General features: G+C 40.4%; 1 protein-coding gene across 1 annotated transcript; it reads left to right on the top strand.

Moving 5' to 3' along the window:
• Positions 1–12,938: 12,938 nt before the first annotated feature.
• On the top strand, positions 12,939–51,431 carry LOC120518894. Its single transcript, XM_039741906.1, has 6 exons — positions 12,939–12,986; positions 18,916–18,951; positions 27,080–27,352; positions 28,544–28,666; positions 41,931–42,203; positions 51,190–51,431. The coding sequence occupies exons 1-6, from the start codon at positions 12,956–12,958 to the stop codon at positions 51,339–51,341; spliced, it is 888 nt and encodes a 295-aa protein (XP_039597840.1). The 5' UTR covers positions 12,939–12,955; the 3' UTR covers positions 51,342–51,431.
• The last annotated feature ends 20,658 nt before the right edge of the window (positions 51,432–72,089 follow it).

The raw sequence follows: 72,089 nt of genomic DNA, 5'->3' as shown, positions 1-72,089 counted from the left end.
GAGCCAATTCTGCACCCATCTAAATACATCACCCTGAACTCCCACTATTTTTACTTTGATGCCCAACCTCTCATGTGGCACCTTATCAAATGCTTTCTGAAAGTCAAGATAAATAATATCATATGCTCCACTTTGATCATATCCTTTTTTTGCTTCCTCATAGAATTCCAGCATGTGAATAAAACACGACCTCCCTCTTCTGAACCCATACTGACTGTTCAGAAAAGCTTGTGTACTTGCCATGTGCTGCTCAATCATATCCTTAATAATTCCGTTAATTTTCCTGAAATACACATTATGCCGGGTCGGGCGCTATATAGCGTCTTCTTACAGTGTATATGCCCCGTAAGTTGGGTATGCAATGGATGAGAAAGAAGATTTTTGGAGTGAGCTGGATGAAGTGATGAACAGTGTACCAAAGAATCAAAAAATGACAAATCAAGCAATTCAGACATGTTTAAAGTGTACATTGCAGACTTTCATTTAAGGGGTTTACATACATTTCGGTCACACACTTTTTCTACATGATTCCCTCATTTCAGGGCAGCATAATGTTTGGGACACAGCAATAGCAGATTTTTAGTTCTTTGTCATATATCTCTAGTATGCAATGACTGCTTGAAATCTGAGATTCAGAGACATCAGCAGGTGCTGAGGATCTTCTCTGGTGATGCTCTGCCAAGCCCCTAATGCAGCGATCTTCAGCTCCTGCTTGTTTCAGGGGGCTTGTCCCCTTAGGTTTTTTCTTTAGCATATAAAAGGCCTGCTCAATTGGATTTAAATCGGGTGACTGCCTTGTCCATTCAAGAATTTTCCATTTTTTAGCTTTGATAAACTCCTGTGTTATCTCAGCAGTATGTTAGGATGATTATCTTGGTGGAGGATGAAGTGCAATCCACTGAGTTTGGAGGCTTTTACTGTAAATTGAGTAAATCAGATATTTCTGTGCACCTCAGAATTCATTGTGCCATTTCCATCAGTAATTCCATCGTCAGTGAAGAGAAGTGTGCCAGGACCTGTGGCAGACATACATGTTCAAGCCGTAACACCCCAAACCCATCATTTTTAACAGGTGAGGTGGTTTGTTTTGGATCTTGGGCAGTTCCATGTCATCTCCACACTTTGTACTTGCCATCACTCTGATGCGGGTTCGTCCTTGTCTCATCTGTCCACAAGACCATTTCCCAGAATTCTGCAGGTTCTTTGAAGTCCTTTTTCACAATCTGTAATCTGGCCATCCTGTTTTGGTGGTTTGTATTTTGCAGTGTGGCCTCTGTATTTCTGATCATGAAGTCTTCAGCCTCCTGAAGTCTGTCTCTGATCTTTCAGACAGGCATTTGAAGCTTTTCCTTTACCTTAGTGAGGATTCTTCTGTCATCAGCAGTGGAGGTCTTCTTTGGCCTATCAGTCCCTTTGTGATTACTGAACTCACTAGTGTGTTCTTCCTTCTTAATTACATTCGAAACGGTTGATTTAGGTCAGTGATGGCGAACCATTTAGAAACCAAGTGTCCAAACTGCAATCCAAAACCCACTTATTTATCGCAAAGTGCCAACATGGCAATTTAACCTGAATACCACCTAAAACTGAACACCAGCATAACCAAGGAGCTGGTGGTGGATTTTAGGAGGCCCTGGCCCCTCATGGACATTGTGATCATCAGAGGTGAGTGTGTGCAGAGGGTACAGACCTATAAATACCTGGGAGTGCAGCTGGATGATAAATTGGACTGAACTGCCAATACTGATGCTCTGTCTGTCTATCTATCTACTGAGCTTTTAGTTTAGAAAAGCAACTCATACATTAACATCTTTTGTCTTAAAAGAAAAACATAATAACAGAGCTTTCATTGATACAAACAACTTTTTGTTGAAAGGTAAAAGTTTGCATTCGGTATGCTTTTGAACAATTAATGTGCTTTTTGCTGTTGTATACATGCTGATAATTTGTCTAACCTTGGCTCATACTTTGTAAGTTTGAGAGCAACACATGCAGCACTCAGGTCATCTGTTAGTCTGTTTCTGGTGTCAGATTTGATTTAATTCAAAGCTGAAAACAGCTGCGCACAAGCATAAGATGTTCCAAGCAAAGTAAGGAAAGCAATCTCAAGTGCCTTCATTGACTTAAGATTATTTGGCAGAGAATTCCACACTTTAAGGATTTCATTTTCATAACTAACTGTGTTGTGCTGTCCTTTGTCATCCCTTCGATCCTCTCAAGTGTTTAATCCAGGTCTTCCCTATTAAGCTCCGCCACCAAAGCTTCCATTATATATTATGGGGTCGTGGATCAGGTGTGGCGATTAGCAACTCCCGGCAATAATTACAGATGCGGACGACTCCTCACCTGTGAGCTTAAGCGAGGACTGCCCACATCACAAAGCTCTCGGAAACCGCTCCGGCCACTCTACCATAACCCCCTTTAAGCCGCGAGTGCAGCAATTATCTGTTAAAACTGGCCTTTTCAATTTTGAGCTGTGGACCCGCTATACCACATCCCCTCCAACCCCACCACGGGAATCACAGACTCAAAAGGCTGCAGTCCGTGCCGCACCTCAAGCAGCATGTGTGCCACCCGCCTTACCCCAGACAGGAGAGGAAGGAAGCGCTCCCATTGGGCTGCTGGGCAGAGGGGCGGGTGATGTGAAAAGTCCTCCGGCGTGAAGAGGGGGAGCGGTGAGGGGAGCAGCCCGGCCCCGCATTCCTCTGGCTTTATAGTAACGAACTCTGTGCTCGGGTGACGGCGCGCATGCCCACTGAGAGGGCTCTGAGTGACCCCTTTGGCACGCGTGCCATAGGTTTGCCACCACTGATTTAGGTCATCCTAAGGTTTTCCTGATGTCTCCAATGGTTTGATTCTTGTTTGTCAGCCTCATAATGGCTTCTTTGACTTTGATTGGCACAGTTCTTATTGAACAACGGTAACTACAAACTCCAAAAGGTAGAAGCAAGCTGAAGTATCTTATGAAGCAAAGAAAATCACCTGAGAAATCACAAACACCTTTGTGTTTGATGGGGGGAGCCATGTAGAAAAAATGTGTGACGAAATGTGCATAAATGCCCTTAAATTAAAGTCAGCAATGTGCACTTGAATCACCTCTGAATTGTTTGATTTGTCATTTTAAACTGTGGAGCTGAGCTGTAAATCAAGGAAAAATGAGTTCTTGTCCTAAACATTCTGGAGGGCACTGTAGCTATGATCATGTAAAGTGTCAGTAAAACAGAGCCCTATAATGACAGTAAAATCAGCTCTAATTTCCTCAGAAGACAGAGAAACTCTCAGTTAACCAACATCCTTCAGTCTGCTGCCACGTTCCTCTATGTCCCTCACTTTATTTCTTTCTCCTTATCTCTCCTTTTCATTTAACGGGAGTAACAGAAGGTGGTGCCTGGTGTCACATCAATGAGCCCACAGGCACCTCAGGGGCTCGCTTCTGCTTTTGAAAATGGCCTCTTATGAACTGCATTGAAGAGCAGCACGTGATGAACTGCCATCTCTTCCTGCATTGCTTGCTCACTCTCTCTGGCTTAGTATGGACACTGAGATGTTCAAAGAAAGTTTAAAAAATGAATATGAGTTTGTGATTTTATACTTTTTAAAATATTTGTTATGCTTTTAACTTTACAGTTAATAATAATTTTGAATTTCTCAACCTTGTGCACCATGAAATATGCTTATACTGTATACAGTATATATAACAAAAATCATTTAAACTATTGTCTTTCAAAGCACATATTAATTCAAGTGATGTATTTTATTTTTATGATTATGAGTTATTTTTATGTTTTCATTCAATGGATTGGCAAATTGAGCTTGTTGTGGAGAGTTACTTTTGAATATTTCAAAAATAAAATTTCTCTTGTTCATAATGCTTCTGACCCTACTCTTTATTCCTTTGTACTATTAATCACCCCTCATCACTTCATGATTACTTTTGTGGGCACTTTAACAAAACATCTAAAGAATTTTATGGATTTGTAATTTTATTTTGATACTGTGATTTTTACTCTTGTTTCCTTTACAAGATGTATTTTAATGTTATTTCATGGAAGGTTACTATAAAAAATAAAAATAGACTTTCATTGGCTATTTTTAACAAAACCTTGTGTCAACTGGCCCCCTGTACTAGGGAATCCATTCCCAGATGGGTTTATCCATTCCAGGAAATTTGGGAATCCCACATGTCATTCCTGGGAATCCCGGGCTCCCAGAAATGACACAGTGCATGGGCATCTCACATGTGAACGGTTTTAGAATGGGCAACAGTTATTTTTAATAAAACTACTGCAATATGTTGACACCAATAAAAGACTAACCTTAACTACAGGTAGCTCATGCGATCATATAAGTACATATATCTAGTTAGTTGCAGCAATAAGAGTGTAGAAAGCACAACGTATTGAGCATGCGGTCGTCCAGGCAAGAGCGTACCTTCGTGCAGAGTACGCCAGCCGCTGAGAAAGCACGCTCTGCCTCCACTGAAGTAGGTGGCACAGTCTCACAAAACATGCTGCTAAACTCCGTCATTTTTAAACTCGACAAACTCGGACATTCGTACGAGGCTTTCAACACAATCAACTGATGTTCCAACTGCCGACTGGACCCGAGCTCTGCTCCAGTTGGACACTTGACACCAGCCTGTACTGTCAACAGCACGTGCCACAGACATCAATGAAGTCTGCCCCGTCCCGGCATTTGTGAGCTGCAGAGTGCAGACTCCTCCCAGTCCACTGTGCTCAGTCTTAGTGGGAGCCGGGAGACTGACTGCTTAATCAGCAGCACACTACACTGTGGGCCAAAAAACCATGCCACTTAATTATTTTCAACTATAACTCTGTTATTTCTTGATCGATTTTTACACTTTTACACGCTATATATGTGAGCTTAGCCATTCCCATTCACCCGGGAATTACAGCAGTTTCATTCCCAGGAATGCAGGAATGAAAAATGTCCGGGAATCCGGGAATGGATTCCCTACCCTGTACAAGGATTGCTTTTGCTTTGTGCCCATCAGGATTATTATTATATATTTAATCTTTTAACCACCATATACAATTTCTTCTACTGTGGAAGCTCAGTTCACGACCATAATTCATTCCAAAACTCTGGTCGTAAACCGATTTGGTCGTGAACCAAAGCAATTTCCACCATAGGATTGTATGTAAATACAATTAATCCGTTCCAGACTGTACAAACTGTATGTATATATATATATATTTTTTGTTTTTAAGCACAGATATAGTTAATTATACCATAAAATGCACAGCGTAATAGTAAACTAAATGTAAAAACATTGAATAACACTGAGAAAACCTTGAACAACAGAGAAAACTAACACTATAATAGTTAATGCTATAGTGCTAGGAACCGCTTGCTAAAAACACTTTTTTTTTAATGAGTTTTAAGCACAGGGGAAAAAAATGAACATTTGAAAAATCCGTAATTTAAATAACCACCAAGAAAAGTAACATTGCAACAATGCACGCTACGAACCGATCGCTGGAAACAGAAGTGAAAACAAAAACAAACCTTTTCTACCTTATACATCCAGCCCTCCCTCTCTTTCTCTCTCTCTATTTCGTGTGTGCGTGTTTTTCGCGAGCCTGGAGCACCTGTGAGTGTGTGCCTCTCTCTAGCGTAGCGCGGCCTGTGCCTGTGTGAGCCTGTCTCGCACACCTGTGTGTGTGTGTGCCTCTCTCTGGCGCGCCTGTGTGTGTGTGCCTCTCTCTCGCTGGCCTGTGTGTGTGTGTGTCTCTCTCGCATGCCTGTGTGTGTGTTTCACACTCTCTCTCTCTTGCTCGGTCACTTGCTGCACAGGAAATGCACAGGGAGAGACTGAACATGTACAAACCGAAAGAGAAACTGGCTTGTTCGTATACCGAGTGTGTGGTTGTGAACCAAGGCAAAAGTTTGGTGAACCTTTTGGTCGTAAACTGATTTGTACATGTAGCAAGGCTCCACTGTATTAGGAATTTGTCAGTTCTTGCACACCCCAACTTACTCTCCAGTTTTTTGTCTTTTTTGGGGGTCAAAGTGCAGGGTCAGCTATTTGTATAGTGCCCTCTGGAACAATTGTAGGTCACTGACGGGATTCGAACCAGCAACCTTCAGGTTACCAGCCCAGATCCTTTAGCCAAAGAGCCACCACATTCCCTGTCACCCTGCTGTGGATAAGTGAATGTGAAAATGAATGTAAAGAATGAATACATGGAAGCAGTGCTTTTGGCATTTTACCAAAAGTCATTTTTAAATAAAATATACAGGACTATTCAAAATGAAAGAGCAGATTTCAAACAATTATTTAAAAAAAACTGTAGAAGACAGAAACAAATTCTACACATCACTGGAGAGAACAAAGTTTGGTCCTGTGGTCCTTCAGGTTGCATGCACTCAACATGAGCACCATGTGTAGCTCGACAAACATCAGAATGGTAGACCATTTCTTGCCACACACGAGTCAACTGGTCCCTAGTTACTGAATGCACAGCTTTCTCAATTCAATGTCACAAATCTTGAAGATTAGCGGGCATAGGTGGAACAAACACTCTTTCTTTAATGTACCCCCTGTGGACTATGGCCAGGCATTCATCCCGGCCAATACCCCCAGGCCTCCAGAGGCCCTGCCCTGGTAACAATAAAAATGTGTTGACACTGGGAGAATGTGCAAACTCCACACAGGCAGTGACTGGGTGTGCTCCTAATTTCTAAACATGCAACTGTTTAATATTAATTATGATAATACAACAATAATGGTTAATTAGGGTAACAGTAACAGTTAGAATGGAGTCCCATCCAGGTCTGTTTCCTACATTGTGCCTTGTGTTATTAGAATGGACTTCTGGCAATTTCCTGAGATGGTGTAATGAACTGAATGGTTCAGTGCATGAATGGATGGATTGTGGAAAACTCACAGAACTATTGATTTTTATTTTTCTGACATGTTTACTCAAAGTAACTAACTATATAGATATTAAGGTGACGCGAAATGTGTTTAATAATTTAATATTATAATGCCTTCTTTTCAGAAGTATACTGTAATACTATAAAAGAAAGAAGCACTGAATAGCTGTCAAAAACAAGGCTTATGGTGAATAATGCAATTATAAGAAAATGTCAGTTACCAGTTTTCTCATGGAAAAGCTTTCATGACATTAACCCCTTTTATCAAATGTGCAGATTCTTTTTTAACTGGACCCACAGTGTAATGTCAAACGTCTGTCACTTCTTTTGTTTGCCTTTTCATGCACTCACCAGTCTTTGGAGATACGCAGTTCACAATTGCAATGCGCCCGCACCCAGCACTGCAGCCTACAAAATTCTACCAGTCATTCTTTCAAACTTCACCCGGGAATGGTGGTCACTGTAGCCTTCCTGTCATAGATGTCTCTCCTCATTCCTGATTGACCTAACTGAAAAAGAAATTTGACTCCAATTCCCCAACAGAAAAACTGTACAAACTGCACACATCACTTCACCTGCATACAGGTATGCATCTTGTCAAGTTGTACACAAACGTTAATCATCTCTGTGTATCTGACTAATGTACTGGACCATCCCATCTAAATTACTTCTCAAGCTTTTTACAAGAGAGAAGCTTTTTCTTTAGAATTTAGTCTACATCCAGTGTTTTGGTAATTACATACATTTTAGTTCTTAACCTATAAGTCTTTTCTGTTTAGCTACTTTACAGTTTCATCTCCATAAACAGCCATTTCTGAAAGGTTCACAGAAAAATAGATTTTGATCTATGAAGATATGGATTTTGTTTATGTGCTTCTTTTAGACATCATGTTTGCCCACCTTTACATGTCTTTAATGTTTATTGTGGTCTCCTTGTATTCCCCTTTTCATTCCCTGGTGACTACATCATACTTTAATGACAGCTGTAATGAAGTGTTGCTGGGCACTGGTGCTGTTGCTTTGCGTGTTGCATGTGCACAATTTTAAATAATAATGGGTGGAGTGGGCTGGCATTCAGTACCGATGGATTCTATCTCTTTACATCTCTCTCTGGGGGAGAGGGGTCACTTTCCTTATAATATCCATAACAAAAGGATTCGATCTCTTTACATCTGTCTCTTTAGGGCTCACTGTTCTTATAAGGTCCATATCAATGGATTCTCTTTAGATCTGTCTTAAAGGGGGCTCTCTGTCCTTATAAGGTTTGTATCAATGAATTCCGCCTCTTTATATCCATCTTTTAGGTGGCTTACTGTCCTTATAAGATCCACTTACTTTAGCCACATTTTTTTGTAATTCATATGTGGCTTGCTGTGATCATGGGCTGCCCTGAAGATGGCGTTGAAGCTGCCCACTTCGTGATAGAATGCCAGCTTAAAGCCAATGGTGACTCATCCCCAGGCTGATCCCATCGTCAGTGCTATTACAGTATTTTAACCCTTTGAACTCAGCCCTCTCCGTGTTTTGGGATTGTAATTCTAGCTCCTTAGCAATTTTCAACAATTTTGAAAACCAAAAATCTTGATTTATCAAAGTAAAATGTAATTATATGATGATAAGATACAATGCTATAACAACAGATGATTATTATAGATCAAGCTGAAATTTGACAAGTCTGTAAAGTCCAGATCTGTTTTTTTAATTAAAGGCTGCACCACAGCATTTTCTTTAAAAATTAGGGTTAGGGTTAGGGTTAGGGTTACCAACAGCAATGTGCCTGAATAATGCCTCAAGCTAACTATAAATGCAATATCAGAAGTTTTCTTTCTTTTTAATTTTCTTCTTTGTTCAGACCATAGTGTGTATGTATGTATGTATGAAAACCTGTTCGTCTGGGCAGCACTCCCAACTTCTACAAATCTTCACTTAAAGTGGCATCATGATAGGAAAAAACTTGACATAACTTTCAGAAGGTTGTTCGGTGAAACTGAACTGTGTCGGTAGTGTTTATCATTTTGTGCTTAGTGTTTTGTTATAATTCATTCGTATCTGTAATATTAATCTTTTTTGTCATTTATTACCATAAATATAGGTGACATTTTGTAAAACGTTACCTTTCAGTAAAGAGCTGCTTAAGTTTGTCTGGGGGACACCATGTGTCTTTATCTCAGCAGCCAGCCTCACACATGTGATTTGATTGTACAATGTTAATTCTATCTCGCATTTCTCTCAACTATTTGCATCTTATTTAGTTCAATAAACTTACAATATACAGTAATCTTGGGCCCAAAGTGCATTAGTGGATTTCCACTTTTTTTGGAGGTTAGGGGTGCAGGTTGGACTGGTTTTGGAAAACAAAGGAACTATAGAAGAAAGTGCAGAGCCGACTCTTTATTCTTAGGAGGCTCCACTCCCTTTAATGCAAGGGGTAACTGTACAGTACAATCGAGTACATTATCTTATATAATTAATATATGTACAAATAAATGCAGAGTAAAATGAACAAGAAATTGAAATGAGTGAACAACCTGAATAATATTTAATTAGAAACTTAATACAAATGAACAGAGCTGTTGTGGCGTCTGTGTGTGTTTGTCTGTTCATTTCTTTCTCTTCATCATTCAAAATGTGCTCTGGTAGTGCAGTCCAGCTGTCATCTATATTCACTTATAAATTTCTTTGAGTTTGTGAGCACATGGGCATGTGCAAGTGTGCGCCTCTAGGTCTGTGTACATGTACTGTATATTTAAATGAATTATGTATCTCAAAAACTAGTCAGGCAAAAATGGTGCATTTCTATTGGCCTGGTCTTATGACTGAATGGGGCAGACTGCAAAAATCCTGGTTGAATGAAACAAATACTACAGTATTTATCAGTAGATGAAACCGTTTTTGCAATATATGGTGATACGCACTGGACCAAAATGGACCAAAAGCAATAAGACTGGAGCCTGTAACAAGACAAACACGATGAAAAATGCTTGAACAAGTGTGCTGGGCGGCCGTGGACCATACCCAGCCTGGATGCCCTGATCATGGAAGGACATTTTCTCCCTCAGATGACAGAGGGCAAGATTCCAGCGGGGCCACGGGTCATGAGCATAGAAGTTCAGCTCTGCTGGGGCCTGTGGCCACGACAAGGGGGTGACTGGATGTTTGCAGGGACCTTTTAGGCAGCACTTCCTCCACACCCGGAAGTGCTGCTGGAAGAAGGTAAGAGTCCTTCCTGGTGCCCTATAAAAGGAGCCAGTAACGACCACTCAATGGCCAGAGTCAGAAGGAAGTAGACAAAGTTTGTGAGGAGGAGTGGAGGTGGAAGGGATGGCTAACAGAAGGAATTGTATTGTGCTTTAGTGTTGTACTGTGCTGTTGGAAGCAAGAGAAAAGTACTCCCCAGCTGTAAAATAAAGCTGTGCTGCGTGGCAATTTGTGTCTTGCCTGTTTGTGTTGGGGTTAGGGTGTTTGTACGTGTCCTTGGGCATCACACAAGGCAGGTTAATTTTTTCTGAAGTTATCTTTGTACATAGGTTTCCATACACACACTGTGGCAGGCGGCTGGCGTCCATGCCCAGCCAGGACGCCCCTGCACACTATATTCAGGGGGAGCAGCCCTGGACAGTGCAATACCTCCCCCTGGACACTAGATGGCTGCCCCAATGGGCTGGTGTAGTGCCTCGGTTTCCCACAGGGCTCCCTGGGAATTGGAGTTGGGTGCAGCCCTGTTGGGTCCCGCAGGTACCGTCAGGGGGTGCTATTTTTGGAACTCCTGAGCCCATATGGGCGACAGATTCGTCACACCCGGAAGTGCCGTCGGAACTCAGTGATCAAACACCTGGAGCACTTCCGGGTGAACTATAAAAGGAGCTAGCGACCACCATTCAGGGGCCAGAGTCGGGTGGAGGAGGACAATGTTGATAGGGTGGAGTGGTGGTGCCAAGGAGGAGAAAGTACTTGTGCTTTACTGGTGGTTATTTGTGCTTGGGACTGTGTTGTGGCTGGAGAGATTACGGGGAAGACGTGCCCTCCAGCTGAAGATAAATTAAAGTCTGGTTATTTTAAACGTGCCTCCCGTGTCCAATCTATCAGGAGCTATATAGCGTCTTCTTACAACACACATACAGACCCTGTGCTAAAACCAGCTTTTCTTAATATTTTGAACATCGTAGAATGGAATCTGAACTTAACTCGACAGCACGATTTTGACCGCATCACCAACCTTCTTGGAAGAAAAAACAAGTCCAGGATTTTTTTGTACTTTCCATCTCGCTTTCCATTTGGTTTTGTTTTGTCGTTGTTTCTCTTGTTGGGCTTTCCAATCAGCAGTCTGCCACACGCAAATCATTTTCTTTGTCCTCTAGAACTCTGAGCCTTGATTGTTTTCTGATAAGTCATTACTGCTTAAAAAATCAATTAGCCTAATCTCATGAAAAGCATGATTCTTTTTGTTATTTTGATGAAATTTGGCATCTATGTTTGTTAATCTGTAATGAGAGTGCTAGTGGTATGTTTCTCAGACTGTGGGGAAAGATATCTTACAAGGTGAAGATGAGAGTGCATCAAGAGGAGTGTGACTGGGTGACCATCAGAAAAAAAATAATCTTGACCTAAAACATTTTAGTATCTTTCTTTAAATTTACAGATGAGTTGACTGCCTGACTGACTTGAATTAGAAATCAGCTTTTTTGACAGTGTTGTGAGCAGCTGGGGGGCGGTACCCAGCCGGGACGCCTGGAAGGACCAAAGGAGGGATTACGCCTCCTCCGGACCACAAGGGGGAGACCGTCCTGGTGGCTATGGGGACCACGGGAAAGAAGCATGGAAGCTCAACCCTATAGGGGCCCGTGGTCACCGCCAGGGGGCGCCCAGATGCCTGGAGAGCCCTGGTCCTCAGCACTTCTGCCACACCCTGAAGTGCTGGGGGGACGAAGACCAGGGACACCCGGAGTGCTTTCGGGTGCACAGCCGGCACTTCCGCCACACCAGGGAGTGCCAGCAGAAGTTCATTGGGAGGCACCTGGATATAAAAGGGGCCAACTCCATCCATTCGATGGCTGGAGTCGGGAAGAAGAGGACGGAGCTCGGAGGAGAGGAGTGGAGGCAGTCAGAAGAGAGAGAGGCATTAGAAAGGCCTGGACTTGAAGAGTGTTCTGGTACGGAGTACCGGGTTGTGTGCACTTGTAAATAGTAAATTATGAATAAATGTGTGTTGGTGGTTGCGCCCTGCGGTGAGTTAGCACCTTGCCCAGGATTGGTTACTGCCTTGTGCCCTGTGTTGGCTGGGATTGGCTCCAGCAGTCCCCCGTGACCCTGTGTTCGGATTCAGCGGGTTGGTAAATGGATGGATGGATGGTGGTTGAACCTACAGTGTCCGCCTGTCTCTGTCCAGGGCAGCTGTCACAACAGATAAACAAGGAAACAAAAGACAAGATTGAGATATCTAAAAATGGACTCACGTCACTTCCTTCCGTCATTACAAGCAGCGCCACTTCTCATAATTCTGTAGAAATAGTTTAGATTGAAATAACCTGCAGCAGGAAACAGGAAACAGGAAACAGAACATATCTTGTGAATTTTAAATGGCTGTTATTCGTGTGCTTCAGGTGCACAGATGCAACACCTGCTTACATTGCCTATGTCTTTGAGAGTGACTATTAGTTAAGACACAGTAGCACAAGGAAAGTCGATCAGAGGGCACCCTCTGGCACATTCATACTGGTTGGCCCATTATAAAGTCACCCATCAACCTAAAACACCCACAAGGACATGGGAGGACACAAGAGGCTGCAGGGAACACATCATCTGTGAACTGAGCAGGATTCGATTTGTATTTTTTACAGCTTGCAGACAGCAGCACTACCCACTGCGCCATCCTGAGGTGTATTTCAAAACATTAATAACAGGAAGCGTGAAATGAGGAGGTGTCACTGAGAAATCTTTACACATTCCAAGCCGACCAGTGAGATCATTTCCGGAAAATGTAAAAACTGCAGACAGCCGCTGACTTTGTTCAAATTTGTATCTTTGGTGTTCACTTCTGACTGAGGACAAGTGCAGCATGAGGATCTCTGAATTCTGCCTCCTGGTTTGTAAGTATGGGTCACAGTATTTTAAATTTGGATTAACTTTGTATTCCTTATTAAAATAGAGTTTATAGTAAAAATAAAGCTTAAAGGAAGTTCAAAGCAAGTGAGGGATGGGGTATTAGACCAAGTTGCTGTAAGAGACATGGAGGAAAATGTATGGAACACACCAGTAAAGATTTCAGTGAAGCAGCAGAACGTGTTCCCAACTGGTAATGAAGTTCTAGAACAACATGGCACCATTTTAATGAAGCACTGCAGAGAAGATTCGCTGTGAGAAACATGTAGTAATGCAGACAACACGGGCAACATACAGATAAGGAAAAGAGAAATAAACTGAAGAAAATGCCAGGGAGTGAGTGAGCTGTCAAACATGCACAGGACGTGGCATACTGGGTACTGCTGCTATGCTGGAGCTCTAAAGACCATGTGGAAATAATGATCCAAAAAGAAGGAAACTCTGCAAAATAAAAGTTTTCGGGACCGTCTCTGTATATTGTCCTGTAGACAAAATGATGCAAAATGAAGTTCGAAGTTGATCAAAATTACATTCAAATTACAATTGACAAAGTTGTTTTCACAAAATGGAGTTTATATAGACAGATGGATTATGGGAACAGGAAATGGTTGGCAAGAAGTGATGTCAAATTCAGGAGTCGGAAATGGGGAGGAACCGGAAGTGATGTCCAAGGGGAGAGACGGAAGTGATGCCAAATGGAGTTACCAGAAGTGATGTCATGGCGGCCATTTTGAAACCCGGAAATAGTGGGTATTATTTTCCTTCGGTTTTCCTATTGGGAGTAGAGGTTCAGGTAAGTACCACATGACAATCCTTCATCTCGCGATATTTTACTCACCTTTGAGCTTTTTGACTGCCTCCTAATCGCTCGTGTGTGACAAAGAACAATAGCAACATTTGTTTCTATGGCACATTTTCATGCAGATGATGAAGCTCAAAGTGATTTACAACATGTCAAAGACATAGTTACATGCAAAGAAAAACACATTAAATTTAGATTAGAATAATAATCTATTTAATAAAAGCCCTGTACGGTGTCCGTGTCCGGGTCCACGTTCCTTTTGGCTGTATAGCCGCCCCGTAGAAAAGCCCCAGTCCGTCCCCTCTCACAATTCCTGCTTACCCCCCTCCATTCTGTCCCCTTTGCTTTATTTTTCCTGTTCCCGAAAATCTTTTCAAAACAAAAGTAAAGAAATAGACAGAGCGTCACATTAACGTCTTCTCCCCTCTGCCTATTAAATAATCAATAACCGCGTCTGAGTCGGATGGTTCCCCTGGTCACCAATTCGTGTGTTTCACTATGCCCACTATGCCTTTCCCTCTTCAGCTACCCATGCGCACTTGTACGGAGGAGACCTTACGGAACAATGCCCGAAACGAAACGCAACTAAACCTGCTGCTGCAAGAGAGGACACATCACAGCGTGATCACGAAGCAAAGAGGCAAAGGCGTGACAGTTGCTCGCAAGAAACGGACACTCAGCATTCACACAGATTAGCTCAACGACGCGTCTCTGCCGCACAACGAAAGGCAACTGAAATCCCTACAGAAAGAGAAGACAGATTACGCCGTGATCGCGAAAGAAAAACGCAAAAGCGTGCCAATGAGATACCCGACGAGAGGTCCTTACGATTGAGTCCTTCAACTGTGGTCATCCAACGTGCAGCATAGCGTGTGCCAAGTTGCTAGTGAATAAATAATATACAAAAATTAACAAATAATGCACACTTACATAAGAAACAAATATAAATAATCGAAACAGAGTCCTTAAATATGTAACTTTTTTTAAGTTTCTAAATGACAGGCCAATGATAAGGTCATGTGGCCAGGGTGGGCAGAAAAAAAAAAACAAAACAAAACTACAAGCTGGAGAAAAAACAAAATGTACTTAAGTCATTCTTTATTATTTTTTTAGGCTGAATCTTAGAGCAGTGCTTTCCAAACTCAGTCCTGGGAACCTCCCGTGGCTGCAGGTTTTTGTTCCAACAACAACATTTAGTTAGTTTGTCTTTATTTTTCTCTTTTTCTATTCTGCATTCAGAAAAAACACAACAGAATGTTTTTTACATTAGAAATATTTTTAATTTTTTTCTATAATTTTAAATGCTAAACTCTTTTTGTTTTGGTTTTCCTACGTTTTTTCCTGCGCCCTTCATTGTATCCTAATAGTGACAACTGAAAACAAGCCAAGCAGACTCTTTGGTGAACAACATTAAATGATGAAAGACTGCAACTGCTACAACAGACCCACTAATTACTCAACTCAACTTAATTTTTATTAAAATGTATTAATATTCTTACCTTTGTAGTTTCTTCATTGACCCTAAAACACAGAAACGGTAACAACTCAATTAATTAGGTAAGGAACCCAATTAAAAAAAGAAGTTGTTTAGAACAAAAACCTGCAGCCCCATGAGGGTCCCAAGACTGAGTATGGGAAGTGCTGTCTTAGAAAATTCGATACAGTAGACCTTGTGATGAGTTGTTTTCTGCGCTTTTGTTCAGACAGCACAGGACTTTGATCAGGTGGTGGTGAAGGTGTAGAACACCACTATGCAGAAATCAGAAAAAAAAGAGATAAGTAAAGGTTAATAATGATTCGCTGAATGTAATGATAATTCTATGCATATCGAGTTTATTAAGAGTAGAGCTAAATTCAAGCTATGAAAAAGAAAAAATTAAAAAGTGGTAAAGGAATCCAGATTTTTAGTGCATAATAGCAAAAGGACACCTAACCACTTCTTTTATGCTTGGCTGTTCGAATAAATTTGAAGACTTGGAATGTAGTTGGACAGGCACTCCAAGATATAGGAATGTGTATTATTTTAAAGTTATTTCTAAAGGATACGGATAGCCAATGTAATGACACTAAAAGGGAAAAGATGTGCTCAGTTTTTCTTTTTCTAGTGAAGATTCTTGTTGCTGCATTCTGGACTAACTGCCAACCACATGATGATTTTCATAGGTATACCATTAAGAAACACAAAACTGACATTAGGTTAGAGAGTTCAGAGCGTCAGGGTCATCAGGTGCTCTACATAAATAAAGCTGTGTGTCATCTGCATAACTGTGGTAGTTCACTTTGTGTTTTGAGATAAGCCAGTGGCAATGCATTGTATCAGCGCGTGCTCCTAACCTCCTTCTCGCTCTCTCTATTGTGCCTACATGACCACACGGTAGTACCCGAACTATTCTGAAGTGATGTTTGCACTGATTTGTGTTTTGTGTATCTCACACCCTCATACACCTTTATCGTAAGAGCATCCCTTATCTACGATGGAGCGGTTAATCAGAAGGAAATATGAAGCTGGTTTTAAATTAAACATTGATGAAGTGGCAAAAGAAATAGGTAACTGTGCTGCTGCAACAAACTTCAATTCACCTGAGAAAGGTGCGATACTGGAGGAGGCAAGAAGATGTAAAAAAAAAAAAAATTAAGTGTCGCATTTTTGAATGGGGGTATAAATCGGGGTCTGATTTTATGATTGATTTTTCGGGTTTCAAGACCCAACTTTTACGTATGTACGGTACTTGCCTCTGTATGGGTGAGTGTGTACGGGCCGAGTCAAGGCTTGGTGTGTTCCTGGTGTCCCCTAAATAAAATCAACAAAACAACATTTTACAACAGTGTGAATCTGACAGCCTCACAGCCACTGCAGTATTTATAAGGCAACATACTAAGTGGTGATTTATAGGCCTCTGTAGAACAAATCTTCAAATCTGTCTCTTCTGTGACCATACATTCAGATAAAGAGCATCTCACATAAAGTCTAATATAAAAAAGATTTTTCCATCTGTACAGATGACTTTAAATCCATTGCAGTTAATCTTCTTCTTCTTGGGTCTCCAAAACTGTGGGGCTTTTCTTCATCCAAGTTTAAGGTCAAGTTCAAGTTTATAGTCACATGTACACAGAGTACTCAGAGCAAAGAAATTCTCACCTGCATGTCTTTTATGACAGTAATAAAATGTCAAAGACAAACAATAACTATAACATCCTAGGTTAAATACAATTTCAGACTGTATATAAGAGACACTTCAGGTCTGCTCAGGTAGTTGTCAGTACAAACAATTCTTGAGTAACCTTATGTCCAAATTATAAAAACTGTCCCAACCATAGTGCTGCAAGTGTTGATGGTTCAGAATGGAGGAGAGAAAAAAAAAAACTTTGTAGATTGGCAGAGATCTTTTGTAACACCATTAGCTTTTCTATGACAGTGTGTGTTTTATCCTGCACAAAACAAAGCTGTGTGACAGTAATATTAAGAGCCAACTTCATCATGCTCTTTGGTGGCCTGTGGCCCTGAGCTGAATGGGAGTGTTACTCAGCCTGAGAGACTCCACTGTACACCTGATGAGCTAAGATGGAGATAACCAAAGGCACTGGTGAGACCACTGAAGAGTAGTAAATGTCAGATTCGTTTTCCTAGTCTTATAAAGGAATGACGGGCTCTTTGTTTTGGCCTGACACAAATCAATGGCTCTCTGTTGCTTCTTCAGAGAAGCAGTGCTAGTGTCATTCTTGAGAAAGTGATAATGATGGACGTAGTGGCGAAGACACAAATTAAAACACAATTCTACTCTAAATTTGTAAAATATTTGCTGTGTTTTGCAATTTTCTGGAAGCAAAACATACACAAGTAGTCAAAAGTAATAAAAATGGAAAATTGTAAATGATGACATAGCCAATGTCTACTTCATTGTTGTAATAATAGGCTCTAACCTGAAGGTTGTTTTTGGACTGTGTGTTCAGTTGAGAAACTTAAAAACACAAATATAAAGTTTTTTTGTTTGAGTCTGATATTGAAGATCCAACTTTCTTCTATTAATCATAAATCAAGATGATTTGTTATTGTGAATGTAGCATAGAATTATTACAAAGCTCATAGAGTAAATGTGAATGGACTCAACCAGCACCCTTGGCAGGTTGTTCTAAAAATAATCCTTCATGCCCTTTTATAGAAATGAGTCCTGAGATGTCATAAGTCAGTTTTCTGGGTCTAAACCTCACACACTTTGTTACTTTCTTTTTACGAAGTCACTTCCTTGAATTCTTGTTTGACATTCATCCCCCTTTCAGACCCCCTTTTTTTAAAGACTGGTATTAACCCAACAAAAACGTATTCCTCTCTCATATGAAACTTATCAGGGTCGATAGGTAGATAGATAGATAGATCGATGTGAAAGGCACTATATAATAGATAGATAGATAGATAGATAGATAGATAGATAGATAGATAGATAGATAGATAGATAGATAGATAGATACTTTATTAATCCCAAGGGGAAGTTCACATATTTCAGCAGCAGCATACTGATAAAAAGAACAATATTAAATTAAAGAGAGATAAAAATGCATGTATGATAGACAATAACTTTGTATAATGTTAACGTTTACCCCCCTGGGTGGAATTGAAAAGTCACATGGGAGGAACGATCCCCTCAGTCTGTCAGTGGAGCAGGTGGGTGACTGCAGTCTGTTGCTGAAGCTGCTCCTCTGTCTGGAGATGATCCTGTTCAGTGGATGCAGTGGATTCTCCATGATTGACAGGAGCCTGCTCAGCACCCGTCGCTCTGCCACGGATGTCAAACTGTCCAGCTCTGTGCCTACAACAGATCCTGCCTTCCTCACCAATTTGTTCAGGTGTGAGGCGTCCCTCTTCTTTATGCTGCCTCCCCAGCACACCACTGCGTAGAAGAGGGCGCGTGCCACAACCGTCTGATAGAACATCTGCAGAAACTTATTGCACATGTTGAAGGAAATAGAGAAAAAAAGGTAGAAAGATAAAGTCATACACGGAGGTGCTGGAAAGGCTGCCACTCGCGGCGGTGCCTGAGTCATATACATGAAGCATCAATTTGATTTCTTATTTTATTTCTCTTTCACACTTCTTTTTCTGATTCTTATTTTTTCAGGCCTGACTGCAGTGAGATCCTTGGCCCAGAATGAAGGTAAGAGAGTTTTTCATTCTGTAAATAAACTTCCACACTCAGTCCAAGTCTCGCACTCACCACTCCTGCTCTGGTTGTTGCTTCCTGCAGTGTTTCTGAATCCAGATCATCTTCTCCTATCCTCAGTTCTGAATCCTTATATTTTTTTTCTCAAGTTGTATATAACGGTAACAGTACTCAGGACACCATCATCCCTCTGAATTCATAAAACTTTCTTATTTACTGTTCCACATCTGTTGAAAGCTCAGTTTCAGTTTCTGTAATTATTAATGTTGTTCTGTTTTTGCACTTTTTTCTGTTATTTTGCTCATAAAGGCCATTATTTGTGGAATTGTAAATTGATGACATTATTAGCACATACTCTAATTTTGTGTTGCTGCATCACACAATTATTCTTAACTCAGTCATAAATAACATCCTATCAGCTGGAAGACACAGTTCTCTCCCTGTTGTTTTATTTAAGAATACAAAAAAGGGGCATAAATAAGACTATTTTCAGTCTGAGGCACCCACTGGAAAGACTTAGTGAAGGGCTTGGTTTTTTTTTTTTTTTGATTTTGGTTGCTCCTTCTCACTGGCCTTGTTCTGAAATCTTTTTAATGTCCTGAGCACATTTTATCAAACAGCACCCCCTGTAGCATCTCTGGCAGCACTGTGGTCCAGTGACTCAACTGAAAGGATTTCCTGTTGTTTAAGTTTTTTATTTTTATTAGACCATCTCTTGTACTTCCCAGCATACTGACACTTGGACAGTGCAGCCCAGGTTAAAATAAAATATACTTACTTGTACTAAAAATATACTTTAATATCAGAAAGTATATTTTTAACACAATATTGTTTTTGTGTGTTAAAAATAAGTGCAAAGAAAATATAATACAAATGTACTAATTAAAAATACATTGAGAACTTCAGTGTACGTAATCTAAATATGCTAATTTGCACCAATTCTTAAACTGATATTAAGTGTACTCAGTCAAAGTGTACTACCCCTAAAATATATAAAAATGTGTCATTAGTGCATTACTTAATACTGTGCTATGCATGCTTAAATATAAGTTCAATTTTGGTGTACTTTCATACACTATTATTAAGTTCATATTAAGTGTATTTTACTGCACTTCTGGGATATAATATACAAAATGTATGCTATATTTGAGCTGTAAATACATTTGAAATGTATCACAAATTGTTTTCAATGTATTATCCTTGCATTTTGATTGAAATATAAATATATTTCCTATATATTATAAGTGTATTCACAAGTCTCTAAAATGTGGATTCAAATATACTTCAAGTTAATTTATGAAAATACAGAAACAATAAAAAAAGTGTACTTAAGCATATTTAAGCATATCTTAATGGTGTCTCAAAATGGCACATTCAAGTACAGTTAGTTGTGTTTAAGTATATATTTAGTTACACTAATGATATTACATTAGCACACTTAGTACAAAATAAATGCTTGAAAATAGCACACTTTTAACACAATAAGTGCACTTAAATTAAGTGTATTTTAGTGCACTGTTTTTGCCGGGGTCCTATGAGGTCAGCCAAAAATGGCCCAATTGGGATTTACATATCAGGACAGCACTGGCCCAACAGCAAGGGAGGCCAGATTTAATCAGGAGCCTGCAAAACATCCATCCCTTACTGGTCCATTCATTCTTTTTCAATAACCATTCATGCAGGGCTTTGTGGGGTAGCTGGAGCCCAGCAAGCAACGTGCACAGCTAGGAATAATCCTTGGACAGACTGCCAGGCCATTACAGGTTGAACATCACAAACCAGCAGCTAATTTGGTGTCACCAGTCCACCGAACCTTCATGTCTTTGGACTGTGGAAGGAAACCCACACAAACGTGGGGAGAACATGCAAGCTAATGTGGCTTTGAACTCTTTATTCTTACAAATTGCCTTTCCATCTACTAGTACCACTCCAGTTTTTATTCTTTTCCTTTAAAGAGAAAACATTACCAATAATAAATACAAAACTGTGCCATTTTAAACAATATAAAAACAATATATTTTTGAAGTCATTCAATTTGTTATTTATGCTCCTACAGTCAAAGTCTAAAACCTACCAACAATACTAATCTGCAGCGTTACTTACTCTGTGACAAAATTAAAAAGCAGAGACCTACAAGAGTCCTTATGACATTTGGCCAATGTTACCACAGAATCACTGGGCCAAGGAGGAAATTGTTACTAGATTTACCCTGACAGCGATTAACCCATTTTGGGCCAGTAATGGAGCCTGCTATATATATAAAATGTATTATTATTATTATTATTATTACTATATACAATATATATATATTTTTGTAAGAGCCAGCCCGACCACAGACAGACAGACACCGTATGTAAGTCCACCACACACGGTTTATTTACACTATATTCAAGTTCATAAAGTCCCATGCCTCGCACAGTGCTCCAGCACCAAACACCCTTTATCTCTCGGGCCTCTCAATGGTCCTCTTTGGGCCACCTTCTCTCCTCTCTCCAAAGTCTTGTCCTCTTCCTCCCAACTCTCACTCCTTGACTGTTGGAACACGGCCCCTTTAATGCTCACCCAGATATGTTCTAGGTGCCCCTTGATGAACCTCCACCGGCACTTCCTGGTGTGGCGGAAGTGCCACATGAGCACATGGAAGCACTCTGGGTGACCCTGAAATTCCTTCCGCCAGCACTTCCTGGTGTGGCAGAGGTGCTGGCTTCTAGGGCTCTAGGATCCAGCAGGTGCCCCCTGGCAGCGACCACAGGCCCCTATAGGGTTGAGCTTCCCAGCTCGGTTCCTGTAACCTCCATATCAACCAGGGTGGCTGTCCTCTCATGGCCTGGGGGAGGTATAATACCTCTACCTGTCCTTCCAGGCATCCTGGCTGGGTCTGACCCCCAGCCGCCTGCGACAATATATGTAATATATTATTATTATTACCATATTTTGTAAGAAGAATGCCCATAAGACATTGGAAAGGGTTGGGACAGCTACCTGTATAATTTTTTTCGTCCTTATCTAACCAGCAACTGGTTTGCCCTGCTCATCGTCATGACTGACCCAGCATTTACATTCTATACACCTCTGTGTATTTTAAGTTTGCCATCTTTTTTCACAGGTACTAGACGTTTAATGTTTTGGTGGCTGCCTGTCTTTTGCCCAAGTCTGGTTAAATGTAGTGATTCTTTTATTTAATTAATAATTTCTGGTTTTGATTCTTCCAGTCCTTAATTGGGAGTCTGTTTACTCCTCTAATTAAGACCCAGCGTCATTTTACAAACTTCTGGATCTGATACCTACATTCCCTAACACTGACATCTAGTTGTTCCCATCTTCAATTCTAATCCACAAAATGCATGGCATTTTCTTAATGGCCTCAATTTGCATTCCAGATATGAGTAAAATCTGTATCTGTATAGAACATGAAGAAAATAACGTAATCGACCCAGCTCTTCTGCCATGACTGAATAGCACAGCAGATTAAATTCAGAGTGAGGATGGACTGGGACATAAAAGAAAATGTCAGAAATGTGTGGAGGTCAAAACCAAAACAGCAAATCAACTAAATTGCCAAAGTTTGGAAAACTAACATAAATATTAATGTCAAAAAAATGTTATCAAACAAAAAAAAACTAGCTAGCACTGCAAAATTTATTTCAGATTTATTTACAAACAGAGAATTGGCAGCAATGCCTCACCTTTTTAAAAACTGGCTGCCTGATGATGTTACACATAGTCACTTCCAGCAGTTGTTACCAACAGCAAAAAACACAGAAAAGGCAATTAAAGGTGGCGACCCATAAACAAACATGAAACACAAAATGGCAGTGTGGTAAACATGTAAAATTTGAAAATCAATGAATAAATTACAAAACTAAAAAAATAAGACTTAACTGTATGTGTTGATTGTTTCCAAACCATACCATTATCACAGAACCCTCCTCAAAGGTGCACACTCCAAATGTGCTGATTGGATTTCCCAGGATGTTGAAGGTGGAGCTGTTGAAACCACTGTGGTGCACGCAAATCCCAGATGTGTACCCAGGAATGATCTTTGGGGTCACTGCCATGGCAATGGACCAAATAAAATACTTGAGACCTACAATGATGTTGTGGACTAAGCCCCGGACACAGACAGGCAGGCATGTTGTAAATCACCACCACACATTTATTTACAGACTACTATTTACAAGTTCTATTTTTCAGTGATGTTTCTTTTCCAGCTTGCATCTGTCATGATTAGGTTGTGTGCAAATTAAAAATCTTTTAACATCTTGAATGCTAATTTTAGGTCCTTTTTCATCACCTTTTTGAGAGCCATCGGCGGTGCCACTTCTGGTGTTGCTAGTGGTGTTGCTTCTAGGATCATCAGGTCAGGTCAAGTCAGGTTAGGAAGCATGCACTGGTACAGCACATTGCTACCCCCACCACATGACGAAACAGCTTGGGATCCTGGTTGGCAACCCCACAGACAGATGTGCAGTCCAGTCCCACCCTCCGGAAATGACCCTCAATCGGCCACAGCTAGGTGTTATGTGGGCGTCCCCTTGGTCTGGTCCAGCCACTTGGGTCCTTAACAATAAAAATCCTGCAATCCAGATTACCCTGTGGGAATTGCACCACATGACCATAATGCCGTAACTGATGCTCCCTCAAAATGCAGGTAATGTGCCTCATTCAGGAATCCATGATCAACCACTCATTCAACACAAAGTCAAACTAGCAGTACCAAAGGATTCTTTGAAGAGACACAGTACCAAAGGAGCCCAGTCTTCATCTCAGGTCACTGGATAGCATCCATGTCTCGCAACCATAGATCAAGACAGGAAGTACCTTTTGCATAGATATTGGGAGCGCTACATACCCCTTTCCAGCGACCTCATTACCCCCCATGCTCTCCCAGTCCATCTACTGACTTCATAAGAAGAGTCACCAGACACATGAATGTCACTGCCGAGGTAAGTAAACCTCTCAGCAAGGTTGACACACTGCTGATGGCTGTGCCCAAGAGGTCATTAAAGGCCAGATCTTGTTTTTTATGCAGGACACTTGCAAGCCCAGACACTCAGACTCCTTGCCTAGTCTCTTGAGAGCCCCAATCAGAGTCTCCATTGATACTGCAACGATCACAGTATTATCAAAAAAGTTAACATCAGTGAATATTTCTTCGCCAACAGATGCCCCACAGCCACTGGACCCCACGACCTTACTCAACACCCAGTCCATGCAAGTATTGAATGGAGTAGGAGAAGAACAGACCCCTGACGAACCCCAGAATCAACTGGGAAAAACACAGAGGTTCTGCCTCCACTCTGCACAGCACTCACAGTACCAGTGTACTGGCCAGCCGTGATATCCAGCAACTTTGAGGGATCCTGTGAAGTCTCAGGATGTCCCACAGGGCAGCTTGATCAACTGAGTCGAACGCTTTATGAAAATTGACAAAGGCTGCAAAGAAACTCTGCCAATATTTGTATTTGCGCTCCATGAGAACCCTCAGTGCTAGGATGCAGTTGATTGTAGACTTCTTAGGCGTTAAACCAAACTGCTCCGGTCACTGGTAAGTGAGCAAGTGATCACACATCCAGTTGAGGATGACCCTGGCAAGGACCTTACCTGGCACCTACAGCAGTGTTATCCCACTGTAGTTGCCACAATCCAGGTGATCTACCTTTTCTTTCCAGATAGGGACAACAAGTCCCGCTTTCCAGTCAGTTGGGATGATGCCAGTCTCCCAAATGGAAGTAAAGATTGCTTGCAATGCCAGGAAGACATCCTTACAATCAGCCAGGAGAAGATCACTCCAGATACCATAGATCCTTGCAGCCTTCCCAGCCCTCAGCTGGTTCACTACCTGTGTAATCCCAAATTCTAGGGTCATGACTGGGCGTAATTGGCATGGTGGGATAAAAGATTAGCTTGGGGTTCCTTTCATTAGCCGCTCTGCAGATACAAACATTCTAAAAAGAAAGAAATCTTTTTTTATAGTGCTCCTTGCATTTTGTGTTTGGTTTGACTTCTTGTGTTAGTGATAACATTAACCAGTGTGCCACCATTACAACCATGCATAAAACAATGAAATGACCTGCAAATAAATATACGTTAGAGCCTGAATGCACATTTCATCATAATCTCTTCACATTTTTCTTTCTTATTTTCTCCACTGTATCACCGTGAAATTTATGAGACTTACCAGGAACGTTTTTTAGGTTCATTTTCTCACACCCTTGAATATTACCACACACACACACACACACACACACACACACACACACACACACATACATACATACACATAGCAATCATATAAACACAAAGTCTTGGGTGGTACCATTTGTCAGTCACACTGCAATATTCTGTTTAAGATTCTCTACAAAGGGACTTGCTATCACCAGCTCGAACAAACACATAGGTGTCATCACAACACACATAAAAGGTCAACTCTTTTGGTGATATTCCACTTACTAACCAAACTATTTCTTGCTTTTACAGCAATTGTAATTATTGAGGATCAACCTCAATAACCATGACAACCGCTGTGAATGAGAGAGTAGCCATCTAACTCACACTTGGTACCCATTTATCATTTCAATCACTCTTGATAAAATACAAAGTATAAAAAATATAAAAATCACTGTGGTACTTATTAATGTATAACAATACCAAACAAAAGAAAATATCTCTTTATTATATAAAAAAATCCTGGGACAAGACATGACTTTTTCAGAGAGATCCTGGGACTAGACGAGACTTTGTGCCAAGAGATTTAATCATGCTTGGGGTCTGTAATAACAGATAAAGAATAAATGACAAAGTAGAACATCATAAAGAGGTTCAAAAACGTTGGTGTGAAACACATACAGAGCAGGTTTGAGATAATGAAAGTCTCAAAAAATTATAGTAAAGATCGCATTAGTGTAAACAAATGGAAATTATTGCTCGGTGAAATAATAGAACAGTGAAAAGAGATCAAATATATTGTTCAGATTTAAACTTTAAGTTGGAGACTTGTAGATCGTCTAATTCGTGTTGCATTCAGGGAAAAGTAGTGTTTCTTCCCAATGAAGAGGCATATCTGCGAGAATTAAAAGATTTGCTGTTTGGTGAAAGTGAAATCTACATACGCGAGTGGCAGAAATGTGAAGTTGCTGGCGCATAGCTCAGGCCTGGGGGTTGGAAAGTGAAGCGAGCAGGAGGTGAAGCCCCCAAGTAATAGAAAATAATAAAAGATAGCAAAGTCTGGATATAAACAGTCTTAGAAAAGCCTACTGAAACTTAAAAGTGTCAAGGGGTTCATATCCTGTTAGGATTTTGGTTTAGTGATCATTGTTGTCCATAGGTTACATTTTCTGACAAATCAGATGACCTCGCATCTTTTGATCTTTGATGTTGCCCTTTTGTTGTTGTTTGTTTCTTCTCCTTTTTTCCTCTGGACAAGCCATGTATATGTTAAAATGTATTTGTGGAGTTTCAGGACATGTGACATTACACACATTTGATTGGCTGTCTTGTCCCAATGCAGAATAACTAATCAAAGTGTTTGATCTTTTCAGCACCTCTTCACGCCTTCCTTTACTAAGCTGTAAACTAATTTGTCAAGTCTTTGTCATATGCCATCCATTCATTTGTTGGATAAAACGTTTCTATAGCATCTGTGCTTATTTTCCATTCCCAGGACATAAAATAATTGGAAAAGAAACTGACTGGAACAAATGCTTAAATTACTTGTACAATACAAAAGGAAGCTTGCAATGCCTGTAATAAAACCTCTGTAAATTCAGTTCATCCTGGTTTGTTTAAGCTAAATAAATAAAAGTTAATATAAACAGTTTGCAGCTGAAAAATTGAAGATTTTCCACTGCCGAGCATTTACTCGTTCTTTTTTGGTGACAGCTGTTTAAAATTTAAATTCCCTTAATTAGCCTATGGATTTCCATTTATTGGATTGTATAACTCATATTAAAATGATAGTTGGTAGGTAATATCATAGCAGTTGCTTGGAAATATAATATAAATATGTTAAAATGTAGTAATAATGCACATCATCATTCAGTTGTCAGAGTAAAAGCAGCAGGTGTGTTTATTTCGGTCAGCTCTGCTTCAGTCTGTAATTCTGATTTCTTTCTCCCTGCAGAAAAGCCAAAGGTGACACTAAAGATAAGTAAGGAGAAGAAACCAGTGTATGTTGGAGACACAGTGACCCTGGAGTGTAGCATTAATAGTGACAAGAGTGACTCTACAGGCTGGAAATATGTGTGGTACAAAAATGGGCAGGTGTCATCACGGGTCCAGCAGATTGAAGAAGTCACAGTGACTCAGGCTGGCAGGGCACAGTACCAGTGTGGTGTTCAAAGAGGCGATGATGACAGTAACACCTACAGTAAACGTGTCACACTGACTGTGTTGGGTGAGTTTGTGACTACAGAGAGATGAGCATTAAGCAGCAGTCACTCAGTGTGTAGTACAGAGGGGTCACCAGAGGGGCTCCCTTCTCACATGACTACTCTGTGGCTTTACAGCAGGGAAGTTTAAATTAATTTTTATTAAGCTTGATGGCTGATTTGAACAGAATACGACTGCAAAGTGACACACATCCTGCTTCTCTGTTTGCATTTTCTTTAAGCTCACTGGAGTCACGCAAAGAAATAAACAAGCAAAGCTGAAACCTCCACACATCTACGGAATTTATTAAGATGTTCTTGTTAATAAGAAGCTTAGAGTCACTTTTTTTTTGTTAATCATCTTTCCATTTATGAAGCTCACGTTTTGTGGATGCCATTTAGTTTTAATTGAGGTTTGCTTTGATGAGCAGGTCCAGTGTTCCTGCTCTCATGATTGAGAAGTCAGAAAAAATGGGAAGATTCTCCTACAATCCAAACAGAAAGATTTTAATTTAATATTTTCTTTATTATTCTAATGCTGTGTTTTTGTACAATTCTTGTTTTGAAAAATTTTCCATGCTGGATACAAAGTCATACTGAGCTAAAGTCACAGAACAGCAGGGTGACCTCAGCATTCATAGTAGTGATGATCACAACAGCACCTCAATGTCTGAGGATCACAGCGGAATAAATCCACTTGGGTGGAAGTTCAGTTAGAACTGATATTTTCCAACAGAAATGTGTCCACTAAGCCACTGTCCACTCTGAGTGGACTTCTGTGAAACATTGTAGGAGTGACACCTGACCAGGCTGTCAAACAAAGAAATGGACTCAAGCACACCTGAAAATCAAGAGAAATTTAGACTTGGTTGTATGGGGTACACAAGGTGGTCTTTCAGGTTACACTGAGACTTTGTCTCCATGTTAACTTTACAGCATTTCATTGAACTAAATAAAATACACTTGGGAGAACTGGAAGCAGAACCATTTAGATTCAGATCCTGATCCATGTTGCACCATTTTCAGTTCAGGCTTTACGTTCACAGGGTGAGGATGGTTTTACCTTTTGCTAGTGAGATTTTAACACAGTAATGCTGGCCTTTACAGTTTATAATAGGAGTAGATGGGGGAGAATGAGGCAGTGATGAATCATTTCTGCCTTGTGTTTTTCACTAAATGACCCCTGTACCCTTATCTTGACATGTTTTACGTTTCAGAGCGGAGTGTCAAACTTGAATTGAAGCCAGATGGAGAGATATTTGAAGGAGACAAGATTAGCCTGCACTGTCAGCTTGATGGAGATCCTGTTGGGTGGACATATGAGTTCTACAATAGAGAAGGTGGATATCCTTTACAAGTAAACAATGACAGCACCTTAACTATCAGCCCTGTGACTCTTTCACACAGTGGGGTGTATTGGTGTCAAGCCATAAAAGAAAAGCTTCTGTTGACAACTACTACTACTGTGCGGTTAGTGGTATCAGGTAAGAAAGTCTCAAATGTAACCATTTTTAATTCTTGTATTCTGTTTTTCAGAGGTCAAATTTCTTAACACAAAGAGTACAAAAGGTTACAGAGGTTTTACAGTCAGGCCTCTAAATAGTGAAGCTGTTTACGGAAACAACCAGAGGGTCTCAGGGTCCTCCCGAATGTGTGCTGCTGAATGACATCATCTTACCTGCTGAAGCTTTGTGGCTGCTCATCTCTTTAAGCCTTTTCCTTGACATTCTTTGCTGTTCATCTTAAATGATATGTGACAACTCACCTTTTATTTCTCGTACATTAAATTGGCTGCAGCTTGTATTATTATATTATGTAATTCATTCTCCTACCCCTAATGTTAAATCACTGACCTCACTGAGCTGCATATGAACTTTCTTGACCGTCTGCACCTGAGTACATTCAGATACCTTCCTGACATTTTTTAGGCTCTTTTCAGTGTTTTTTTTTCATTCTTTCTATAATCTTCCATCCATTTGAATCATCACAAATTACCTTCACTGTGAAACTGAACTAGTTTAAGTGCGTTTAAAGTGAACCTATGGAAGTACTGAATTTATTATTATTATTATTCATTTTATTGTTTTGAAATATTTTCCTACATGAAAAAGAATTTAGCAAACATTCAGAGGAGACAAAGCCATTCAGCCCAACACAACTCATCAATTTATATTCACCTGACTTTTTTTAAAATATCTTCAAGTGGCAATCTAAAGATGCCCAAACTATTAATGTTCACAACACTTTTTGGAAAAATATTCCATGTATTTATGATTTTCAAATATTTACATAAAGCTGTTACTGAAATTATCTTATATAGCCACCAAAATCACCACTCTAATGGCGCCCTTTATTATGTCTGAGTCTTGGTTCATGATGACAAGACTGACTAAAATGGTGGAGCTGTTGACTATGACAAGTAGAATAATTTGCATAACACAGCTATGAAAAATATTACTTTGCACCAATCAACATACAGATGAATAGTATAACCCATAACACAATCTATAACTTTATAAATAGACAAGTCCCAAAATATCTAGGTAGATTAAAAGTCTTTATGAAAACATCTTATTAAATAGGAAATCATATATATAAATACTAAAGTTAAAACAATAAATGTCACATGATCTCATCATGTCCATTTCTAGAAACGACAGGCACAAGAAATCTTGGTTATAGACGAGAAATACCCTCAGAAATGAGTTAAGGAAAATTTTCTTACCTCATGTACCCTTAATTAGTTTCCAGCTCCTAAATTTTTCTTGAAGATTACATTTTAAAGTAAGAGCTGACACTCATCACTGATTCCATTTTGAATTTCAAACACTACATTCATGTGGTCTCTTAATCTTTCATTACATAAACTAAAATGACTCAACCCCTTCACTCTGTCTTCCTACATAACAGTCGATGTCCTGGAGTCAGCCTAGTAGCTCTTCTCTGGTCTTTCTTTAGTGCTGACCAACCCTGTATACAAAGTTCCAGATGTGGCCTGGCAGATGTGATGGACGGCATAATTATTAACATCTTATTACACATGGTGTGTGTGAGGGCCAGAATGATTTGGCAAAGCATTTTGTTTAAATTTTGTAGTATTTTATTTAGTAAAAACTGTTCCTGAAGTTTCAAGCAAATATAAACTGTTAAAAAAGTTGGCCTCTCACTCTATAAAAATCAAATACTCCTTTTACTTTTGAAGTAGTATATTACCTTCTTGTTTCTGGCACCTGTTATTGAACTCACATTACCTTATATGTTGTCTGCATATGACAGCTTGGCGTGACATCTGGTTAGAGGAAGGAGGAAAAGGAAACCTGGTGGTGGAATGGGGAAGTGCAGGAGAGAATAGAGAGGAAGAAGATGGTGAAGAATAAGTGGAGAGATGCAGAAAGTAGACAAGCGTACAAGGAGATAAGGTGCAAGGTGAAGAGAGAGGTGGCAAAGGCTAAGGAAAGGTAGTATGATGAGTTGTATGAGAGGTTGGAAAATAAGGAGGGAGAAAAGGACCTGTACCGATTGGCTAGACAGAGGGACTGAGCTTGGAAAAATGTGCAGCAGGTTAGGGTGATAAAGGATAAAGATGGAAACGCACTCACAAGTGAGAAGAGTGTGTTGAGCAGATGGAAAGAGTACTTTGAGAGGCTGATGAATGAAGAGAATGAGAAAGAGAGAAGGGTGGATGATGTGGAGAAAGTGAATCAGGAAGTACAAAGGATTAGCAAGGAGGAAGTAAGGACAGCTATGAAGAGGATGAAAAATGGAAAGGCCGTTGGTCCAGATGACATACCTATGGAAGCATGGAGGTGTTTAGGAGAGATGGTAGTGGAGTTTTTAACCAATTTCTGTATTATCTACAGGTATATCTATTATTTATTATTTATTTATTATATTACATATCTTACACATCAATATTGCTGCTACTTCTTTGTCCTATCTTTGCACAATGTCTTGTCTTGTTTGTGTTTTAATTTTTAAATTTTTACATTTTAATTCTATTTTTATTTTTTTATTTGCACGTCATGTTGTTACACTGTGGACCCTGAGCTTCGCAATTTCGTCTATCTGTATACTTATATATGGTTGAGATGACAATAAAGTTTACTTTGACTTTGAGATTGTTTAATGGAATCTTGGAAAGTGAGAGGATCCTTGAGGAGTAGAGAAGAAGTGTACTGGTGCCGATATTTAAGAATAAGGAGTGTGTTCAGAACTGTAGTAACTACAGGGGGATCAAATTGATGAGCCACAGCATGAAGTTATGGAAAAGAGTAGTGGAAGCTAAGTTTAGAAGTGAGGTAATGATTAGTGAGCAGCAGTTTGGTTTCATGCCAAGAAAGACCACCACAGATGCAATGTTTGCTCTAAGGATATTGATGGAGAAGTATAGAGAAGGCCAGAAGGAGTTGCATTGCGTCTTGGGGACCTGAAGAAAGCATATGACAGGGTGCCTCAAGAGGAGCTGTGACATTGTGATCTGTAGCGATAGTAGGGAGCAGGTTGAAGAGACCTTATCTACAAGAATTAAAAGATTTGTTGTTTGGTGAAAGTGAAATCTACATACGCGAGCGGCAGAAATGTGAAGTTGCTGGCGCGTAGCGCAGGCCTGGGGGTTCGAAAGTGAAGCGTGCAGGGGGTGAAGCCCCCAAGTAATAGAAAATAATATAAGATAGCAAAGTCTGGATATAAACAGTCTTAGAAAAGCCTACTGAAACTTAAAAGTGTCAAGGGGTTCATATCCTGTTAGGATTTTGGTTTAGTGATCATTGTTGTCCATAGGTTACATTTTCTGACAAATCAGATGACCTCGCATCTTTTGATCTTTGATGTTGCCCTTTTGTTGTTGTTTGTTTCTTCTCCTTTTTTCCTCTGGACAAGCCATGTATATGTTAAAATATATTTGTGGGGATCCGGGACTTGTGACATTGCACACATTTGATTGGCTGTCTTGTCCTAATGCAGAATAACTAATCAAAGTGTTTGATCTTTTAAGCACCTCTTCACTCCTTCCTTTACTAAGCTGTAAACTAATTTGTCAAGTCTTTGTCGTATGCCATCCATTCATTTGTTGGATAAAAAGTTTCTATAGCATCTGTGCTTATTTTCCATTCCCAGGACATAAAATAATTGGAAAAGAAACTGACTGGAACAAATGCTTAAATTACTTGTACAATACAAAAGGAAGCTTGCAATGCCTGTAATAAAACTTCTGTAAATTCAGTTCATCCTGGTTTTTTTAAGCTAAATAATTAAAAGTTAATATAAACAGTTTGCAGCTGAAAAATTGAAGATTTTCCACTGCCGAGCATTTACTCGTTCTTTTTTGGTGACAGCTGTTTAAAATTTAAATTCCCTTAATTAGCTTATGGATTTTCATTTATTGGATTGTATAACTCATATTAAAATGATAGTTGGTAGGTAATATCATAGCAGTTGCTTGGAAAGCTACTGTAAGTTCAATAATATGAATATGATAAAATGTAGTAATAATGCACATCATCATTCAGTTGTCAGAGTAAAAGCAGCAGGTGTGTTTATTTCGGTCAGCTCTGCTTCAGTCTGTAATTCTGATTTCTTCTTCCCTGAAGAAAACCCAAAGGTGACACAGAAGATAAGTGAGGAGAAGAAACCACCGTATGTTGGAGACACAGTGACCCTGGAGTGTAGCATTAATAGTGACAAGAGTGACTCTACAGGCTGGAAATATGTGTGGTACAAAAATGGGCAGGTGTCATCACGGGTCCAGCAGATTGAAGAAGTCACAGTGACTCAGGCTGGCAGCACATGGTACCAGTGTGGTGTTCAAAGAGGCGGTGGTAAACATAATGTCTACAGTGAAAGTCACACGCTGACTGTGATGGGTGAGTTTGTGACTACAGAGAGATGAGCATTAAGCAGCAGTCACTCAGTGTGTAGTACAGAGGGGTCACCAGAGGGGCTCCCTTCTCACATGACTACTCTGTGGCTTTACAGCAGGGAAGTTTAAATTAATTTATATTAAGCTTGATGGCTGATTTGAACAGAATACGACTGTAAAGTGACACACATCCTGCTTCTCTGTTTGCATTTTCTTTAAGCTCACTGGAGTCACGCAAAGAAATAAACAAGCAAAGCTGAAACCTCCACACATCTACGGAATTTATTAAGATGTTCTTGTTAATAAGAAGCTTAGAGTCACTTTTTTTTTGTTAATCATCTTTCCATTTATGAAGCTCAGGTTTTGTGGATGCCATTTAGTTTTAATTGCGGTTTGCTTTGATGAGCAGGTCCAGTGTTCCTGCTCTCATGATTGAGAAGTCAGAAAAAATGGGAAGATTCTACTACAATCCAAACAGAAAGATTTTAATTTAATATTTTCTTTATTATTCTAATGCTGTGTTTTTGTACAATTCTTGTTTTGAAAAATTTTCCATGCTGGACACAAAGTCATACTGAGCTGGAGTCACAGAACAGCAGGGTGACCTCAGCATTCATAGTAGTGATGACCACAACAGCACCTCAATGTCTGAGGATCACAGTGGAATAAATCCACTTTGGTGGAAGTTCAGTTAGAACTGATATTTTCCAACAGAAATGTGTCCACTAAGCCGCTGTCCACTCTGAGTGGACTTCTGTGAAACATTGTAGGAGTGACACTTGACCAGGCTGTCAAACAAAGAAATGGACCCAAGCACACCTGAAAATCAAGAGAAATTTAGACTTGGTCTACTTGTTCTTGGTTGTATGGGGTACACAAGGTGGTCTTTCAGGTTACACTGAGACTTTGTCTCCATGTTAACTTTACAGCATTTCATTGAACAAAATAAAATACACTTGGGAGGACTGGAAGCAGAACCATTTAGATTCAGATCCTGATCCATGTTGCACCATTTTCAGTTCAGGCTTTACGTTCACATGGTGAGGATGGTTTTACCTTTTGCTAGTGAGATTTTAACACAGTAATGCTGGCCTTTACAGTTTATAATAGGAGTAGATGGGGGAGAATGAGGCAGTGAGGAATCATTTCTGCCTTGTGTTTTTCACTAAATGACCCCTGTACCCTTATCTTGACATGTTTTACGTTTCAGAGCGGAGTGTCAAACTTGAATTGAAGCCAGATGGAGAGATATTTGAAGGAGACAAGATTAGCCTGCACTGTCGGCTTGATGGAGATCCTGTTGGGTGGACATATGAGCTCTACAATAGAGAAGGTGGATATCCTTTTCAAGCACAAAATGACAGCACCTTAACTATCAGTCCTGTGAATCTTTCACACAGTGGGGTGTATTGGTGTCGAGCCGTAAAAGAAAACCTTCATTTGGCAACTACTACTGTGCGGTTAGTGGTATCAGGTAAGAAAGTCTCAAATGTAACCATTTTTAATTCTTGTATTCTGTTTTTAAGAGGTCAAATTTCTTAACACAAAGAGTACAAAAGGTTACAGAGGTTTTCCAGTCAGGCCTCTAAATAGTGAAGCTGTTTACGGAAACAACCAGAGGGTCTCAGGGTCCTCCCGAATGTGTGCTGCTGAATGACATCATCTTACCTGCTGAAGCTTTGTGGCTGCTCTTCTCTTTAAGCCTTTTCCTTGACATTCTTTGCTGTTCATCTTAAATGATATGTGACAACTCACCTTTTATTTCTTGTACATTAAATTGGCTGCAGCTTGTATTATTATATTATGTAATTCATTCTCCTACCCCTAACGTTAAATCACTGACCTCACTGAGCTGCATATGAACTTTCTTGACCGTCTGCACCTGAGTACATTCAGATACCTTTCTGACATTTTTTAGGCTCTTTTCAGTGTTTTTTTCATTCTTTCTATAATCTTCCATAGATTTGAATCATCACAAATTACCTTCACTGTGAAACTGAACTAGTTTAAGTGCGTTTAAAGTGAACCTATGGAAGTACTGAATTTATTATTATTATTATTCATTTTATTATTTTGAAATATTTTCCTACATGAAAAAGAATTTAGCAAACATTCAGAGGAGACAAAGCCATTCAGCCCAACACAACTCATCAATTTATATTCACCTGACTTTTTTTAAAATATCTTCAAGTGGCAATCTAAAGATGCCCAAACTATTAATGTTCACAACACTTTTTGGAAAAATATTCCATGTATTTATGATTTTCAAATATTTACTTAAAGCTGTTACTGAAATTATCTTATATAGCCACCAAAATCACCACTCTAATGGAGTCCTTTATTATGTCTGAGTCTTGGTTCATGATGACATGACTGACTAAAATGGTGGAGCTGTTGACTATGACAAGTAGAATAATTTGCATAACACAGCTATGAAAAATATTACTTTGCACCAATCAACATACAGATGAATAGTATAACCCATAACACAATCTATAACTTTATAAATAGACAAGTCCCAAAATATCTAGGTAGATTAAAAGTGTTTATGAAAACATCTTATTAAATAGGAAATCATATATATATATACTAAAGTTAAAACAATAAATGTCATATGATCTCATCATGTCCATTTCTGGAAATGACAGGCACAAGAAATCTTGGTTACAGACGAGAAGTACCCTCAGAAATGAGTTAAGGAAAATTTTCTTACCTCATGTACCCTTAATTAGTTTCCAGCTCCTAAATTTTTCTTGAAGATCACATTTTAAAGTAAGAGCTGACACTCATCACTGATTCCATTTTGAATTTCAAACACTACATTCATGTGGTCTCTTAATCTTTTATTACATAAACTAAAATGACTCAGCCCCTTCACTCTGTCTTCCTACCTAACAGTCGATGTCCTGGAGTCAGCCTAGTAGCTCTTCTCTGGTCTTTCTTTAGTGCTGACCAACCCTGTATACAAAGTTCCAGATGTGTCCTGGCAGATGTGATGTACGGCATAATTATTAACATCTTATTACACATGGCGTGTGTGAGGGCCAGAGTGATTTGGCAAAGCATTTTGTTTAAATTTTGTAGTATTTTATTTAGTAAAAACTGTTCCTGAAGTTTCAAGCAAATATAAACTGTTAAAAAAGTTGGCCTCTCACTCTATAAAAATCAAATACTCCTTTTACTTTTGAAGTAGTATATTACCTTCTTGTTTCTGGCACCTGTTATTGAACTCACATTACCTTATATGTTGTCTGCATATGACAGCTTGGCGTGATATCTGGTTAGAGGAAGGAGGAAAAGGAAACCTGGTGGTGGAATGGGGAAGTGCAGGAGAGAATAGAGAGGAAGAAGATGGTGAAGAATAAATTGAGAGATGCAGAAAGTAGACAAGAGTACAAGGAGATAAGGTGCAAGGTGAAGAGAGAGGTGGCAAAGGTTAAGGAAAGGTAGTATGATGAGTTGTATGAGAGGTTGGAAAATAAGGAGGGAGAAAAGGACCTGTACCGATTGGCTAGACAGAGGGACTGAGGTGGGAAAAATGTGCAGCAGGTTAGGGTGATAAAGGATAAAGATGGAAACATACTCACAAGTGAGAAGAGTGTGTTGAGCAGATAGAAAGAGTACTTTGAGAGGCTGATGAATGAAGAGAATGAGAAAGAGAGAAGGGTGGATGATGTGGAGAAAGTGAATCAGGAAGTACAAAGGATTAGCAAGGAGGAAGTAAGGACAGCTATGAAGAGGATGAAAAATGGAAAGGCCGTTGGTCCAGATGACATACCTATGGAAGCATGGAGGTGTTTAGGAGAGATGGTAGTGGAGTTTTTAACCAGATTGTTTAATGGAATCTTGGAAAGTGAGAGGATAGCTGAGGAGTGGAGAAGAAGTGTACTGGTGCCGATATTTAAGAATAAGGAGTGTGTTCAGAACTGTAGTAACTACAGGGGGATAAAATTGATGAGCCACAGCATGAAGTTATGGAAAAGAGTAGTGGAAGCTAGGTTAAGAAATGAGATAATGATTAGTGAGCAGCAGTTTGGTTTCATGCCAAGAAAGAGCACCACAGATGCGATGTTTGCTCTAAGGATATTGATGGAGAAGTATAGAGAAGGCCAGAAGGAGTTGCATTGCGTCTTATGACAGGGTGCCTCAAGAGGAGCTGTGACATTGTGATCTGTAGCTAAAGTTGGGAGCAGGTTGAAGAGACCCTGGAGAGGTGGAGATATGCTCTGGAGAGGAGAGGAATGAAGGTCAGTGGGAACAAGACAGAATACATGTGTGTAAATGAGAGAGAGGTCAGTGGAATGATGAGGATGCAAGGAGTAGAGCTGGCAAAGGTGGATGAGTTTAAATACTTGGGATCAACAGTACAGAGTAATGGGGATTGTGGAAGAAAAGTGAAGAAGAGAGTGCAGGCAGGGTGGAATGGGTGGAGAAGAGTGTCAGGAGTAATTTGTGACAGACGGGTATCAGCAAGAGTGAAAGGGAAGGTCTACAGGACGGTAGTGAGACCAGCTATGTTATATGGGTTAGAGACGTTGGCACTGACCAGAGAGCAGGAGACAGAGCTGGAGGTGGCAGAGTTAAAGATGCTAAGATTTGCATTGGGTGTGACGAGGATGGACAGGATTAGAAATGAGAACATTAGAGGGTCAGCTCAGGTTGAACAGTTAGGAGACAAAGTCAGAGAGGCGAGATTGTGTTGGTTTGGGCATGTGCAGAGGAAAGATGATGATATTGGGATAAGGATAGAGCTGCCAGTTTAAAGGAAAAGAGTAAGGCCTAGGAGAAGGTTTATGGTTGTGGTGAGAGAGGACTTGCAGGTGGTAGGTGTAACAGAGGAAGATGCAAAGGACAGAAAGATATGGAAGAAGTTGATCCGCTATGGCAACCCCTAATGGAAGCAGCCGAAAGAAGAAGATTACCTTATATATTACATTATTTATGCTATTTTTTTCAGACACTTTCATTTGCAGAAAAGTAAGTGTCTACTGATTTTAATCATCATATGTAATTAACATGAGTGTTGCTCTTCATGCATGTTTTGACACTGGCAGAAATTTCCAGATAACAAGAGAAGTTCTTGATTACTTGACTTTCATCTCCTGAAAACATGGTTTTCCTTTATAACAACTGTGTTTCCCAAGATAGATAACTTTGCTCCCTTAAGGACTAGGCAGGTTCTAGCCATCAGCTCCTGTCCCTGGCACACCCAGGAGCTCAGAGGTATGAAAGCCACTAGCCAGCGTCTTGAGCGGCTTTATAAGAAAACAGGCCTCATAGTTCACTTACAGCTTTACACTGAACACATACTTAAATATAGGAATGCCTTTAACACTTCCAACTATTTTTCTAGTCTAGGCCTAGAACTCTTTTTAGGATTGTTAATAAACTACTCTTCTTATATTTCTTTGATACCAAAATTGATAAGAGCTATCACAGTTTCCCCTCCACACCTCAATCACTCACTCATTCCAATCTGCCATCTCCATCATCAAGACTCACTTGTTTCTCGCCTGTTAACTTTTTTCCCATTTATGAACTTACCAACAAGTCTAATGCCTCCTCCTGTCTGCTTGATCTTGCCCCCACTTCTCTGCTTAAGACTTGCTCATCCATAATTAGTATTCCTGTTGCCTCATTAGTAAATGCATGTTTCATTTCAGGTTCTGTCCCTACTGCCCTCAAAATTGCTGCAGTTACCCCAATCCTTAAAAAACCTGACCTGGATCCTTCTTCTCTCTCCAGCTACAGGCCTATCTTTAATCTCCCTTTTTTGACTAAAGTGATGGAATGTGTGGTTGCTACACAACTCCATGCTTTTCTTCTAGACAATACACTCTTTGAACCTTTTCAGCCTGGCTTTCGCACACCGCACAGCACTGAGACAGCTGTTCCCCGTGTAGTTAATGATCTTCTCCGGTCTGCAGATTGTGGTTCACTTAATATTCTCCTCCTTCTTGACTTAAGTGCAGCATCTGACACTATTAATCATTAAACTCTTCCTGACATGTCTCTCTCTCTGCTGTAGGGATCTCTGGCTTAGCCCTACCATGGCTCACATCATATCTTTCTAATAGGCAACAGTTTGTCACACTCAGGCGATATAAATCATTTACCTTACCTATGCCGCGTGGTGTCGCTCAGGGTTCAGTCCTTGGACCATTACTTTTTCTACTTTATATCCTTCCTTTGGATCAGATTATTTGGAGACATGGTCTTAACTTCCACTGTTATGCAGATGATATACAGATATATATTAGTACAGACTCCACTACAGATTCACATCCCAGCACACCCACTGACTGCGTCACTGATCTTGAGCTATGGATGAAAAATAACTTTCTCAAATTTAATGCCAATAAAACTGAAGTGTTACTGGTAGGTCCAAACTCCCAACTTTCTAAGGCATCCAATTTCTCTGTTTCTGTTGATGGTCCACTTGTCAAACCTGCTCCAGTTGTCTGAACTCTTGGTGTTTTGTTTGATTCATCACTTAACTTTGAGCTACACATTTGGTCTCTTTCCAAAATTCCATTCTATCATCTCAGTCACACTGCCTGCCTCTCTCCATTTCTGTCCTTGTCTGATGCTCACACTCTGGTCCATTGTTTCATAATGTCTCATATTGATTACCATAATTCCCTCTTCATCGACCTCCCTGCAAAATCTATACAGAAGCTACAGTACATTCAGAACTGCACAGCCAGAGTCCTCACCCACACAATGCGTTCTGCTCACGTCTACCCTGTTCTCTCCCAGCTTCACTGGTCACCAGTTCCACCAAGGATTAAATTCAAGATTCTGCTACTCACCTTCAAAGCCCTACATATCATGGCCCCCCTCTATCTCACTCAGCTAAAAGCTCTTTACACTCCTTGTCGCTCTCTCAGGTCCTTGAGCAGTCATCTCCTTACTGTCCCATGCACCAGACTCTCCACCTTGGGAGGCAGGTCCTTCAGTGCTATGGCCCCTCAACTCTGGAACTCTCTTCCTCAGTCTGTCTGAGATTGCTCCTCTTTCTGCATCTTTAAATCTCAACTTTCCTCTTCTATGAACTTTTGTCTTCTGTGTAATTTTTTTTTTAATCTGTATGTAAAGCAGCCTTGGGTTTGTGAAAGCCGCTCTATAAATGCAACTTATTATTATTATTATTATTATTATTATTATTATTATTATTATTATTATCATCATCTGTGCAGGAGCAGCCCACCTCTAGAAACCATTTGTGAAATTCTCAGCAAAAAGTAAAATACAATTGTATTTGCTTATCCTTTATCACTGCAATATATAAAATGAAGGCTCAGCGCATCAAAGTGCACAAGAATACACCTTCAGATGGCAACCACTAGAAAATCCAGACTTCTCCGGTTCTTACAGCAGAGTGTAAAACACTCAAGGGTGCCTAAATGTACTATATCAAGATGTTAACCCTTTTGGTGGGCTGGCACCCTGCCCGGGGTTTATTTCCTGCCTTGCGCCCTGTGTTGGCTGAGATTGGCTCCAGCAGACCCCCTGTGACCCTGTAGTTAGGATATAGCGGGTTGGATAATGGATGGATGGATGGAAGATGTTAACCATTCTTTCCTTTTTGACACCTGTGTCAATTTTGCTGTATGTTTTAATAGAGAGCATAGGTAGGGTTAGGTATGTAGTCACTCAAACATTAAGATTTTATTCTGTTTCACAAAATATACTCAAATCTTAAAAATTAGGAAAGGATGGAAAAGGAAATCAATACATCATAAGCAAGAAATGCCTTATAAATCAAAGTCTATTAATATTTAAAATTCCTTTAGGGTAGTTAGTGTGCCACCCTATTCCATGAGACTGGAGGTGCTATTTTTTGTCATTCAAACATTACTTTTATTCTAATTATAAGAAAATTAATGAATACATATAAAATCTATGTGTAACAAAATTTATTTACATTACCCATACCTTCCTATTATGATTAGTTCATGCCCACTTTGTTGCTGATATCTTAAAGTTTGCCTTTAATTTTTCCCAGAGTGTAGGTTCTGTAGAAAAAGTATAGTCTACCTTTTTTGTTAGTTAATTTATTTTTGTTTCCCTTGCATTTTTGATACACTGCCCTTATTCATAGAGGATATCTCACATGGAATAATACCTGGACAGGACGCCAGTCCATCTCAGGCAGAGCACAGACTCACACCAGAGCTAATTCAGTTCCTGAAGGCAACACACACAGACCCCGAAAGAACAAGCAAACTCTACAAACACACAAAAATATTCAACTTAAACCTTTATTTTCTTATTGTAATGCAGCTGTGCTAGTCACTGCATCACCATACAAAAAAAACAAATTTTAAAACATGTTAAGTCTCTTAGTATATTACCAAACAACATACCTATGTATGTATTTCTAATTTATAACATTAATACCTTATTCCTAATTATTTTATCTACAAATTAGTCCATTAGGGTTTCCTTATACATACCTTACATATAAAACGCACATAAAAATACAAGGCCATCTGTAGTTTTAAACAGCACCCAATCTGACAAACAATGGTAAAGGATAGAAACATTAAGCCAACTAAGAAAAATAAAAATAAGTGTTATTTTTCTGATTGTTTCTTTTGAACTGTAAGACAGCACCAGATCTCTTTGTCTCCTTTTAACTGCTCTTTTCTCTGCTTTTGTCAACTGAAGCCCTACATCAGTAGATCTCCTCTTGACCTTCTCCTGCCTTTCACACACTAATTCTCTCCATGCTGTCTTTTCAGCTCTGCAAGTGACTTTGTCAGTGTCTCCTAGTAGTTCTGTGAAGGAGGGAGACTCCCTTAACCTGACCTGCACATGGACTGGAGGTAAAAGCTCTGCCTTAAAATTCGCCTTCAGCTTCCAAAGAAATAAGGTGACTGTGAAGAACAACAATACATCTGCAGTGTTTAGAATCGAGCAGGCTGATGAAAGCCATGCTGGGAGTTACGGGTGTGCTGTACAATTACCAGGAGGAGGGAAATCATACAGCAATGAAATAGAGATTCAAGTACAAGGTAGGAAAAAAGTCATTTAACATGGCAGGCATCAACTTGCTTACATGAAAAAACACAACTAAGTAGAGCAAAAAGGTTTGATTTTAATATTGTTAAATCAAAATGAAAATGTTACAAAGCTTTTTTCATTGTTCATTGTTGATTTTATTCAGAATTTAACACTGGTTTGTGTGCAAATATTATGAGCAAATATTGATAGCTGTTTTTTTCCATTTCATCTGATCTTTTCAGTTAGCCCTGTTTCTTTTATAGCTCCTAAAATTGTTGACTCCACTAACACTCTTATTTACCTGAAGATTTATCTGCAACCCATCCATCCATTATCCAATCTGCTATATCCTAACTACAGGGTCACGGGGGTCTGCTGGAGCCAATCCCAGCCAACACAGGGCACAAGGCAGGAAATAAACCCCGGGCAGGGCGCCAGCCCACCGCAGTCTCTGCAACTTAACTACAAAATAATAATTGTTTGTTAGTTTTAAATTAAACTAAAGTTGCCAATGCTTAATGAGAAATTTACCATGCACCCTTTTATAACCAGTCCTTATATATATAATCTAACTCCATTGGGCCCTTGGGCAAGGCGTTAACCTGAAAAATGCTTCAGGGTGATGTACAATGACTGACCCTGCACTCTGACCCTCAAAAAGTCATGCGAAAAGACAATTTCCCCTCAGGGAATTAACAAAGTATATCAAAAATATAAAATCCAAAGTATTGAGATGGCCTTATCCAAAGGTAACAAATTCTTTGTTTGAAATGCTGGTTACATTGTAGGTAATCATTGTGTCTGCCACAAGAAGTGGGGCCACAAACAAAGCAAAAACTTTGTAAGCTTCCTTTTGTGTTAAAACACTCAATAATCAAATATTTCATGTGACTATTATTCTGTTTTTATAGCATGGAATATCATAGCTAATATACATTATATATTTGGTATTTGTGAATGAAATGGAGTGTTTATTTGTTTTTTAATTTTATTGATTGTATTAAAACCAACTAACATTCCATACAAATAAATCAAGCATTACAAAAAACAAAAGTCAGCTTCCTTGACACCACCGTTCAACTGAAAGACAACACCCTTGTAACTTCAGTTTTTCACAAATCAACAGACAGACGGACCTACCTAAGAAGTGACAGCTTCCAACCCAAAGCATATAAGGCGCTCCATTATTTTTAGCCAAGCAATACGGTACAATCGTATTTGCTTAGGCCCAACAGACCGGGATCAACGACTGTAGGAGCTCAGACAAAATTTCATCAGACAAGGTTATACCCCCAAAACAACAGACACTCAAATAAGAAGAGCTACTGCCATACCCAGAGACCACCTTCTGGAATATAAAAACAAAGACAACAAGAACCACATCCCCCTTGTTGTCACCTACAACCCACATCTTGAAACACTTCGAAAAATGATAAAAGAACTTCAGCCAATGCTAAACAATGACCAAACACTGAAAAATGTATTTCTAGAACTTCCCATCCTGGCATACAGACAACCACCAAACCTTCAGCAAGTAATTTTCCGAAGCTCCCTAAATGAACCGACAGAAAATGGCACATCTCCCTGCCTTCAGAATAGATGTAAAACGTGTGCCCACATCTACAATACAGACCGTATAATTATACTACACTGCCGACTTGAACATCACATAAAGGGATAATTTTTCTGCAGATCATCTAATGTTGTCTACCTATTTCTCTGCATGAAATGTCCTGACACTGTACTCTATGTGGGAGAAACTGGACAAACACTCCGCCAGAGAATGAATTTACACAGATTCCACATTAAACATGGCAACACAGATGTTCCTGTAGCGGCGCACTTCAACCGCCATGGACACTGTGAGAGGGACTTTAAAGTCACTGTGCTTATGGGCAACTTCAAAACACAAAAAGAGAGAAAAGAATGGGAAGTTAAACTCATGTTAAAATTTATTACATTACAACATGGCTTGAATAGAGACAAGAGTTTTATAGCCAGGTATGAGGACTGTTTGCATCTCTCAGACTGACACAGATAACCTGTCTACAGACCCATATTGTTTTGAAAAACTCATCACAAACTTCAAAGGACTTTGTTGGACAGTTACCTTATCCAAAGATCTTGACCATACATTGTTCTTAATCTTAGCCTGAATGAACCTATTAATTTTTTACATTTAAGATTTCTCATTTAAAGATTTACCAATATTGTTTCTTGTTCTAGTATGTATATAAACACAGGGAACTCCAGTTTCTGTATTACATCTCGCCTGAAGAAGGGGCCTGAGTTGCCTTGAAAGCTTGCATATTGTAATCTTTTTAATTAGCCAATAAATGGTGTCATTTTGCTTGGTTTTTCTCTACAAAAATAAGTTTGAAACAAATCAACCCCCACCCATGAAAAAGAGAGCTAGGCCAGCAGAGTAAAACTTTAAGTTATTAAAAATAAGTAAATATATAAATGAATAAATATAAATGGAGTAAAAGAGAGGAGAAAACCTGCTCCTCAATTTAAATGCTTATTTTAAAATGTTATTGATTAGATCCTGCCAGGTTTTGAAAAAGTTTTGTACAGATCCTCTAAGTGAGAATTAGATTTTTTCCAATTTCAAATAGTATATAACATCAGTTACCTACTGACTTAAAAGAGGAGAGTTAGGATTCTTCCAGTTGAGCAAGATAAGCCTACGTGCCAATAGTGAGGTAAAGGCAATCAGAGTTTGCTTGTCCTTCTCCACTTTAAGCTCCTCTGCGACCTTACCAAACACGGCTGTTGATGGATTAGGAGGGATTGGGACACCAAGGCTGTCTGAAAGGCATTTAAAGAGTTTGGTCCAGAATGATGTTAATTTGGTGCAGGCCTAAAACATGTGACCCAGTGAGGCTGGAACTTGATTGCAGTAATCGCAGGTTGGATCTTGGCCTGGAAACATTTTGGACAATTTTAAGCAAGATAGGTGTGCTCAATGTATAATTGAATAATTCTATACTTTGGGCATATTGAGCTTGGGTGAATTCTGTGCATTCTACCTTCCACTCCTGTTTTGAAATGTTGAGTGAGAGATCCTTTTCCCACTGTACATTTGGATCTTTGAAAGAAAGGGACTGACAAAATGGAGTGTTTAAAAATGATAGGTTGTTATGTGATAATGGATGACATAAAACTGCATAGACCTTAAACTGCATTAGTAACAGATCATTAAAAAAGGCATTGCCTTTTCATTTGATCATCTGGGAGACTTCATCATTGCTGTGGTCAGAATAGTTGATCCATAGACTCAGTTGCTTATAGGTCAACCTCCAGAGTTCACGGGCTACCAGCTTTTTCTGACCTTGCCAGCCTACAGTTCTCTCAGGACATAGTTTGTTTGGTTTTGTTCCTACATCTGTTGTTAATGATTTCAAGTTGTTATTAATATTTTTTTCTGTTTCTTGGTTTTCAGCTTTCCCTGTTGGAGAGAAGATTCAATGTAGGTGATTGAGGGATTGCTTTTGTTTTCAAATATGGATTAATTTTATGTTCCTTTTTTTTTTTTGTCTGTGCAGACTTAGGCAACGTTCTGAGAGGGCTGATGTTTTTTTTTCCCATCTCCTCTGGTGGCTTTCATTTAAATCAGAGTAGTGAGCATTGGATGGGTGGAAAGGAGTGGTACCCCACTCTTTAAGAAGTTAGTTTATGGAGGGATCCTTGTGAACAACAACTGGGTCATGTGCGGCTAATGTCTGTGTTGGGGGGGTTGTTGGGTGGTACATGATGTCACCCCTGTTTCTCTCTCTTCAAAATTCACATCCTTAGCTGACTTCACCCTTCTTCTTTGTTTAAATCTTCCTAATGGTGAACGTGAGCATTGTTATCTGCAATGTATATGATCCTGGACTTAATATTAAAAGATCAAATGTCCTTGACTTTCTCTGTAGTAAGGCATACATTCTTACAAGAGTCCTAGCGTTTATCAGCAGAAGTGTCCTAACTTGGTAAATAGAAACATTACTGCACAGTAGTTTTCTCTTGCAGAAGTTCCTTAATGGTGGGAGTATTTATTCTGATTCAACATAATTTACAAATTAAACAATTAGTTCAGGCACTCATGGCAGGCTGTGTTATGTGCTAACACATCCCTCAGTTCACCTCCTATGTAACTTCACTTTTGACCATAACCTCATTGACTCATTCCACTCCAACAATCCCTTTGTCACGGAGTATTCATTCATTTCTTCCCACCCATTATATATTCACATCGAAGTCATTCACCTCTTGTATTTTAAAGTCCTAGATGATTTCTTGTCCCCTTACTGATCACAAATTTGTTTTCTCTTCACTTTCCCTTTCCTTTGTACCCTTCTAGATTGTATTTTGGCATTTTAACTTGACTCTACTGCAGAATGTTGACTTCTGTCAAAAACTTGGGTTAAAACTAGATAAACTGACTTCTGTAGATCAACCTGCTATCAAGTGGCATGCCAATAAATATTCAATTTCTGACTTCACAGTCTCTTATGCAACTTCCAGACAGTGTTTAGAAGCCATTAAGAAGGGTAACAGAAGGTTCAGTTACAAAGCACCATGATGTATAGATTGCAAATTCAAGGAGGTTCTGCTCAAGCTTTATAACACAGTGGTGAGGCCTCATTTGGAGTTCGTTGTGCACTTTTGGTCTCCAGGCTACAAAAAAGGCATAGAGTTGCTAGAAACAGTCCAGAGAAGAACAACTAGGCTGATTGCATGAGTGCAGGAGATGACTGATTACAAGATCTGAGCCTTTTCAGTTTTTGTAAAAGCAGTTAAGAGTGAAGTGTTTAAAATTATGAAGAGAAATAGTCCAGTGGATCGAGACTGACTTTAAAATGAGTTCATCAAGAACACGGTGACACAGTTGGAAACTTGTTAAGGGTAAATTTTGTATAAAAACCTGGAATAAGTGACTAAGTGGTGTGGTAAACAGCAGGACTTTAGGGACCATCAATTTGAAACTTGATGTTATTTTGGAAGAATAAAATGGATAGAACTGATGAATTTTGTCAGCCTGTTCTTGTCTGGATTTTTCTAATGTTCAAAGAAATGGCGTAGCCCACTTGAATAGCCAGAAAACAAAAAAATTCTCACAACCTTACAATGTACAGTACAGATCTTTACAAAATGGACCCAGATCACAAGATGCTGACAGTCTACTAAAATAGAGTTCATTTCTTTGCTTATGCAAATTGTCAAACTTGATATCTAATTCACCATGTCACAATACTATAAAGGTTGGCACGGTAGCACAGTGGTAGCAATGCTGCCTCACAGTAAAGAGATGTGGGTTCACTTCCCGAGTCCTCCCTGCGTGGAGTTTGCATGTTCTCCCCGCATCTGCGTGGATTTCCTCCGGATGCTTTGGTTTCCTCCCACAGTCCAAAGAAATGCAGGTTAGGTGCATTGGCGATCCTAAATTATGATTGGTGTGTGGGTGTGTGTGTGCCCTGCGGTGGGCTAGCGCCATGCCCAGGGTTTGTTTCCTGCCTTGTGCCCTGTGTTGGCTGGGATTGGCACCAGCAGACCCCCGTGACCCTGTAGTTAGGATATAGCGGGATGGATGGATGGATGGACAATACTATAAATGTAGTATTCAAAGCTTTTCTCTGAAATAACTAACTCCTCTCTCTATCAAATATGAATTCTTTCCTAAAGGAAGTGGCTCTTCAAATGCTCAAAGATGCAAATGGCTTTATCCTTGACTTTTCTCTGTCAGTCTATGTGCAAAAACAAGTCCCCAAAACCTGATAAGATTTCTTCAGATATTTTATCCTTTTATGGGATACACCTATTTAACCCAAGGTTCCTTACGCTCAAGTCTGACATTTTCTCCACTAAATTAATCAATATGGCCTAAATGATCCTTTCACTGAAACAGGACCAAAACTCTACTAACTGCTCAAGCTAACGCCTGATCCTTTTAAATGCGTCTCTCATGCTAACTGGTAATTACCAGTGGATGTAACAGTTTTCATTGTTAAAAATTGATAGTTTTTTTCCACACAAAGCTCTGTATATCATATCAAAGAAAATGAATACTAATTTTAAGTTCAAATTAAAGATCTGAAACATTGGAATGAGATAAAAAGCGTTGGACTGTCACCACAGCCTCTACTTTCGGTTTAGAGGTTAATTGAACATTTCACTTAATATAGGTTAGTGGAGACAGGAGCCTATCTGGCAGAAGTGGTTGCAGACCAAGAACTAGCCCTGAGAAGAGCACAAGTCCATGTAAAACGCAATCACATACACAAACAAAATTGCAGGAACAAATTACCAAATATTGTAGCATGCATGGCTTTGGGGGTATGAGGAGAAAACCAGAGCACACAGAGGAATTCCCTTGAATAAAGACTTAAGCTAAATAACTAAATGCAATGCATAAAATGATATATATAAAGCACAAACAGTGCCTAGATCATTTTTCTCACGATGACCAACTGTCCTTTCTGTAAGGCTGGGGTTGAATTCTTGTTCTGTTAGGTTTTGTTTTTTCTGTTTTCTTTATTTTTTACTTTCTGGAGCTTTTTTTTCAAGATTAAGTTTGAAGTTATTTGTTGTATGAATTCTGAAAATGTTATCTACTTGATTTTATACTATAGTACTTTCTTGGCAGATTTTAAAATATTAAGAAGAAAAAAAATATTCCAAACAGAAAAGGTGATACAAATGATTCCAACAAACAACATCCCTACTCCCGATTGGTCTTATTCAGTTTAAATAGCCTAAGGTAGGGCTAAGGAGTGGTGGCATCAAGATGGCCCCGCCTCCTGAGGCACCACTCTCAAAGAACAAGGAACATAACTATTGTTAAGAAAACAGTAAACTGTTACAAAATCTTATATGAATCCATCAAACTCAAAATGAACATAAATACTAAAACATAAAATACACATTCTTTGAATACATAACAGATTCTGTCTGCTGGCTTTATATTTTTTCATTTCTTTTCTTTTTTATAGCTTGGTTGTAAGCTGCTATCTAACTCCCTTGTGGTCTCATGGGCTAAAGTTAATCTTGGCTATTTAGAAATCTCACATGACAGGGATTGGGACATGTGTGGTGGGATTAAAAAAAAAAGTAACAGTGGTTTGTTTTTGCTTGGTTCTGATTTACCTGAATAAAAAAAATAATGATGAAAGAAGTAGTAGTTGAAGGTAGCTTATTGCAAAATCCATCCATCCATTTTCTAACACGCTGAATCCGAATACAGGGTCACGGGGGCCTGCTGGAGCCAATCCCAGCCAACACAGGAACCAATCCTGGGCAGGGTGCCAGCCCACCACAGGACACACACAAACACACCCAGCACACCCTACGGCCAATTTAGAATCGCCAATCCACCTAACCTGCATGTCTTTGGATTGTGGGAGGAAACCGGAGTGCCCAGAGGAAATCCACGTAGACACGGGGAGAACATGCAAACTCCACGCAGGGAGGACCCGGGAAGCAAACCCGGGTCTCCTAACTGCAAGGCAGCAGCGCTACCACTGCGCCACCGTGCCGCCCGCTTATTGCAATATATTAGTTTTAATATATCAAGCAGTATAAATATTTGTCTGTGTAGTTTGCATACATTTACGGTTGACCAGAATGAGGTAGAGAGATGCGTGCTTCCCCTGAGAACTTACCAGAAATAGCCCCTTTTTGGGAGCCTCTCTTCTGGATACCAACGTGATGCCAACTTTACCCTTTAAGCACACACACAGTCACACTTCTTAGACTCCTTAATCTGTACCCAAGACAGACAAATGACAGACAAGAGCTTACAGTACACCCTTGTATGAAACTGTGGTCTTGTTAAATTTGATCAATAGAGTTAAGCATTGCAATTCTTACAAAACTCTAGCAAATGTTTATAGTTAATCAACATAAGCAGTTAAATAGTTGAGGAAACTTTCCAAATCGATGGATATATAAGTGAAGAGTGAGATAGACATGCAAACACAGGAGGTGCCATGGGGCCTTGTCTTTCTCTTCTGTGTTTATATCTCGGTTTGCATTTTGCTAGGACTGGTGTCTGATGGCTGTCATCTTGCCAAAGCTGCTTCTCTCTGTCTCACTGCAGAAAAAGTCTTCACAAAATTTAATTCTGCTCTTGCCCTAAAATATAATAATAATTATTATTATTTAAATTTATATAACACTTTTCTCACTATTTCAAGCGCTTTACATAGTGTGTGGGGAGCCACTACAACCACCACTAATGTGTAGCACCCACCTGGCCATTTTTGCACCAATGCAGTCACCACACATTAGCTTTTAGGTAGTAAAGGGGTGAAAAAAATAGCAAGATAGAGACAGGGGGTGAATAGGGGGCCAGAATGACAATCTAGCCAGGACAACGGGATACACCATTAATTTTACAAAGGATGCCCAGGGATCATCAGAAGGATAACGTCATTTTTACAGCACATTGTTTGTTTTTTGTTATTTTTCTCGGCCATTACTACAAATGGCTACATGGGATTAGTAGATTAACATATAAAAAAAAATCACTTAGTCATTGTGCTGCATCTCTTAAATGGAATGGCTTAACCTGGTAATCTGACCACCAGGACACAGTTAAAGGGGCTCCTCCTGTTACTATAAAAGCCGGACATTACCCTCAAAATATTTTCTTAAACAAGATCATGGGAGCACAGACATAAGATGAACAAATATACAATGGCATGGGGTGAGACATTATAAACCATAGTTGAATTTAGAGAAGAATACAAAGACTGATGAATGAATTATAAACTGTGCTTAGACACGATCCAAAAATCAAATTCATTTGTTTTGTTTCCAGCATGTCCAGCTTTGTCTTCATTTTAAGAAAAAATCAGCATAAGAGTCGGTTGGTAGTTTCATCTCTGACAATTTATAATAGAGAGTGACACTGTTTGAGAATAATGTTTACTGAATTTCTGAGATTTGAATTGTCTTGTAATGTTTTAATTAAGTATACTTTAGAAATGTCTCTTCTGTCTTTAATTTCAGTGGATTATTCGACAGAGAATGTCATTCGGCTGGGATTATCTGGTCTGGTGCTGATTGTTCTACTGATCTTGGTGAGAAAATATTTCTGGTTCAGAGTGCTGTCTACTTCCAGATCCAATGAAATGGCCTGTGCTTCAGACCAGCAGCAGTGAGAAGGTGGCCTGAAATTGCGAATAAAATTGAAATGACATTTCTTGGAACATCCATTGTATTAAACTCTGGGATTAACTAAGGCAATCTTGAAGACAAGCCTCATTTTTCATTCATCATGTTAAATTATTATATATATAATTTATATTTGATCACACTGAGCACATTAGGGCTAACTGAAAAATGAAGATATAAACCCTAATGTCAGACATCTATTTCCAGGCTGTCCAGACATTTTTTAATTGAGTGTCTCATCAGATTTTATTGTGGTAATTTCTTCAGTTATTTAATGAGGAAGACGAAACACAGCAGAATATAAGATTTTACAAATAATAGTAGGGTGTTGTATCATGTTAGCCATTATGGATGCAATGAGAAGTGAAGCCAAGTGACACCTTTTATTGGCTAACAGAACAGATTACAGTTTGCAAGCTTTTGAGGCAACTCGAAACTGGAATTCCATGTATTAATATATACACTAGGGAAGAAACAAAACCTTTAATTTGTTCATCTTAATCATCAGAATCATCAGAAATCATCAGACCTATCCAGCCTGAGATTCATGTAGCAGAAGAGAAGAACAATGTATGGTCAAGATCTTTTGATAAATGTCCAACAAAGTCTTTTGATGTTTTCCTTATACTGTGGATCTGTAGTCAAATCATCTGGATAAACAGTCCTCATATCAATTGAAAGGGAACACAACTAAAGGAGACCAGGGTTCACATCCAGGGTCCTCCAAGTATGGAGTTTACATGTCCTCCCCATGTCTATGTGGGTTTCCACCAGGTGCTCCGACTTCCTCCTAATGTCCAAAGTCATGCCAATTAGGTGAACTGGCGACAGTAAATTGGCCTGTGTGTATGTGAGTGTTTGTCCTGTGGTGGATTAACGCCCTGTCCAGGGTTTTTTTTTTCTGGCTTTGTGCCCCATGCTGGCTGATGGCTGACCCTGGTCTGGATGAAGTGGGTTAGAAAATGACATGATGACTAAAATTTAATGGTTCTGAACACTGTATGGAGGTAGGTGCCACAGTTATGAGAATGAGTCTCTTCAGAACATAAGTTCTAAAGAGATCTTCACCAACAACAGTGCTACAGGTGTATTAAAGGTGGACCAGCCACAGTCCAAAAATAAAAAGTCCTGCCCAGTGGGGTATAAGTTGGGTTAGGTACTATATGTAAAGTTGGCTTTGCTGGCTGTTTTCATGGCACAGAATATTATTATATATTATTGGGGCACCTCTTCATAGAAGTGAAAAGATAATGCTCCATTGCAAAAAGCCAAACAAAATGTGAAATGGTTCCAAAAAGATGAACAGTAAATTCAGTTTCATACCTTGGCTTTCCAAATCAGCAGATGACAAGGAGTGAGTTATATGTAGAGGAGAAATCAGCCATGAACCAATGCTTGTGCCACATGTTTTGAGAGATTCAGATTTCATGTCAGTGCCCTTCCAAAGGGTATCCATCAGTGAAAGAATTCAAACTTAATTTGGTTACACATTCTCATCATGTTGTGGCATCAACTCTGACTCCTGATCTCAGTTGGTCACACAAAATGGTGTTGTAAACATTGTCACACACGTGCGCATGGGAGGCAGCTAAAGGGCTTGAGTGATGGCAGTTCTGAGACAGGCCGGGCTGTGGCAGAGTGCACTGACTCTTTTTCTCACTTCCCTGTAGACCATCCCTGGGAGACTCCACCTGGCTCTCGTGACATCACTTCCGGGACCGAACCAATGGAGACAGAACCAACAGACGCCGGCCCCCCTGATGTCACGTCCGGGCCTGATCCAATGAGTGACGAACACGTGCCCCATTCCCATGACCTCACTTCCCTTTTTCCCCTTACCCTCAGTCTTGTCTTGGACTCGTTTGTATGCACATCAGTGCTGTTGTTGGTGAAAGAAACGATTTTGCAGCCAGGATACCAAATATACGGGTGGCTGCCCCAAAACTTCTTCGAGTATGTCTCAGTTTTGTGACATTGGCGTAGTCAGCAGGATGGAGAAGTCCTGGAAGAGAAGGGGACAGGACCTGCAAAACGTCCAGGTGGGATCGTGCTCATATAGGCAATCTAGACAGGCCAGGGAGTGTTCGGGAGGGGCTCACAGACGTAGGCTGCTTCGGAAGGGGGAGGCGAAGAGGGCTCTTTGTGCTCTCTCGGAGGAGAGTGCCTGCCTCCCTGTGAAGCCAGAGCCCCGATTTCCACCTAGGGGTGCCCCAGACTGGCAGGTGAGTAACCTGAAAAACTGGAGGTTTGACCCAGAGCGGCCAACCCCACAGCAAGCCTGGTCCCTATGGGAAAAAGTAGGGCAGTGGCTGCGGCCACAGAAACTTAAGCCCTCCCAAGTCATAGAGCAGGTGGCTTGCTACCTGCTTCTGGACACACTACCCCGTGGTTTCACCCAGCCGGTCTGGGGTAGGGAATTTATAAATATGGCAGAGCTCATAGAGCTCGTGGAGAAACAAAGGACGGCCTCGCAATCTGGGGGAGCTGAACCGTCCTCTAGCCGAACTCAACCGGGGTATGTCCCAACACCTAGCCCCCCCCTGTACAACCCAGAGCTTGTGCCGGCGTCCCCGGGGTCGCGGGCGCTCAAACCGCTTGGGAATGAGGCGGAATGCAGGTGGAGGGGGAGGAGGGGTTGGTGTGCTCTGATAAACCCGTTGGCGGTTCCACACACAGGCGTGGTGATCGTCAACGGGTACAAAACGTCTGCTCTGTTAGACACCGGCAGCAACACTACCATTGTTGCTCGCCGTTTTGTGCTACCGCGACAGTGGTTAAATTATAAGGTCGGTATAACCTGTGTCCACGGGGAAACCCGCTGGTACAAGGCCGCCACGTGTGTCATCAGTTACGGGGGATCAGTCCGGAAATTAACTGTGGCAATCCTTCCTGATCCTCCACACCCGGTGATACTGGGGCGGAACTGGCCTGAAATTAAAAGCGGTGAGACACATACCACTCCCGGGAATACTTTGAGCCTTGTTATAGACGGGCACGAGCTGTCTCAAGTTGCCTCCACGCCGTGTAATCAGCCGGCAGAGAGAGAGAAGCGGCTTCCCTGAGTGACGTGGTTACCCTCGGGCCGTCGCGTGCTGGTACGTCATCCACTGAAGCCGAGACGGAACGGGAGGAGGCCACGCCCCTTGAGGTCGACGCTGACCCTCTCTCTGTATTGCGGTTTCAATTTAAAGAGACGCCGGCTTCTTTCAGAAGGGAGCAATGGAATGACGACTCCTGAAATTTGCAAAAAATGCAGTGGTCCTTGTAAATGGCCAACGCACTAATCAGTCTATACCACAGGGCCCTTACTTTGTATTAGACAACGACCTTCTTTATCGTGTAGCAATGCATGATGGGCAGGGAGAAAGCTGCTGCTAGTTCAGCGTACCTTCCGGCGGCAGGTCTGCGAGCTAGCACACGCCCACCTCCTAGGTGGCCACTTGGGCACCGAAAAAACTCTGGAGCGGATCAAACTCCGTTTCTACTGGCCGGAGTCAATGAGGAGGTTCGCGCTTTTGCTTCCTGCCCGGAGTGTCAACTGCGACAAATTCCCAGGAGGGACCGTGCTCCTCTTGTCCCTATACCCCTGATTGATGTTCCCTTCCAAAGAATCGGGGTCGATTTGGTTGGACCCTAGAGCCCTCAGCCCGAGGACACAAGTACATTTTAGTCCTCGTGGATTACGCTACATGATACCCTGAAGCTGTTCCGTTGCGCTCAGCTACATCCAAAGCTATCGCACGGGAATTACTAGGGGTCTTTTCGCGTGTGGGTGTTCCCAAGGAAGTCTTGACAGACCAGGGGACACCTTTCACCTCGGAGACGTTCAAGGAGACTGCCAAGTTGCTGAAAATAAAGCATTTAAAGACCGCGTGTATCATCCTCAAACCGGCGGGTTAGTAGAGAGGTTTAATCAGACTCTCAAGCAAATGCTGCGTAAGGTGGTCAGCGAGGATGGAAGGAACTGGGATCAGCTCCTCCCCCTCGTCCTTTTTGCTTATCGGAAGTCCCACAAGCCTCCACGGGTTCTCCCCTTTGAATTACTGTATGGGCGACAACCTCGGGGCATATTAGACATTCTAAAAGAAGGGTGGGAAGAAGAGGCTCTTCCCTCTACAAATATATTAGAGTATATCGCGCAGTTACGCGATAGATTGGGAAAGATTCGGCCTCTCCTTAAAAGTCACATGGAAGAAGCACAAGCAGCACAGGCCCGTTATTACAACCGCGCACGTCTCTTTGGGAGTTCCACCCGGGAGATCGGGTCATGGTCCTAGTGCCTACCTCCCACTCTAAGCTGCTTGCCCATTGGCAAGGCCCCTACGAAGTTAAGGAGAGGAAGGGGCTGGTCGACTATTTGGTGAGTCAACCCAATCGTCGGCCAAAGGAGCGGGTTTATCATGTGAACTTGCTGAAACCGTGGAAGGACAGGGACCCCGATCCCTCCTCCGGCCAGCCCCGCTCACTCTTCGCTCACACACACCGCCTTAACTTCGGTACGGACTTAAGTCCCAGACAACGGCAGGAGCTGGAAACAGTTATCCGGACCGTCCGGGAGGTAGTCAGAACGCCCTGGAAGGACCTCTCTGGTTGAGCACAACATTGTGACAGAGCCCGGGGTTGTTGTCCGAGAACGCCCGTATCGTCTTCCCGAGGCAAAAGGGCTGAAGTGGAGCTTGAGATCAAGCGCATGCTGGAGCTAGGTGTGATTGAGGAAAGTTATAGTCCCTGGTCCAGCCCAATTGTGCTCGTCAGTAAGCCTGGCGGAGTTGGAGGTTTTGCAATGACTTCCGTCGGCAATCAAGTCTCCCAATTTGATGCTTATCCAATGCCTCGTGGGCGACCTCCTCGAGAGGCTGGGACAGGCTCGGTACTTGACCACACTTGACATGACAAAGGGTACTGGCAGGTTCCTTTAACGGACACTGCGAAGGAAAAAACCGCGTTTAGTACCCCTAGCGGACACTGGCAGTATCGTGTTCCTTCCATTTGGGTTACACGGGGCCAGCAACCTTCCAGCGTCTGGTGGACAAAGTGCTCGCCACATAACTCATACAGTGCTGCCTACCTGGATGACGTGGTCATCTATTCCAGCACGTGGACAGAACACCTACAGCAGGTCCAAGCGGTATTGCGAACACTTGGTGAGGCGGGCTCGGATTAATCCCAAGAAATGCTTCTTTGGGTTAAGTGAAGCCAAATATTTAGGCTACCTGGTGGGTCGGGTACCGTGAGGCCACAGTGCTCCAAAGTTGATGCCATTTTGAAATGGCCCGTCCATGAACCAAGCGGCAGGTCCAAGCCTTTCGGATTAGCGGGTACTACCGCCGGTTTGTACCCCGCTTTTCGGAGAGAGCGGCCCTTGACTGATTTAACAAAGAAGAGGGCCCCGAACATTGTGGTATGGACTGAGAACACAGACACTGCATTTAGTGACTTGAAACAGGCCCTTACGTCTGCACCTATTTTGATGGCACCTAACTTCTCTTTGCCTTTTATCCTCCAGACGGACGCTTCGGACACAGGCCTGGGCGCCGTGCTGAGCCAAAGCGTCGATGGTGTGGAACACCCCATCATGTTCCTAAGCCGAAACTGTTGGACCGGAAACCAGGTATGCAGCGGTGGAGAGGGAGGCTCTGGCGATTAAATGGGCGATTACTCAGCTGAGGTACTACCTGTTGGGCCGGGAGTTCACTCTTGTCACGGACCATGCGCCTCTACAGTGGATGGCCCTGCACAAGGAGTCGAATCCCCGGGTCACCTGGTGGTTTCTTGACCTGCAGCCGTACAAGTTTTCGCTCGTTCAGCGTCGGGGTGCTCTCCATGCCAACGCTGATGCTCTTCTCGGGTTCACGACCTCTCAGTTAGGTCGCCCGACCCGACGGGTCTGGGCTAAGGGGGGGGCCTTGTCACACACGTGCGCATGGGAGGCAGCTAAAGGGCTTGAGTGATGGCAGTTCTGAGACAGGCCGGGCTGTGGCAGAGTGCACTGACTCTTTTTCTCACTTCCTGTAGACCATCCCTGGGAGACTCCACCTGGCTCTCGTGACATCACTTCCGGGACCGAACCAATGGAGACAGAACCAACAGACGCCGGCCCCCCTGATGTCACGTCCGGGCCTGATCCAATGAGTGACGAACACGTGCCCGATTCCCATGACCTCACTTCCTGTCTTCCCCTTTAAAAGCCTGCCCTTTTTCCCCTTACCCTCAGTCTTGTCTTGGACTCGTTTGTATGAACATCAGTGCTGTTGTTGGTGAAAGAAACGATTTTGCAGCCAGGATACCAAATATACGGGTGGCTGCCCCAAAACTTCTTCGAGTATGTCTCAGTTTTGTGACAACATGCATGTGGTTTTAGAAATCTTACTCTTAAAGATTTTGCCAAATAACTTGGACTAGGACCTCACTTTCTGTTTGCGTTGTTTTTGGACTGAAGCGATATGCTCCCATCACATTTCTTTTCCTTACATTTTTATTACTAAACTGGGACGTTTGATCACATTTTACATGAAGGAAGTGACAAAAAAAGCTAAAATTGTTGTCTGGCATATTTCTACCAAACCTGCAAGTATAAATTACATGTGAACAGAGCAAATTGAGAAGGTGTGATTTCACAAATGCTGTCACTGAAAATCTTCCAGGCCACACGAACACAGTAACAGTTACAGTTTGTACAGAAGAAATTGTAATCAACATGGGCCAGCAGTCTTGTGCTTCACTTTTGACACCTTGTATAAATCCATTTCTTTATAGACTAAGGTGATTTGGAACACATGGAGAAAAACTAACAAATAGGGAAAGAATTCATGGTTGCATAGGATAGCATAAAATAATCACCACTGAAACTAAGTCTAAGGGAAGTCAGAATTTGATGCAGTCATAAAAATTGAAATTGAATATTGATATTTTTAAGGTCTTCCACGCTAATCCAATGGATACTTAAGTGTGTTTATGTAAAATAAATTGTCTAGTGGCTCTTGGAGAAGGATTATTATGCTACACAATGTGAGAATGGAAAGCAATCTATCTATCTATCTATCTATCTATCTATCTATCTATCTATCTATCTATCTATCTATCTATCTATCTATAAGTCAGTTCCTAATATTATAGCTACACAGCTTCTTTCTGAGCAGAACAAATGTAACACATGGTACCATCCATCCATTATCCAACCCGCTATATCCTAACTACATGGTACCATAAAAAAGCTAAGTACTACTAAAGACCTACTTTTACCTCCTCCATTCTGAACCATCAATACTTGCACCACTATATTTTTTATTGATTGGTTATAAGGTTGCTCAGGAGTTGGACGACCTGACAACTGCCTGAGCAGATGTGACATGTGTTCCCTCTACTGTATATATGTTGTCTAAAAGTGTATTAAATGTACTCTGTTGTATTCATTGTCTGCTGTTGATATTGTGCTACTGTCACCAGTCTGTATGAGACACACAAGTAAGGATTTCATTGGACTGTGTAGACGTGGCAGTAGAGTTGAACTTGATAGTAACATGCCAGATTATATACTGTTCAAGTGATAACTGCACTGTCATTAACTTGTGAGTTCCAAACTCCCAAATAATGACTAAAAATGCCCAATAGAGGGGGAACCATCATACCCCAGTTAGTCAACAAAAGAGGGAAATGTGATATCTTTATAAATAAAAAGATTTATTTTATAAAAAAGCTCCAGCAGACCCCCGTGACCCTGTGTTCGGATTCAACGGGTTGGAAAATGGATGGATGGATTTTACAAAAAATGCTCTAAAGATACTGAAGCTCCAAAGATCACAAAAAGACAAAAGGCAATGTCTTCAAAGTGGGAAGTACCAATGGCAAACACAGAGCCATATGAAATCCAAGAAGCCAGGTCAAAAACAGAGCAAAAGGTCACAAAAATCCAGAATATCACAAAAGTGTAAGAATAATCACAAACTGAACTAAACTGAGCACATCACAAGTGCATTCACAATGAACCACAAGGGACTGTGTGTTTTCCCAGTGTAATAAACTTCACAAAGAGCCATAGCAAGGTTTGGGGCAGCCACCTGTATATTATATATCCTGTCTGAAAATTGTAAATAAATGATAGCACTGATGTGCACAAACAGGAGTCCAAAACAGAACTGAGGGAATAGGGAAAAGGTAGAGGCTTTTAAAGGTCAGGATAGGAAGTGACATCAAAGAGGCTGGGATCGGAAAGGTCTTCAGCAATAGGCTCGAGCCCGGGCATGACATCAAGGGGGCTGGAGTTGGCAAAGCCTTTCTCTTTAGGTCCAGACTCGAAGTGACATCAACAGGGGCAGGTGGAACTTCCTGTGAAAGGTCTGCAGGAAAGCGAGAAAAACAGTCAGTGCACTCTGCCACATCCCAGTCAGATTCGGAATTGCCCTCACTCAAGCCCTTTAGCTGCCTCCCATGCACACGTGTGACACCAGCCTTTATTGGTCAGAGGACAGGCCCTCGACGGTAACGGGCAGGTGGCCCCGCCTTGTCAGGAACAACTCACAAAACACATGTAACATAAAGTAAGATAAAGCATTTTATAGAAACTAATGACAAACAATATTAACATAAAGAAATCAAAAATTAACAAAATATACATAAAAATGTCGTTTAGACCTCAGCCAGAGGAGGAACCCTGGCTGAAATAAAGTGCTCTCCATAATGTTTAGAACAAAGACACATTTTTCCTTGATTTACCACTCTGCTCCATAGTTTAAAATTACAAATAAAACAATTCAGGCATGATTAAAGTACATATTTAATCCTTCATTTAAGGATATTTGCATACATTTCCTTCACACCATGTAGAAATGACACATTTTATACATTTATACAAAGAAGAATTTCTGCAAATATCAAGTAGAGGCAGGGAAAAACGTACTATTTGTTGGTTTAAGCAGCGATATAAACAACAAAAGGAAGTTGATCGAGTGACCTAGAGTGGCGGAGAAACTCGAAAGTTAAAGTTCAGAAAGTTGCACAGTGCCCGAAATGAAAAATTGGTCAAATATCAAAGTCGCCATGAAAAGGCGAGTCGTAGCCCACCGTCTGAGTGTCATATGGAAGCGTATTAGGATACAGCGAAAAGAAAAACAAAATAGGGACACAGTGGAAAAAAATGTCCAAATGTCAACTTCAATCTCATAATTTCCACTTTAATCATGTAGTTTATTTTGTCATTAAGGTAGAACATCATAAACTTCATCTTAAAATCATTTAGTTTACTAGTTTCTCATCCCATTGTAACTAAAGTAGCATGTTAAATGCTTTGTATTCTATGTGATCTTCTATGTAATCTATGTGTGTGAATCACTATGTACTTCTTAAATGGGCTTTCTCTTCCAAAGACAGGACACAGAATGCATTACATTTATGATATTACAGCTCTCTGAATAATTTAAATTAAAAATGGGGACACGGTGGCGCAGTGGTAGTGACGAGCTGGCGCCATGTCCAGAGATTCTTCCTGCCTCCTACAAGATGTTTGCTGCACCATGCACAACCTTCGATAAAATAATTTATTGCAGCAGTACTGTCTCTCTCAAACACACTAACCCCCAATTCCTGTCCTTCCTTTTCTTTCTCCAAGTAAACAATTGCCACACAATCAGCTCTGTAATAAATGTCAAGCCACCTGTAAGCTTAAAACGCAGATTCTTCAGAACTTTTAAGGAACATTGAAATATCTCCATAGTACATGTTTAATTATTCTATCCAGCTATCCATCAAGTGTTGTGCCAGCCCCAACACGAATACAGCGTGAGGCAGGAACAATCTCTAAACAGGGCGCCAGCTCGCCGCTATCGCTGCGCCACCGTGTCCTCACATTTTTAATTATTAACTATATACATTATTTAAATGAAGTTAAAATTTGACAAAGCCACGTCAAGGATGTGCATCTAAAAAATAAAGGGAAACCACACTGGAACAATAACACTGCTTTGACACTGGGTGCTGCCAGTTTGCAAAATTGAGCGGAGAACTTGTGTATACCAGTGATCGAGCTGATGTAAAAATATGCGTTGCTTTACACCAAGTTTAGTTTTTATACATCGCAATGTGAGCATGGAAATGGGCATATGCAGCATTTTTGTGCATATGCACTGTTTATATATGAGGCCCCTGGTGTGTAATTATACTTTTTACATGTGAATTAATAGATCATACAATAATATGTGAATAATATATGAATTTCCCCTTGGGGATTAATAAAGTATCTATCTATCTAGCTAACCAATCTCTCTCATTCTTTCCTAGGTCACGAAGCGGAAGCAGTAGCAGAAAATGGCCAACAGTGAGATGAATCACGTTGCCGAAGGACTTGAGTTGTAGAAGAACTCCTGGCTCTCGTCAAACAGATCCAGAAACTCCTGTCCAGTCTAAGGTACGTTAGGTATTTGAATGCTCAGCTGTCTAAAATCGAAGTTACACACTGGGTTTCAGTAACATAAACTCCACGTTGTGCTGCTCACCTCCAAGAAGAAGTAAGCTTCACCCCCTCGGCTCGTCAGATACAACTGATGAAGTCCTTGGCGTATTTCAGCAATGCAGGCAGGGATTCAAGGCTAGAACACCTCCATCAGCACAGGCGAGCATCTCGACACAGAACCGGTTTGACCCATTCCGCGTCCCCAGTTTTAATTGTAAGAAATCTCAATATCACATGCCCTAATCGAAAATCTTTAGTTTCTTGTTTTCCCAGTGCTCGTGTTCGCCGACAGTCTACGAGAAGCACAAGAACAGGGCAGTGGGATCCATTATATTACACGCCGGCATAAATGACGTAAAGCATTGACAGTCAGGAATTCTCACGGCTGAATTTGCAGCACTAATTAAAGACACGAAGGAGAGGACCCCTTCGGTAAGGATCTTCCTATCGTGTCCACTACCTCTCGTTAGATGATCAAATGAATACTACAGTTGTCTGCTGGGATTAAACAACTGGCTGAAAGGTTTCTGCGGGAATCAAGACATCGGGTTCATCAACAACTGGGACTTCTTCTGGGAAAGGCCGCGTTTCTTCAAGCGGGATGGCCTGCATCCGAATAGATTCGGTGCCTGGGTCCTCTCCGAAAACATCGCTAAGGTAATTCGTCTCTCTTGACTGTCTATGTCTGCTCTAAACCCCTTCCGTAAGGCTAATGCTTTGCTAGGACATGATAATTGCTTAACAAAGTCTTCAGTAAAAGTACACAACATTAATACTCTAATAACCAATCTTAATGAACGTAAAAAATCTAGGCAGTAAACACTAATAATTTAATTACAATTACTACTTTAGATGAACAATGTATTAAAACTATAAAAACAGATTATAGATTAAATAAAAAATAAACACAGAGCGGCACTAACAAAAATAACTTAGTTTCTGTTCCAAACACCAATAACGCACATAGAATTCAGCTCTCCTCCTCCGAAACATTAAATATGGCACAATTAAATGTTAGAGCATTAACTAACAAGACGTTTTTTTTCAATGATCTTATTAGTGATAGAAAAATTGATTTTATTGCTCTAACTGAAACGCGGCTTAGCCCAGACGGCATGGCTGTTTTAATCAAATCTGCACCTACGGATTGCAGTTTTACTCGTGTGGATCGCCAGGGAACGAAGGGTGGCGGCTTGGCAAACATCTACTCATGCCGGTTAAAGTGTAAAGATGTCAGTTTTGGTAAATTCAAGTCCTTTGAGTATCTCGCCGTTGTTATTCATGGAGATTCTCACATTCTAGTATTATCTATATCTAGTATATAGACCTCCTAAATTTAATATGTCTTTCTTTGAGGAATTCTCAGACTTAATGTCAGTTTTAATTACGAACTATGACACCCTCTTAATAGTCAGCGACTTTAACTTTCATATCGATAATCAGTGTGACCTATAGTAAAAGAATTCATGAACCTCCTTGACTCTTTTGATTTGAGACATCTCGTTAATCAGCCTACACATAAAGCAAGGAATATGTTAGACTTAATAATTACCAAAGGACTAAAAGTTAATGTAAACCAGGTCATTGATATTGGTCTATCAGACCATTTTTTTTTACTATTTAATATAGAAATGATGATAGAAAACATTCATGAGAAGCATATTGTTAAAAACGCTTCCTTGATTCATCAGCACCCTTAAAACTTACAAACATTGTAAGCAATCAGTCCATTTATAGTGCTAACTATAATAGCGAGGATAATGTAAATAGTAAGGTGGAAAAAGTTAATACTAAGGTAAGAGCTGCTGTTGACACAGTTGCACCTGAAAAGACAGTTAAAACATTTTCTAGCATTGTTATACCATGGAAGACCCAAAGCGTGTCTGATTTAAAGAGGACATGCCGGAGAGCTGAGCGTAAATGGAGGAAAACTAATCTAACTATCCACTATGAAATATTGAAGGTTAAAATAACAGAATACAATACACAGTCTGTCTTGAGAGGCGCTGCTATTTCTCTAAGGTTATAAATAACAATGTTAGTAATCCCAGAATCTTATTCTCTACGATTGATTGTCTGCTAAACCCAGGTGACACAAAGAAATAACTCCAAAATACTTCCAGTGAAACCTATGAGGGTATTGCTGTAGTCTTCAATCAAAAAATTAATGATATTAGAAATAACATAGTATATCTCCCCAACACTGCGGATCTTTCTAAGCCCCAGTACTTCATTATAAACAAATTAAATTCTTTCACCAGGATAGAATTACCTGATTTACATAAAATAATTTCTCAATTAAGACCCTTCACTTGCGTCCTTGACCCAATACCAACAAGTTTTTTCAAAGAAGTATAAGGCGTGCTAATTGATAATATTATTGACATTGTAAACTCGTCATTAGATATGGGGGTCTTCCCAAACTGTCTTAAGACTGCTGTAGTTAAACCCCTGCTCAAGAAAAATAATCTTGACCCCTCTGCTTTTGAAAATTTTAGACCCATTCCTAACCTGCCTTTCTTAAGTAAAATTCTAGAGAAGGCAGTCATTATGCAGTTAAATAACCATCTCAATAAACATGTTATACTTGATAAATTTCAGTCAGGTTTTAGAACAAATCACAGCACAGAAACTGCACTCGTTAAAGTAGTAAATGAATTGCGGGTAATTGCAGACAGAGGCCATTTATCTGTTCTCATCCTCTTAGATTTGAGTGCCGCATTTGACACCATTGATCACAATATTCTTAGAAATCGCCTTAGTCAATGTGTCTTAAATTGGTTTGAATCCTACCTGGTAGGTAGAAAATTCTTTGTTAGTTGTGATAATTACAACTCAAAGACACATGATATCTGATATGGTGTTCCACAAGGCTCTATCCTGGGTCTGCTGCTCTTTTCAATCTACATGCTTCTGTTAGGTCAGATTATCTCAGGGCACAACGTGAGCTACCACAGCTATGCTGATGACACGCAGCTGTATTTATCAATTGCATCCGATGACCCAGACGCTGTTAATTCACTAACACAATGTCTTACTTGTGTTTCTAATTGGATGAATAGTAATTTTCTCAAGCTAAATAAAGAGAAAACAGAATAATGGAGACAATGAGATTATTAGAAATAAACTTGATGCATTAGGATTAAAAGTCAAGACGGAGGTAAAGAACTTAGTGGTAATTGTTGACTGTAACCTGAATTTTAAATCGCATATTCATCAGACCACTAGGACAGCATTTTTTCACTTAAGAAACATAGCAAAAGTTAGACCTCTTATATCACTGAAAGATGCTGAGAAATTAGTTCACACTTTTGTTTTCAGTTGTCTAGATTTCTGTAACACACTCCTCTCAGGACTACCCAAAAAAGACATAAATCGTTTGCAACTAGTGCAGAATGCAGCTGCTAGAATCCTAACTAGGAAAAAAAATATCCGAGTACATTTCTCCTGTTTTGATGTCACTACACTGGTTACCTGTGTCATTCAGAATTGACTTTAAAATACTGCTTATGGTTTACAAAGCCTTAATTAATCTCACTCCATCTTATATATCGGAGTGTCTGACACCCTATATTCCAAATCATAACCCATCCCCAAATGAGTGTCTGCTTAGAATTCCAAGAGCAAAACTTAAAAGAAGTGGTGAGGCGGGTGGCCTTCTGCTGTTATGCACCTAAAATCTGGAATAGCCTGCCAATAGGAATTCACTGATACAGTGGAGCACTTTAAAAAACTGCTGAAAACACATTACTTTAACATGGCTTTCTGATAACTTCATCTTCATTTAATCCTGATACTCTATGTATTCAATTCATTATAATAACTATTCATGGTGGCTCTAAAATCTGTACTGACCCCTCTCTCTCTTCTGTTTCTTTTCTGTTTCTACGCCATCACCACCAAATCAAAGCACCATGATGTTCTACATTGATGGATTAAATGCCAGAAGTCTGCACGACCATCCATCTAGTCCTTCCAAGAGAACCCTAAATACAAAGAGGATTGTTTCATGTATGTTAGGTAGAATGCCCAGAGGGGACTGGGTGGTCTCATGGCCTCTGAACCTCTGCGCATTTTATTTTTTTTTTCTCTCCAGCCGTCTGGAGTTTTTTTTTTTTTTTCTGTCCTCCCTGGCCATCGGATCTTACTCTTATTCTATGTTAATTAGTGTTGTCTTATTCTAAATCTTACTTTGTCTTTTATTTCTCTTTTCTTCATCATGTAAAGCACTTTGAGCTAATTATGTGTATGCAAATATGCTATAGAAATAAATGTTTTTGTTGTATCTATCTATCTATCTATCTGAATAATAAAGACAAATGAAAATATGATAAATGTGTTTACTTATTTTAGCATACTTTGCACAGGCATATCCTGGAATGGGATTTCAACCTAGCGGTTCGGTACTGTGTATCAGGCAACGGGCACAATGGCAGGAGATTTCCTATTCATTTTATGTCATGACCAATAAGATGTTAACAGGCCATAAACCCTCCCATTCAACACTGTAGACCCTCCCACTGGACATTGCCCCTCCTACTCAACATTTGGCTCCTGGCTGCAGTGATACCCTTCTTGTGTCAGCTGAGGGTGGAAGAAGCTTATAAAAGCCTGGTTGGAATGAAGATGTGGGGAAAAGAAAGAAAAAACAGAGCAAATTGTCCGCGGTCGCTTATGGACATAAATTGGTTTTACTGGAGCAGATGGGCAGTAATCCTGCTGTAACAGACAGCTTAGCGAACCACTGAGCTTTAGTGGGAGAGATGGCAAAACACAAATTAAAGCTGAGTTAAAAGAAAGCTTGTTGGGACTGAGTGTGCTTGAAGGCGAAGTGTCGAAATAAAAAGAAAATTATAGTGTGTGCAATATTCATGATTTTTATAACAGAAGAGCTGGAGTCAGTGGCTTTCATGAGGTTTCTTCATGGAGCTGTGGGGGGAAGTGGAGATGACATGATTAGTGATAGCACCCCCTCTCAATGAGCCCGGAAGGTACTCCTCTGATGTACATACCTTGTATGTTCTTTAAAAGTTTTGAAGGCATAGTGTTTTAAGGTTGCACCTTGCTTTACTTTCATGGAATAATTTTCTGTGTTGCAATTTGTTATGTGGAGAAGCAGGAAGAAAGGAAAGGGAAGGATGGGAACCCAGTGACCGAAGAACGCTACAAAACAGAATATCAAGGTATCAGCACACCTACAACATGTGGGAATATGGAATATGTAATGGAAATTATTCTTTTACTGAATGTGGAAAAATAGCATTTTATAAATTAAATATGTACACAAAGTATTTACAAATTGCCACTAGGCTGGCCAGTTTGTAAAACACATATACATAAAAATTAGAAACACTGCATTGGGACGCACACACACATGCAAAGCACAGGAGGAAGTCGGAGCAACAGCTTACCCCGTATGCATCTCGCTTGGTATTTGTTCAGTACAATTTGGTTAAGGCTGTCTGAGCTCAAGTCATTCAGTCGTTCACAGTGATTGAACATGGCATTGATGATTCAGTCTGACTGTACGTTTGGAATGCGTGGAGCGCTGTGCTTACACTTCCAAAATGACGCATTTCGCTTAAGCATGTTTATGCTTCTAAGCCTTCAGGTGCCATCTGCTAGTGCAAAGGGTGCAAAAACACTGAAATAATGTAGAGGTACTTGCATCTAAGTCACCGGTGCAGCATGACAGACCACAATTAAATGTACCGCACCTTATCAAATATCCGGTACTTTCCTGACTAGGCATGAAGTCTCAACACAAGCATATTGGACTGGTCGCCATTGTGCTGGAAACCATCTTCCAACAGTTTCTTTATATTTTAATACCCTTCACTTTGCCCAGATGATCACATTCAGTGTTTTGCACCTACTGACTTTGAGATGTGCCTATTCTAGTCTTTACCTTGTAAATGACATTCAGTAAATATGAGGATTTTCATTGAATTGATTTATATTTTAAGCTATCTACAGTATTTACAATCTGTGCTTTTTTCACTTGTGACTTGAATGGGAATTGAATTGTATTTTCTACAGCTTGAAGGCAGCAACACCAAATATGACGGCATGAAATGTATTTTTAAAACATTATAAACCAGAAGTATAAGATGGGGAGACGTCATTGAATATTTTTAACATACTGTACATGCAAAGCCATCCAGTGTCAGTAGTGTCATTTCCTGAAAATTAAAAAAACTGCACCTAACTGACTGATTTTGTTACATTTTTATATCTCTAATGTTCACTTCTGCTTGAGGACAAGTGCAGGATGCAGACTTTTGAATTTTGCCTCCTAGTTTGTAAGTATGAGTTGCAGTTTTAAGGATTTTCATTGGAGGTTTTCTTTATCAGTGTCAGATACTGGAGATTTGTATTTACTTTTTAAAAATTATTTGATTATAAAAATACATTTCCAATGCCAAATAAAATGTAAAGCAATTGGTCATATGTGACATGTGGGGTATTAGAGATAGCTGGTGTGAGAGACATGAAGGAAAATTGTAGGGACTCTCTGGCGCTCCGGTAAAGATTCCAATAAAGCAGCATGGCATTTGTTCAACTGGTGTAGTGATGTTCTACAACAACATGGCAACATTTTAGAGAATCAGTGTAAAAAAATTAACTTTGTGTAATACATAGTAATACAGGAAATAAGGGTAACATACAGCAATATAGAAATATATTGAAGTGAACACCATGGAGTGAATTAACTTTTAAATCTATAAAATAAGTGGCACAGTGAGGATTGCTGTTATTCCAGATCTCCGTGTACCAAGATTTTATTCCTGGCACAAACTTCAATTATATTTTCAAAGTAATTTAAAGGGATTCCTAAGATTAGTCTTGTGGAAATGGTTAAATTGTAGGAAATATATGTTCTCTTTATATAAATATTGCATTTTTACACCTTTTCCATAGTATAATGAGAGTCACCTTACCACAAATACATTAGTTTGCTATTAAGAGTTATAGAAATAGTGCACAGCTGTTATGGTAACTATAACTCAAAACATTCTTATGAATATTAAATAAATTAATTCTAAGTGTAGTTTTATAAGCATCTGCCATAGAAATGTCTTTATCTGTCTCATTTAGGGCTATACAGAGATACACAGAACAGCACCTCACACATACACTCATACAAAATGATTTATCCATGAGCCGACCTTCATCATAAACTGCTCTACTTCTTGTTGAGTCGACAGCTGAGGCAACTGAATCATGGAGGTTTTCTCGATCCAAGTTTGATCTGAAGTTCAACTTTATTGTCATGTCTACACAGTGCAATGAAATCCTTACTTATGTGCCTTATAAAGAATGGTGACAGTAGCACAATATCAACAGCAGACAATGAATACAACAGTATACATCTGATACACTTTTAGACAGCATATATACAATGGAGGGAACACACGTCACATCTGCTCAGGCAGTTGTCAAGGCATGCAACTTTTGAGCAACCTTATAACCAAACAATAAAAACTATAGTCCATCCATTCATTATCCAACCCACTATATCCTAACTACAGGGTCATCGGGGTCTGCTGGAGCCAATCCCAGCCAACAAAAACTATAGTGGTGCAAGTATTGATGGTTCAGATTGGAGGAGGTAAAAAAGGGTCTTTAATAGCACTTAGCATTTTTATGGTACCATGTGTTACATTTGTTCTGCTCAGAAAGAAGCTGTGTGGCTATATATTAAGAACTGCTATATATTAAGAACTGACTGATAGATAGATAGATAGATAGATAGATAGATAGATAGATAGATAGATAGATAGATAGATAGATAGATAGATAGATAGATAATTTTGCAGAAGCTCTTTAAGCACGGATGTGCTTCATCGAGTGCAAATGCGAATATTGGCAGAGATCCGGCTTGCAGGATCCTCATTGTCACAAAGGGGATGTCCGTGTAACACTTGGCTGCGGCAAATAGATGGTCATTTTGGGAGACTGGAACTATATAATGCGTTTGCCTGGCTGGGGTTGCCACCTGGGATCCCAAAGTATTTCATCAAGTGGTGGGACGCGTTTCCCTGAGGGTGATCCGGCTTGTAATCCTCATTGTGGCTGGAACAGGCCAAGGGGTCACCCACGTAACACCTGGCTGCGGCAGATAGAGGGTCATTTCCAGAGGGTGGGACTGGACCACGTGTCTGCCTGGGAAGCTGCCAACCGGGATCCCAAGTTGTTTCGTTGTGTACTGTGTGCGGCAATGCACTGTACCAGTGCATGCTCCCCAACATGACTTTTGGATAACATAATGTTTTTAATAATACTGTATTTGCGGCTTGTGTTATTGTGATTTCTGAAAAATTAAGAACATTCTAGCAAGTGAGAGTACTTAATAGATACAACAATGACCTGACATGACATAACCTTCACCCCAACCCAGACCCCCTTTCTGTTTCAGGAATTGTGTTAACTCGACACAACTATATTCCTCTCTCTTATGACGTTTCAGACCTGACACATGGAGTGCCAAGCAGATTGCTTCATTTTTCTCTTCTTTATTTTTTTCCAGGCCTGACTGCAGCAGTGCCTTCAGTCCATAATGCAGGTAAGTAAATGGGTTTTCCGTTCTGTAGTCAAACTTACACATTCAGTCCATGTCTCACACACTTCTGTGCTCAGCTGTTCTTTGATTCTCCTGCAGTGCTTGCGAGTTCTTATCGTGTTCTCTTCAGATCTTCTCTGACTTCAGTACTCAGGACACTGTTATGTTTCTCTCTTCATACCCTTATCTTATTCTGCTTTTCTGTTTCACAACAGTTGCAGATATATTGTTTCAGTTTCTGTAATCAATAATGTTCTTTATTCTGTTTTGTGTTCTTTTATTTTGCTTTAATATGCTGGCATGTATAGAATTGTAAATGAATTATATTACTAGCACACATGGGCAGCATGGTGGCGCAATGATAGCACTGTTGCCTTACATTATGGAGACCTGGGTTTGCTTCCCGGGTCCTCCCTGCGTGGAGTTTGCATGTTCTCCCCGTGTCTGCGTGGGTTTCCTCCCACAGTCCAAAGACATGCAGGTTAGGTGCATTGTCTCTAGTGTGTGTGCTTGGTTTGCATGTGCCCCGCAGTAGGCTGGCACCCTGCCCAGGATTTGTTCCCCTCTTGTGCCCTGTACTGGCTTGGATTGGCTCCAGAAGACCCTCGTGACCCTGTGTTAGGATATAGCGGGTTGGACGATGACTTATTAGCACACATTTTACTTTGTCACAGGTAGTGTGACTAAGGACATGTTTTATCAGGTGGCTGGCATTCCTGTCTTCCTGTTGATTTAAGGAAACAAAACAGATGCAAAAATAAACTAATTTTAAGTGAGACACCTGCTGGAAATATTAAGTGAATGGCTTGTTTTCTTGATTTTGGTTTCCATCCTATATAGCGCCTTTTACAACAGACAGACAGACATACAGATAGATAGATAGATAGATAGATAGATAGATAGATAGATAGATAGATAGATAGATAGATAGATAGATAGATAGATAGATAGACACACACACAGTATAGTCTGAACACATACCAGAATGCCTAACAGAAAATTCAAAAAGAAAGAAAACCTCTGACTTGGCAGTCCCAGTCCCAGTCCCAGTGAGACGTTATGCAGGTGTAGCTGTTGGTATAAAGGACCCCGTCTCGTTTCTTGACATGCATCTGCTGAATGATTTGGTAGCTGCAAGTCCTCAGTGTTGGTGTGTCACAGAGAGGTTGTGCAGTATCGTTCAGAATGGCACTCAGTTTGTTTGTAATTCTCTTCTCTTCTACTATCTCCAAAGAGTCCAGAGTGTGTCACATAACCTGGCCTGCCCTTTTAATTAGCTTGTTGAGTTGGTGGGCCTCTCTTGAAGTCATATGACCAGCCAGCACATCACAGAATAGAAATCACACTAGCCATTATAAGAGTTGTAAAAGATGTGAAGGATGTAGCTATTGACAATAAAGGAAGGGCCTGCTCTGCACTTCCTTTTATACTGTATGTCCACTGTGTTACAAGACCAGTTGAACCTGTCATTGATGTGGACCCCCAAGTACTTGTAGGAGTGGACAACCTCTACATTTGCTCCAAGAATTGTGACCCAACCCACGGACTCTTTAGAGTGGTGAAAGTTAATAGGCGACCCTGCTCTCCCCACTGCGTTGAATCCTCTGGGACAAAGCCTGGAAACAATGAGGAGTGACTGAAAAACATTTATATTAGGTAGAATGCCCAGTAGGGGCTGGGTGGTCCTGTGGCCCCCTTGAACTGCTACAGATGTTGTTTTATATAAGT

The sequence above is a fragment of the Polypterus senegalus genome, chromosome 18 (assembly GCF_016835505.1).
Source record: "Polypterus senegalus isolate Bchr_013 chromosome 18, ASM1683550v1, whole genome shotgun sequence".
NCBI classification, from domain to species: Eukaryota; Metazoa; Chordata; class Cladistia; order Polypteriformes; family Polypteridae; genus Polypterus; species Polypterus senegalus.
The sequence above is the reverse complement of the archived record's forward strand: the minus strand, read 5'-3'. Positions and strand labels throughout refer to the sequence as shown.

Excerpts from the sequence above, each read along its gene's own strand:
- LOC120518894 (XM_039741906.1), top strand. The coding sequence starts at position 12,956 with ATGAGGATCTCTGAATTCTGCCTCCTGGTTT. Across the intron at positions 27,353-28,543 it reads TGTCACACTGACTGTGTTGG|AGCGGAGTGTCAAACTTGAA; the intron begins GTGAGTTTGTGA and ends TTTACGTTTCAG. Across the intron at positions 28,667-41,930 it reads TGAGTTCTACAATAGAGAAG|CTCTGCAAGTGACTTTGTCA; the intron begins GTGGATATCCTT and ends CTGTCTTTTCAG.